General features: G+C 40.0%; 3 protein-coding genes and 1 long non-coding RNA gene across 4 annotated transcripts; 1 reads left to right on the top strand and 3 right to left on the bottom strand.

The window, feature by feature from the left end:
* Positions 1 to 19,145: 19,145 nt before the first annotated feature.
* On the bottom strand, positions 19,146 to 20,452 carry LOC121990288 (flavanone 3-dioxygenase 2-like). Its single transcript, XM_042544452.1, has 2 exons — positions 19,785 to 20,452; positions 19,146 to 19,708 (listed from the first exon to the last, which is right to left on the bottom strand). The coding sequence occupies exons 1-2, from the start codon at positions 19,995 to 19,997 to the stop codon at positions 19,535 to 19,537; spliced, it is 387 nt and encodes a 128-aa protein (XP_042400386.1). The 5' UTR covers positions 19,998 to 20,452; the 3' UTR covers positions 19,146 to 19,534.
* An 8,048-nt stretch (positions 20,453 to 28,500) lies between these two features.
* On the bottom strand, positions 28,501 to 60,844 carry LOC121992709. Its single transcript, XR_006114986.1, has 6 exons — positions 60,761 to 60,844; positions 31,482 to 31,822; positions 29,802 to 30,131; positions 29,656 to 29,730; positions 29,179 to 29,568; positions 28,501 to 29,104 (listed from the first exon to the last, which is right to left on the bottom strand). It is a non-coding gene; the product is annotated as an uncharacterized LOC121992709 (long non-coding RNA).
* LOC121992708 (flavanone 3-dioxygenase 2-like) lies at positions 29,357 to 33,387 on the top strand. Its single transcript, XM_042547237.1, has 4 exons — positions 29,357 to 29,545; positions 29,622 to 29,869; positions 31,463 to 31,787; positions 32,930 to 33,387. The coding sequence occupies exons 1-4, from the start codon at positions 29,357 to 29,359 to the stop codon at positions 33,170 to 33,172; spliced, it is 1,005 nt and encodes a 334-aa protein (XP_042403171.1). The 3' UTR covers positions 33,173 to 33,387.
* Positions 60,845 to 61,127: 283 nt separating the features above from the next.
* Positions 61,128 to 62,966, bottom strand: LOC121990287 (mitochondrial import inner membrane translocase subunit Tim13-like). Its single transcript, XM_042544451.1, has 2 exons — positions 62,803 to 62,966; positions 61,128 to 61,492 (listed from the first exon to the last, which is right to left on the bottom strand). The coding sequence occupies exons 1-2, from the start codon at positions 62,926 to 62,928 to the stop codon at positions 61,343 to 61,345; spliced, it is 276 nt and encodes a 91-aa protein (XP_042400385.1). The 5' UTR covers positions 62,929 to 62,966; the 3' UTR covers positions 61,128 to 61,342.
* Positions 62,967 to 72,089: the final 9,123 nt, after the last annotated feature.

The raw sequence follows: 72,089 nt of genomic DNA, 5'->3' as shown, positions 1-72,089 counted from the left end.
AAGTAAACAAAGAAAAAAAATATTCCAAGACTTGGTCTTGGATTAGTAGTGCGGGAAAAAATAATAGTTGTATCTAAATTGGTGTTGCACCAATTTAGATTTAATTGCAACGAGAAGAAAAGTTTCTAAATTAATAATAATATCAACTTAGAATTAGGCGTAAAGCAAAAAGAAAACAAAATATTTTCACCCCCTGTCTGATTGGTGGTTGCACCAAATCAGGGCGGTACCTGCTCTGATACCACTTGTTGGATCGTGAAATGTCGATAGAGGGGGGGTGAATATCGATTCGAAAAACCAGCGTTAATAAGAGTTAAGTGCAGCGGAATAATAAAGACTGAGAAAAACTGAACACAGTGTTTTTTTACTTCGTTCGGAGCCTGTGACGACTCCTACTAGAAGGCCCGTACTCCGTGAATACTTTCGTTGGGCAATTCACTAGCAATTCGAAATAATGATTACAAAAATAGTACAATGAATGCTAATGAAAATTAAAACAAATACCGACAAGAAAGAAAAAGGAAGGAGCGTAGTGTCGGAGCTTTGTTAGTGTCGCAGAAGCGCAGAGCAGTAGAAGACTTTTCTTTTTCCATTCTTATTCTGAAACTCCCCTCTGACCCTTCTTTTATATGATGCTCGGGGCGCCCTGGTGAGACGTGGCAAGTCCAACCAGCGAGCTCCAAGTGGCGACGCGTGATCAGGATGATTTTTGCCTCCAGGGCGCTCGGATCCCTTCCGGGCGCCTGGACTTCTAGGGCGCCTGAATCCCCTCCGGGCGCCCGGACCACCTTTTTTCAGTGAACAGCTTTCCTGCAAAATAAGGTTAGTCTGAGACAAGTAATTCCTGCAAAATAAAGTGTTAGTTCAGTTTTATGAACTTAGTATAAGAAGTATGACTTAGATTCCGTCTTTCCGAGACCGGAATCTAGTCACGATCTCGACTTAGATATCCGAAATGGATCTAAGCCGGATCGACGCCTAATGTTCCCTTCCCGGGAACGCGTCCTCACAGTCACTCCCCTCCAGTGACTTACCTCACTTACCTGCCAGACGTCCAGTCAGCCCGTCGACCTAGCTGGACTTCTCGCCAAGCGTCCGGTCAGCCCGTCGACCCGCTTGGACTTCTCGCCAGCTACCCGGTCAGCCCGTCGACCTAGCTGGGCTTCGTGCCAGACATCCGGTCAGCCCGTCGACCTGTCTGGACTTCTCCTGCATACTCGATCAGAGTGTTAGACAACAATAGACTAACTTAACCTGATTTGTCATTCATCAAAACCTGGGTTAAATCTCGTTCAGATAAGTCATCATCTTTAGGATATGATCCCTCACAGGAGTACCCTCTTGCATGGTGGCTGTCATTATCTTTCTCATGGCTTCTTGCCCAGAAGCCCTATCCTGATGACCAAAGAGTTCCTTGAGATTATTCATAATATCATAGGTTGTTGGTAAATCTTGATGCTGATGTTGCAATACATTTGACATTGAAGCCAAAATGTAACACTGCGCCATCTCATCTGCTTTTACCCATTTCCTACGATATTCAATCTCCTCTTGGGTAGATTCACCAGTAGGTGCTTCAGGGCACGGCTCAGTCAGGACAAATTTATAGCTTTCAGCAGTAAGAACAATGTCCAGGTTCCTTTTCCAATCTATGTAATTAGGTCCAGTAAGTCTATTCTGTTGAAGTATGATGGACAGTGGGTTGAAAGTCATCCTAAGAATCATAAATAACTTTTGGTCAGAACTCTAAATTTAGAATAATATTGATTCCTCAAACAATACTATTTTAAATTAACCAACACCTCAAAACACCGTGAATTTTGTATGCCACGTTAGTGTGGACGTATACAAATTCAACATTTATAAAAGGAGGGTTTTAACCCATTAATTTTATTATCTTGTCAACCTAACTTTTTGACAAATAAAATTAATAGTTGGTATCATTTGGTCACACAAATAATAGCAGTGACTCCGATGGGGAGGATACTATTAGATGTGTCTAAGTGTATACCATTACTTGACACTAAGTCCATTAATAAGATTATGCCCCTTCCGTTGGGGAAGATCGCACGCTCTTAATTAACTTCCTATAGTCATCCAAAAATGGAAGTTTGTTCTAGTGATCCGCAAACAAGCTCATCCGTTATGGAGGAAGGCACTCAGAACCAACGCGCAAGCTTGTTTGCATCACTTACAAACCAGTAATGGAGACCATGGTATTTACTTAAAAATCCCTCTCCCACTTAGTTATTTATAAATGAGGAATTTTAACTATGCTAGCCTACTAAACTTGTAAACTAACATGCACACACAACACAATATAAAAGCAATAAATAGAAAATCTAATTTTCAACTATTATGGCTTTTATCTCTAGTTGTCCTCCGTGTGTTGTCATCCCAAGCTGCTGCCATATTTGGCCACCGCCACCGGGTCTAGCTGTCGCCTCCATCTTGCTCCTAGTTCCGCTGCGCCTCTGGTCCTTAGAAGGTTCCACGCTTTGCAAGATTCGATCCGCGACATAAATAGAATTTTACATTTTTTATCCTATATTTCATAAAAGGAATGTACATGTATCTAGATCAAAAATAAAATCCTAATAAAACAAAATACAGCTCCTGCTGTATTTTAATACAATCATGCACACACATATAAATGCCCTTGACAAGTCCAAGGGTCCAATCACACACATAATAATTGAAAGTCATAATAGTTGGATCCTGCATCCACAAAGTTAGCACATCCTACTATTAACCTGCCTAAATTATGTATGACATGTGCATAATTAACCTAATACCAAATACACAGAGGCAAAACCCTAGCTCTGATACCAATTGTTGGTTGCTACTCAGAAAGCCTAGAGGTTCCACTGCACAAAAATTTTGTACAAAGGTCTGAACCTTTTCCTAACTACCATGTGTTCTTTTAAATTAAATTTTGGATCGCCTGCGGAACTTAACACGTTTGATCCAAAACTTAATCTATTTGTTCTTTTAGGTTTTGACTTGGATCTCCTGCGGAACTTAACACGTTCGACCCAAATCACCTTAAGTTATTAATTCAATTAAATATTAATTTCCATAATCGGTTCCCAGTACTGACGTGGCGAGGCACATGGCCTTCTTGGATATGGGAGCAACCACCACCGACTAGACAAAACCTTTTATAGAAATCTAATATTTAATTTCCTAAAATAACTTTAGGTTAACCGAAAAGAACAATCAAATCACAAGGAAAAATAAAATAAAAAAACACAACTTCGAAAAATATATTCGAAATACTAGAACGTAAGCCTCTTGTATTTGGTATTATTTCCATAAATAACTAGTATGATGCGGAAAGGAAAAATTACTAGTTATACCTTCTAGGAAGACCTCTTGATCTTCTACCGTATTCCTCTTCTAACCTCGGACGTTGTGTGGGCAACGATCTTCCGAGATGAGAAACCACCAACCACCTTCTTCTCCTCCTAGCTAGGTTCGACCAACAATAAGGAAGCTTCACCAAGGAAGAAGATCAAAACACCAACCAAGCTCCAAGAGATGCTAGCTTTCTCTCCTTCTTCTTCTTCTTCTCCAAGTAGTATCCGGCCATCACAAGAGCTCCAAGGGGAGAGAGAGGTTCGGCCACCACAAGAGGAAGAGAGGGAGAGGATGATGATGGCCGGCCACACCAAGGAACAAAAGAGGGAGAGAAATAATAGAGGTTGTTTTCATGAAGGCACCCCCACCCCTTCTTTTATATTCCTTGGCCTAGGAAAATTAGGAAATTTAATTACAATAAAATTTCCTTAATTTCCTTGACATGATTTAATTGAGAAAAATAAAACAAAATTTCCCCAATTAAACTATATTGGCCGGCCACATCAAAAGGAAGTAAATTAGACAAGTTTTAATCAACAAATTAAAACTTCCTAATTTGCTTCCGGAAATTTTAAAATTAAAATTTTTCTTCAAAAATCTCTTCATGGTTGATAAAAAATTTTTTCCATAATTTTAATTTTACAACATGTGAATAATTTTTAAAGAGAAAATAAAATATCTCACCAATCTACAAATAAGGAAAGAAATCTAATCTCTTTCTTTAATCTTTTGTAGATCTTTTACAAGAGAGATATTTTAATTTTAATTCTCTTTAATAAATTATATCTTCCACATAATAAAAATTAAAATTAAAATCCTTTTTAATTTAATATGGCCGGCCCCTCTAGCTTGGGTTCAAGCTAGGGCCGGCCACCCCAATTCATGCTTAGGTCGGCCCTAGCTTGTTTCCAAGCTAGCTTGGCCGGCCCCCTTTAGGTGGGTATAGAAGTGGGTATAGGTGGGTATAGTACTCTATAAATAAGAGGTTACGATAGGGACCGAGAGGAGGAATTGGTTTTGGTCTCCCGATAAAATTAAGTATCCCATGTTCGCCCCGAACACACAACTTAATTTTATCAATAATAATTCATTCCACTAGAGAACTATTATTGAACTACCGCACCAATCCCAAATTACATTTTTGGGCTCCTTCTTATTATGAGTGTGTTAGTCTCCCTGTGTTTAAGATATCGAATGTCCACTAATTAAGTGAGTTACTGACAACTCATTTAATTAATATCTTAGTCCAAGAGTAGTACCACTCAACCTTATCATCATGTCGGACTAAGTCCACCTGCAGGGTTTAACATGACAATCCTTATGAGCTCCTCTTGAGGACATTATCAACCTAGTATCTCTAGGACACAGCTTCCTTCTATAATCAACAACATACACTATAAGTGATATCATTTCCCAATTTATCGGGCTTATTGATTCATCGAACTAAATCTCACCCATTGATAAATTAAAGAAATAAATATCAAATATATGTGCTTGTTATTATATTAGGATTAAGAGCACACACTTCCATAATAACTGAGGTCTTTGTTCCTTTATAAAGTCAGTATAAAAGAAACGACCTCAAATGGTCCTACTCAATACACTCTAAGTGTACTAGTGTAATTATACAGTCAAGATAAACTGATATCTAATTACACTACGACCTTCTAATGATTTGTTCCTTTCCATTTTGGTCGTGAGCTACTGTTTATAATTTATAAGGTACTGATAACATCATCTTCTACATGTGACACCACATGCTATGTTATCTACCATATAAATTAATTGAACAACTACAAACAAATGTAGATAATTTGACCAAATGTGATTCTTTATTCAAAACAAATGTTTACAAAAGCTTAGGCTTTCAGTATACACTCCAACAATCCAAGGGTCATAGAGGTTTGGGATACAAACCTAAAACCAAAAAGGATGTACCTACTTATCATAGAATTCCATATAGTTATGGAACAAACCCTAGGTCTAGTGGTCAAGTAAAGAATACTAGGGAGGTCATCCCTAAGAGTATTTTTGCAACAAATGTGACTAAGACTTCTAAGAAGTCCAAGAAAGTCATAAAGAAGGTCACAAGGGAAGCAATTCCTAGGGTTGACCTAGAAAATGTGACAAAGGCTTCTAAGAAGCCAAACAAGGTCACTAGGAAGGTATCTAGGGAGGTTATCCCTAATGAGTACCTAGAGCATCCAAGGAGCACCAATAGGTTTTGGGTTCCTAGGAGCATCTTCTCTACCCCATAAATGGGTTAGAGAGTGTCAACTCTAAGTGAAAGGGTAGTTAACCTAATCATGTTGAAGTTGACACTCAAGGAGCATTTTCAAGGTTATTATTAACCTTTGAAAATGAAATAGATATATCATTTACTCCTTGGAAGAGTAAAATGTGTCAAATTTTGGAAATAGTGATTTTAATCTTAATTGGCACAATTTAGGAAAATCATAAGAACTACCAAGTTGAGAGTTTGGTATGTTCTTAAGAGATTAAAGGCAATCCGGGCCTTAATTTAAAGTGCTACTCTTGTGGAAAAATGAAATATGCCAACACTTGAGGAATATGATTAATTTCAATTGGCATAAATTAATCAAGAGAATTAGAAATGCCAATTTAGACTTTGGCATTGTCTTGAAGCATTTTGGGTAATCTAGGTTAGATTTAAAATTAGCTATGGGGTTAAGAATACTTAGGTAGGTAATCTAGGTATTTTATCTATGCTAACTTGTCATGCTTTGTTTGCCCATCAAATGTCATGACATCATATTTATTTATTTGTGTGCACTCATGCCTTATTATAAAAAATACAAAAATACCATGTCATGTCATCCATACTTCATATAGTTATAAAAATTTTCTTTTGAAAATTATTTCTTTTTGATGTATGTCATAACATCACCATGCATCATTTGAATTCCTTGTTTATTAAGGACAAATGGTATTAATTAACAAGTAACATCCTTGATGGATGTTTAGTATTCAAAAATGCCTAGATAGATATGTATGATCCCTAGATTAGGACAAAACCAAACTTTACATCTCACAAAGACCCATAAGGTGACTTGTATGTGGTTTAGTGCACATTAGATACAAGTGAGATGTTAGGATGATGAACAAAACTCAAGATGTTCATTTAGTGCATTCTTTTGAGTTCTAAGTTCATCAAAACACATAGGTATGTGTTTTCCCATCATTGGGAAAGCTAATGTACAAGTCATGTGCATTAAGCCCAAGGAACATGGTGAGATATTGGTTTGAAAATCATTTTAAAATGCTTTTGGAAAACCTTGATGAAGATTATCTTTTGATAGTAATCATCATTGAATAGTTGAGCACAAACTAGAAGAAAATACTAAAGTTTTTGCAAGTTCTCTAGTTTGTGTCAATCTTGGAAAATATGAAGTATTTTCTTATAAAATTATTTTTTCATGATAATATATGCCCTAAATAATGTCTACACAAATTTTTACAATGTTTGGATTTTTGTAGATTTTTCTAGGGGTTTCTGAAGTTGACTGAAATGGAATTTCAGCAACTATCAGAACTCCAATCGATCACCCGATCAATTGGAGTGTCTCAATCGATCGGCCGATCGATTGAGAAGGCTATTCTCGCGAACAGAAGCTCGCTGGATCGATCATTCGATCAATCCAGACTGGCTGAATCGATCAGTGGATCGATTCAAAGCAGTTCAATCGATTGGGGCCCAACTCCAATCGATTGAGGAAGCTGATTTTGGCTGGGAAAGCCTAATTTCAGCATTCCAAACTAGGTTTAGTCGCGGTAACCATTCCAAACCCATCAAAATACATTTGTATACATAAAAGGGTGTTTTCATGTTGAAAACAAAGATGGATTGGTTGGGGAAGATTAAATTGAAGTTTAGGTTGAGGTTTGGTTTCAATATTGAATGTTTGAACCTCAAAACTTATAAATTTAGGTTTCCTAAAGGTTAAGGGATTCCAAGTCATTGTTGGTGCAATGACAGAAGGTACGACCATGTCTTTAGGGGAGTTACTCTTTAAGGACATGAAAATTATTTTCCATATACCTTGGGAGGTGGTTAACCTTCTTTTAGAGAAAATGCTCAAGGTTGGGCATTGAAATTAATGGGGGGTGGATATCCTCATTGTTTAAGTGGAGTTTACTCATGGATGAGCATTTGATAAAAAATGAAGGGTATGGGACCTTCATTTGGATTATTTAATGCTCAAGGGTGAGCATTGATGATAATGAAGGGTATGAGATCTTTATTATCGTGTTGATCACAACGAGTGAAGTTGTGAACAACGATAAGCAATTCTTCAGGGGGAGAGGTTGTGTTTGATATGTGCCCAAAGATGGGGGCATGTTTATGATGTGTGCCAATAGGGGGAGAATGCATGGTTAAGTTAGGCCTTCAGTACCTAAAGGGGGAGTTTGCCCTCTAGAAAAGGAGAAGAATGGAGGGAACCATCATTCAGATATTAGCATGAAGGGAGTTGAGGCTATGGGATTGTCTAATTTCCTAACTTAACATGTGGTATTGTCAAACATCAAAAATGGGGAGATTGTTGGTGCAATATTCCCTAGGTCAAGGTTGATCTGTTTGACTGGGCTTGAAGTGAGTCAAGCTCGAGTCTTAATGATTTGGTTTCGATGTTTGACAATACTTGTAGACAACACATGAACATTGCAGGTGCAATTGTTCATATGGGGAGATTGTGAAGGAGAGTCAAGTAGGTCAAGGTTGACTGGATACTTGACTGAAAATCCTAGTGAGTGAAGCTAGGTGAAAGTCCTGGTGAGTGAAGCCAGGCAGAAGGAAACCCTAGTGAGTGAAGCTAGGAGAAAGTCCTGGTAAGTGAAGCCAGGCAGATGAGAAGACCTAGTCAATGAAGCTAGGCAGAAGGGAAGTCCTGGTGAGTGAAGCCAGACACGGGGAAATCCAGATGGGTCAAGGTTGACAAGACATCTGGTGAAAATCCAAGTAGGTCAAAGGGATTGACCGGATACTTGGCAAGAGGAGAAAAGTCCAAGTGGGTCAAAGGGATTGACCAGACACTTGGTGAGAGAGTCCTAGCTGGTCAAGGGTGACCGGATGCTAAGTTTTATGTACCAACAAGTCATGGTTGACTGGATGTTGGTTTAGGGGGCTTTGGACTTGCTTTTGGGCAAAAACCAAGATCTGGATTGATCAGTCGATTGATCCAGCAGATTTGGATCAATCAGCCAATCGATTGGATCATGCCCAATCGATCAGCTGATCGATCGGGTGAGTCCCCACGAACAGAATCCCTTTGGATCGATCCGTGGATCGATCCAGAGGTCCCAATTGATCAGTGGATCGATTGGGAGCTGCTGTTTGTGCGCGATAAGCCCTGGATCGATCAGCCGATCGATCCAGGCTATTCCAGAGAGCACAGAGGCACTCTAGATCGATCGGTTGATCGATCCAAAGTCTCCTCGATCGATTGGGAGCAATCCAATCGATCGGGATCTGACCGTTGGCATCGTATTTAGCTGCAGGTGAGCGGTTCCTTCAGCAGAGCTTACACGATTCATCTCCGATCTTCACCAGAGACTCCACATCTCTCTCTCAAGTTCAGATCGCCAGTTCTTGAAGATTCTTGGAGGTTCTTCCAAGTCAAGAGGCGGATCAAAAGCAAGAAGAGAAGTTAGGGTTAGGGTTTATTGTAAGCTTTTGCGTGTATTTCATATCCTTTCCTTTCTTCTTGTATTGAGAGGTTTTAAAGGCTTCTCCGCCTTTGGTAGTTACCGTAGAGGAGTGTGTTTCATAGTGGAGGGTGCGTGAGTGTGTGGATCCTTGGATTAGTCACCTCTTGTGAGGTGGATACCAAGTAAAATCTATTTGTTAGCGTTGTATTTTGTTTCTTGTACATTTCCGCTGCACATCTTTGAAGAAACAAGCAATGCCAACCACGAAGCACACGACGAGCTATTCACCCCCCCCCCCCCCCCTCTAGCTATATTTTGGTCCCAACACAATCAACTTAACCACTTCTTCAGTTAAGTATTATTTAACACAGAAAGAAGAAACCTGGTTATGGCATAGAAGAATGTCACACACAAATTTCATAAACATAAACAAATTAAATGGATTAGTTAGAGGCTTACCAAAATTACCTAACGTAGACTCAACCATATGTAATGCTTATCAACAAAGTAAACAGACAAAATCTACTCACAAAGCAACTAATCAATCACAAACCAACTCAATATTAGAACTTCTACACCTAGACCTGTTTGACTCCCATGGAGTCAAATCAATAAATGGAAGTCTATACTGTCTAGTCATAATAGATGACTACTCCAGGTTCACATGGGTCAAATTCTTAAAAAATAAAGATGAAACTTTTGAAATATTTACAAATTTCTGTAAACAAGTTGAAAATGAAAAAGACACTAAAATTAAAAGAATTAGAAGTGACAACGGGGGAGAATTTAAAAATCACAACTTTAATAAATTTTGCCTTGAGAATGGATATCATCACGAATTTTCATGTCCTAAAACTCCCCAATAAAATGAAATTGTAGAAAGAAAAAATAGAACTCTACTTGAAGCATCTAGGACAATGCTAAATAAATACAACCTACCCAAATATTTTTGGGCAGAAGCTGTCAGTACAGCCTGCTACGTGCAAAATAGAATAACACTAAATAAAATACATAATAAAACCTTCTTCGAGCTTTATTATAATAAAAAACCTAATATAAAATATTTTAAAGTATTTGGATGCCCAGCCTTCATCCTAAACGCAAGAGAACACTTAGGAAAATTCACCTCTAAAGTAGAAAATGGAATCTTTGTAGGCTACTCCTTAAACAGTAGAGGTTACAGAGTCTATAATAAAGTTACCTTAATAATTGAAGAAACTACTAATATAAAATTTGAAGAATCCAAACAAAACGTAGAACAAACCCAACTTCAACCAATTGAATTTGTTCAAGAAAATACCAATTCTGAAGGAACCAATCAATCTCTAAATCATGAAGAGGAAGAAGAACCTCAAGAGAATCAACCTCCTAGAACTATTAGAGTCAACCCAAATCACCCAACTAGACAAATAATTGGTGATCTAGACCTAAGGGTTCAAACTATGTCATCCTTTAGAAACCTAAGTCAAATCTCATTAATTTCAAAATTTGAACCTAAAACAGTGGTTGAATCATTACTTGACCTAGACTAGATAATTGCTATGCAAGAAGAACTAGCTCAATTTGAAAGAAATGAAATTTGAGATTTAGTGACACCACCCAAAGATAAAAAGATAATAGAAACAAAATGGGTATTTAGAAATAAATTAAGTGAAACTGGGGAAATCACAAGAAATAAAGCTAGACTAGTCGCAAAAGGGTTCAGTCAAGTAGAGGGACTTGACTACAATGAAACTTATGCCCCAGTGGTTAGACTAGAGTCCATTAGAATGCTACTTAGTTATACAGCCCACAAAGGATTTAGACTCTACCAAATAGACGTTAAGTCAGCCTTCCTAAATGGACTAATAAAAGAAGAAGTCTATGTAGGACAACCATCTGGATTTGAAAATTTAGAACACCCTGATTATGTCTTTAAACTGAAAAAGCCTTTATATGGACTTAAACAAGCTCCTAGGGCATGGTATGAAAGACTTACGTCGTACCTAATTTCTAAAGGGTTCAACCAAGGTCAAATTGACCCAACCTTATTTGTTAAGTCAATACAAAAAGATATTTTCATAGCCCAAATCTACGTAGAAGATATAATTTTTGGGTCAACAAATTCAGAATTCTTAGATGAATTTACAAGCCTAATGGAACACGAGTTTGAAATGAGTCTAGTAAGTAAATTAACCTATTTTTTAGGATTACAAATCAAACAAATGAATGAGGGAAATTATATTTATCAACAAAAATATACTAAGGAGTTACTTAAGAGATTTGGAATGGAAAATACTAAAGAGATAAAAACACCCATGGCAGTGAACACAATCTTAGATAATGACCCCAATGGAAAACCAGTTGATTTAAAATACTATAGGAGTGTCATACGTAGTCTACTATACTTAACTGCAAGTCGACCAGATATTTTTTTTGCAGTTAGTATGTGTGCTAGATACTAAACCTATGCTAAAGAATCTCATTTGACTCAAGTCAAAAGAATCTTTAGATACCTTAAAGGAACAACAAATGTAGGAATCTAGTATCCTAGAACCAATAATTTTGAACTCATAGGATATTCTGACTCAGATTATGTCAGATGCAAATTAGACCGCAAAAGCACAAGTGGTGGATGTCAACTACTGGGTCCATCGATTGTCAGCTGGTTTAGTAGAAAGCAATACTATGTTGCTTTATCCACAACTGAGTCAGAATATATAGCTATAGGAGAGTGCGTTGCACAACTATTATGGATGATGCACACCCTAAAAGATTTTAACTTAAACCTTACAAATGTAAAAGTCTTAATTGATAATATTAGTTCAATTAACCTAACAAAAAATCCAGTGCATCACTCCAGAACTAAACACATTGAAATTAAGCATCACTTTATCAAGGATCATGTTACTAAAGGTGACATTGAACTCAAATACATTTAGTCCAAGTCAAATTTAGCTGGCATATTCACAAAACCACTCCCTGAAAGTGAATTTAGCAATCTATGTAGAAAATTAGGGATGTGTTTAATAGCCTAGGATTTTCAAAATTTAAACTTTTTTTTCAAAAATGGTTATTTTCAAATCCTAAGGCAAAATACTTTTATGTTTTCAAAATTTCCTATTTTTAGAATTTCAAAAAGGTTTTAGCCTTAGTCTAGGTCAATCCCTTAGAAATCATGTTCCCCTAGAACTAGTACTTGAGCATCTCACCAACACCCTAGGTCTACCTTGCTTGTGATTGAAAAACATAAAAAGGGGTGAGATACATAGGCAGATTGTCTGGACTTAAGATGCTTTTTTCAGTGCATCGACATAAGTCCGGACGTTAAATACCAAACAGATATTAATCAAATTAAGTCATTCAGTATAGTCAAACACTAACTGATACTTAGACTTAACTTGACTAACCAAGTGAAAGCTACTATCCTCTGAATAGTTAGTAAGTAACTAACTGGTTAGAAGATTTTGTATATCAGGTTCAGGGGGAGGATTAAATCAACTTATTTTCATACTTAGTACCAAAACTATTTTCTCCGCTTTAAAAGTAATGTCTTTTATTAAAAAAATTTTAAATCTAATCTTTGGAAATCTAATTTGATAAAATCTATTTTTTTAGCTTTTATAAAACTAAGCTTTTAAATTGGATTTTATAAACTAAGGTTTTGAAAATAGAAACTTTTGCAAACTCAGATTTGAAAAATAAATTTTAATTAGTTTTGAAAAGTAAATTTTTCAAACTTAATTTTGAAATTTTGGTTTTGAAAACTTATGTTTGAAAAGTGTTTCAAAGTTGAAACTAATTTTGAAAATTTAAAACTTGATCTTGAAATTTGGAACTTATACACTTATGTTTTGAAAGTTTGAAATTTTAAAACTTAGTTAACTTTAAACTTATACTTGAAAAATTAACTGTTATATTGCAAAAATTATTTTTTGAAAATTAATCGGCAAACTTAATACTAAGTTATGTTACTAAATTAGCTATCTTTCAAAACTTAGTCATTTTACAAAAGTTAAAGCGAAATTGACTATGTTTTAAAATTTAAACTCCCCCAAGTCAACTTGACCTTATTTCGTGCAATGTTTACATTGCCTGTATTCCTCTATTTACATTTTTTTATCTAGTTCATGTTTGATGAATGCCAAAGGGGGAGGGATAGGTGATTAAGTTAGTGCAACAAAATATCAAATTTAAAATCTAACTTAAAAACCCTATAAATGCTTGTTTTTAACTTGCATATTTTTTCACTAACTTAATCAGGTTATCATTCCATCAAAAAGGGGGAGATTGTTGGTGCGGTTAGCACTATCGGTCTAACTCAGGTTTTGATGAATGACAAATTAGGTTAAGTTAGGTATGTTGTTGTCTAACACTCTGATCGAGTGTGCAGGCGAAGTCCAGACAAGTCGACGGGCTGACCGGATGTCTGGCACGAAGTCCAGCTAGGTCGACGGGCCAACCGGATAGCTGGCACGAAGTCCAAATGGATTGAAGGGCTGACCAGACATTTGGCACGAAGTCCAACTAGGTCAACGGGCTGACCGGATAGCTGGCACGAAGTCCAGACGGGTCGAAGGGCTGATCGGACGTCTGGCAGGTAAGTAAAGGTAAGTCATTGGAAGAGAGTGACTATGAGGGCGCGTTCCCGAGAAGGGAACTTAGGCGCCGATCCGACTTAGAACCATTTTGAAACTCTAAGTCGAGATCGTGACTAGATTCCGGTCTCGGAAAGATGGAATCTAATTCATACTCTTTATGATTCAAACTATAAACTGTGCTAACAATTTGTTTTACAGGATATACATTGCCTCGGACTAACCTTGTCTTGCAGGAGAAGGAGTCTCTGGAGAAAGGTGGTACGGGCGCCCGGAGGGGATCCGGGCACCCGGAAGGGATCTGGGCGCCCGGAGGCAAGTTCTATCCAGTTTGCGGCGTCGACACGTGGAGCTCACTGGTTGGGCCTGGTACGTCACACCAGGGCGCCCGAAAGGGATCCAGGGCGCCCTGAGCCTCCTATATAAGGAGGGTCAAAGGCAGAGCTCATAACACAACTCAGAACTGACAATCTGCTTCCTTGTGCTCCTGCGACGCTGTGATCTCCGACAAGCTTTCCTTTTCTGTTCTAATTCTTTTTATTGTCGGTAATGTTTTTTATTAGCAATCTTGTACTTAATTTGTAATCTATATTCGAATTGATAGTGAATTGTCCAACGAAAGCACTCGATGAGTGGGGGCCTTTGAGTAGAAGTCGACACAGGCTCCGAACCAAGTAAAAAGAACCTGTGTTAGCCTTGTTTCTTTTTCCTTATATTTTCCGTTGCGCTTAACTCTTTTTGACATTTTTTTTATTATCGATATTCACCCCCCCTATCGATTCTTCACAGTCCAACAAGCGCGAGTTATAAGTGAGCTTGCTCTCACGACCAACAACTTTCTCGGTCGGTATCTCCTACTCTCGCCTCAATGTGAAGCCACGAGGTATACTTTCGTGCTCAACAGATCTGCAGTCATACTTCTATTGCCAATATGAGATGCAAACAGGCGAGTCTGTATGAACCACGACTTCCCACCCCTTATGGTAAGAAAAAGGTGTGGTAAGTAAATTATCCTTTCTAAATTATCTTTTCTAGCAAATTCTCTTGGGGGCATGCGTCTATGGAACATGATAATAGGAGAGACAAGGAAATACAGACCCACAACCTAATAGGCAGATAATGCAGAGAACATTGTTTATTTAAAAAGAGGGGAAGAACATTTTTTAAGGGTTCACATTGTTACAAGATCAAGATTCCTAGTCCCTCTTCACTAGATGTGTCTGTGCTTGAGCCAGTTCTTCCTTGATACGTTGGATGCTGCTTTGTAGATGGGCAATGGTTTCATCCTTTATCCGGTTTTCCTCTTGCAGGAGGTCTACAGTGCCCTCGTGTTTCAGCTTCAGGTAGGTAATGAAATGGGTCTGACTCCTCAAGTCTGCATGAGCCTTATGCTTTAGAGCTGCCTCAGCTCGAGTCCTGGATTTAGCCGCCAGCCAGAGCTCTTCCATTTCCCGACGGAGAGAGGATTGAAGGTCCCTACTCCGCATCATTTCAAGCAGAGCCTCATCTCTGTGAGTTAGCAACTGGGTCAAATGAGTGAGTTGATGGCGCAGAGAAGATACCTCATCTGATTCCATAAATAAAGGGGAAGGTAGCCTGAAGAAAGTGAAGGCAGCAGTATACGCGACCCCTCTTTTAAAGGAGGGGAATGTGAAGAGTGAACTTTGGAACATGTGAAGATGTTTGGGAAATAGTGGGGCATTTATGGGAAAATAGCAGGATCGAGGATTGCAGAGTGGGCGCGCATGCAATAAAGACTCACCTAGGAAGGGTGATAAATTCTGAGTGGAATATCGGAAAAAGGGCCAGCAGCCAAAGAGACACAAAGGCCAGGTCAGGTAAGAACGGGATTTGGGTCTAGTCAGTCGGACTGGAGCCTCCTTCAACTAGACTTGAGAGGGAGGATTGTGATATGGTGCATGATAGTGGGGTCGGATAACTGACGTAGTCTGAAGTCAAGCCCATGGAGCGGTCAAAAGTCAAGCCCATGAGACGATCAAAAGTCAGGCCCATGTGGCGGTTAGAAGTCAAGCATACGTAATGGTCAGAGGTCCATCCTACGTGGCGGTCAAAAGTCTGGCCTACGTGGTGGTCAAAGGGCCAGATTACAGGACGGTCTATGTTGGGCCTAAGTGGAGTTCAGGGGTTACACCTAAATGTCAAGTAGGAACATGGAAGGTAAGACATACAGGTCAGAACGTACAGGTCGGGATATACGAGCTTAGACGTACAGGTTGGGATAAGCGGCCTAGGACTTGCAGGTCAGGACTCACAGGATAGGGCAGGCAAAACAAGAGACACAGACTAAGGCTTACAGGGTTGGATAGACAGACTAACGCTTACAGGTCAGGATTTACAGGATGAGATACGCAAAACAGAAGATACGGACTAATATGTACAGGTCAGGATACGCAGATTAAGGCTTACAGGTCAGGATTTATAGGACGAGACATGCAGAACAGAAGATACGGACCAATACGTACATGTCAGGATACGCGGACTGAGGCTTACAGGGCAGGACTTACGGGATAAAACTGGTAGAACAGGATACACGGACCAAGACGTACAGGTCAGGTTACGCGGACTTAGACTTACAGGTCAGGACTTACGGGATAAGACTTGTAGAACAGGATACACGGACCATGACGTACAGGTCAGGTTACGCGGACTAAGGCTTGCAGAATAAAATACGGTGCAGGGCTCTGCATACAGGGCGAGACTTAAGGAGCGACAAGCAAAGGCCTCGTTGGGCAAAACAGTAAGCACAGGTCTGGATTTACCAGGATTGACCAAATGGCAAATGTAGGACTGGATGTACAGATCAGGATTTACGGGGCGACAAACACAAGCCAGGGAATGCAGGTCTGTGCCCACATGTCAACATTGGCATGTACAAGGACCCAGGTCAGGGTTAACAAATCGGGGAGGGCACATACTATACGACAATCAAGTCAGAGAATCATAACAACCTGTCATAGAATAATCACCGCCTATCAGGGAATATGCTAACGGTCTGGGGCTCATTGCCCGCTGATCCATTCCCAGACCTATGGGAGATGCCACGTGTCATTCACCGTCAGACAAATCCTGACACCCGACACTCCCTGACACTCGTCAGATTCCAGAAGTACCCACTGTCATATAAAAAGTGAGGCTTTTTCCCTTACGCATGTACGCACACTTATCTTTTCACATTCGTCTTTACTTTTGGTCCTTTCACTGTGCTTCTGGGGAAAAAGTACCTGACTTGAGCATCGGAGGGCCTGACCCGGAGACTTTTTCCCTAGTTCTTGGTCTCTAACGTGAGGGCGGCTTGTCTGAGTGTGTGCAGAACCCTCGCCTCATCATCCCAGTCATCACCCCCGTCATCCGTCTGTGGGAACACTTCCAGCAGGTGCCAGATCAACCAGGCGTCTCCATGACTTTTCGTCAACCTCGAGGACAACGCAGCAAGCCTCCGTCCGACTTAACTTCCGGACGGGATCATACTAAATCTGATTATTTTTTTTCCTTTTGGGAATAAAATGATAATAGATATCAGCAGTTCGTTCCTCCTGAAGCTGCTGTCATGATGGTGAGGAATCAAGTCGAGGAGAACAATTTCATGCTGGGCTGGTTTCCTTAATGGCAATATTATTCATTAGGGAAATTAAATTGCTAATTAACAATGGTTTATGAAGTCTGCAGGCAATAATTTATGATTATTAGTGGATATAATTGTGTTTATCCAAGCATGCGTTATGCAGTACTGTGACATGCATACTGTATACTCTTTATCTCAGAATGCTGCCTTAAGTTGTGGGTTTAATTTGACTGTGTGTGGAATTGATTTGCAATTGTTAAATTAGCTGTTTGGGTTGGTTCAAAAAGACTCGATCGATATGCTTAGTCGGTCCAAAAAGAGGTTTGCGACTCAGCCTCCTCGCCAGTTGGATCTGTTTCTACCCGAAGAACACTTCCAAAGAGCAATGAAAAATAGTCATTCTAGCAACCTTTGTTCAAATTCGCGGCTACAAGAGCTCTCTTCATTCCTTCTTCTTTCTTTCCCACGTTTTAAAAACCTTATTTCTTTCCAAAGTGGATGGAAAGGAAAAGTATGGTGAAAAAACTAATTTCACTATACAAAATAAGAACAAATTATTTTTAGCATTTTCTCTGCCGTCTCCTTTTGTATCTTCCTTGCTAAAATAAGATTTTTTAAAAAAATCTCTTTTCTCTTTTTTCCTTGTCACACTCGGAGAAATTATTGAATTTGAAAAATAATTATGCTGGAATGTGACAGGACTAACTTAAACGATTATTTTCAGATATAAAATTAGAAGGCGGCATGAAACAACAGGTGACGGTTGTTTTAGATTGTCCGCCAATGTTGAATTCACACAAATGTTTAATGAACTAAGGCATGAAAACGTATGCAAGCCTTTGATAGAAGAAAGAATTTGACTGATATTGTTCTGCTTTTTAATTTCCAGCACAGACAACTCAAAAGACGCAGCCGCATTTCAAATGCAATGGCATAAATAATGCAGCAAAATTCTCAAAGTTAGCCTTTCCTGCCATTTTATTCAAAGGGATTGAAAAATCCATATATTCTGGAAGAATGGACTAATCAAGCTTAGAAATAAACATTTCTCAGTTTGATACATAAAATAGAATGATCATTACTTTATTTGGTGCTATAAAAAAAATAATTTTTATTCAACTCCTCTAATCTGCAAAAATTGTTGACTTCTAGCAAAAACTAATGTTTGCTACATCTAACGTGTTGGAACTCATTTGGTTCAGTCTATACATTCTACATATTCAACTTTATTTATCTATTTGAGAGTCAAATTAAACCCACAACTTACGGCAGCATTCTGAGATCCTTTTTCAATGGGTTGCTTAGCTAGCCTAAACGGATCTTCCTTGGCCCCTAACGGGCTCAAGCGGTGCGTGTTAACTGGCCGACAACGGAGGGTGAAATGACGATATTTCCCCGAAACCTGTCACGGAAATGTGCACCAAACCTGCTATTTAACCATCAACCCTGTTCTCTAGATTCTGTTGATTATCTTAGCTTATTTGTCGACTTAGTGAATAAAGAGACTGCTACCATAGTCTCTTTATTCACTAAGTCGACAAATAAGCTAATCAACAGAATCGTAAACAATATTGTGTTTGCCTGCCAAATTATTAAAAAAAAAAAAAACATCTGCTGTGATTATGCATTTAAGCAGAACAAACTGGAAATACTAGAAAACAAAGGATGACGACACCCTCCAGAAAACGACGACCAATGAGTGACAACTATAAATAACTCCATGGAACTTGTGAAATAGTCGACTCGGGTGAGAGATGCATCCAAGATTACCGCAGCATGGATGAGCACAGCGATTATGTCAGGCTGCTGACACCACAAACAAATTAGTCAGAAATATAAATAATTAGTATAACCATCTTAACCAAATGTTTTCCTACCATTTTTGGGCGAATTTGCAGGTCTAGATCCTAACCTTCTTGTACTAAAAAATTGAAGGGGAGGCTGCCATGGCCCTCCACTCCTCCCCTGGCAAGCCCTATATATGTTTCAGTTCGCTATGCATTCACTGTGCCGCCTACCGGGGTTGAATAAGGAGAGAGGCTGCAGCTAAATTTCTATGGCGGCTGAGCTACGTCCGGCCGGTGTCCCAAAGGCCGCGCCAAGAGGAAGCCATCGCCGACGCTGACATCCCTACAATTGACCTCGCCTCTCCCGACGTAGTTGCCCAGGTCGCCTCTTTCTATCTAAAAGAAACAATTATCAGCAGAGGCTTCTCTATTCGATGAATAGGTGGTGAATCATGGAGTAGAGGTGGAGCTGATATGGGAGATGATGGCGTGGCTTTGGAGTTCTTCCGGTTGCCGACGGAGGAGAAGATGAAGCATTACTCCGAGGACCCTATGAAGAATTAGATGTGGCTGTAGACGAGCTTCAACATAAAGAAGGAGACAGTGCGGAATTGGTTCTTCGCAGGGTCGTCGAAGTAATGCTTGGCCTTCTCCTCTGCCAGCAGCCGGAAGAACTCCAAAACCACCTCCATCATCTTCCGTATCAGCTCCACCTCTACTCCATGATTCACCACCTATTAATCAGCGAATAGAGAAGCCTCTGATGATAAGTGTTTCTTTTATATAGATAGATAGAGGAAGAGGGAGAACCTGGAAGAAGCCGTGGGAAGAGCAGGCGTGGGCAACTTGGGCTACAACGTCGAAGGAGGTGAGATCAATTGTAGGGATGTTAGCATTGGTGATTACTTCTTCTAGGCACGGCCTTTGGGATTCCGGCCGGACGTAGCTGCTGGGGAGGGAGGCGTGGTCTGTGACGTTGGAGTAGACGTTGGAGGGTGACACTTGCTGATGTTGTGTTGACATGCAGGCTTAGTCGTCCGGATAAGATGAAAAAGGAGCTCTACTCAATTTGAACCTGTGGGAGGCGCGATCGAGCCATGTTAAATGACATTTTTGACATCATCTGTTTGAAGCTAGAGTAAAGACGAAGATGGTGGGCACAAGACAGACCCACATAGTGAGGAGTCGGAAGAGCAGAGGAAGCCTCCTCTTTCAACGGTTCTAGAGGCAACAAGATGCCCATTCCATGGGACAACTCACACACCTCATCAGTCATCACCACCATGGTAGATGAGGCACTCGAGCGTAGTCGGGCCATGCTCGTCAAGGATAAGGCAGAGGCACAAGTAAAGGCGGCACTAGCTATATAGCACTCAGTGCAGAGTTTGAAAGGAGCTGCTTCCGCTTCTCAAGTTAAGAGAGGGCCAACAAGCCCCTCCTATTACTGGAAGAAAGGATGTCGATCTACTTTCGGCTACCTTAGATCAACAAATACAATGATACTATAGATCATAAAGAGTACTTGTGTCATTTTGAAAATGTGACCCTTCTCCATGAGTACTCCAACAATGGTTCAACACCTTGCAACCCAACTCCATTAAGTCGTTTAATGACTTCGCAATGGTATTTATGCACTACTTCTCTTGCTCAAAGAGGTACCCGTCTACTCCTTTGAGTTTTCAATCTGAAACAATAAATCATAGGAACCTTTGTCCGAGTGCATCCAGCGGTTCACTTAGGCCGTGTTAGAAATTCCCTCAGTCGTCCCAGAGATCAAGGTCGGAGCCAGGCTTTAGGCTACTTAGGCTATAGCCTGGGGGCCCAGCCAAAGTTGTGTCAATTTTAAACCTCGATTGCATTGATTTTTTTCATTCTCAAATAGAGCAAAGGGTCTTTAGCCTAGGGAACCTTTTGAGGACATTTATAGCCCAGGTGGACTACAAATCTTGGCTCCGCCAGTGCCAAAGATACTCATAGAAAATTTGCTCAGCTGGCCAACTACTGAACGGCAAGAACATCAATAGCAAGGAGGTCCCCCAACCACGAGAAGGAGGGGAGAGGTTAGGCTGGCAACAACCAACCTACTCAGGGGTTCATCAATATGATCTCAAGTGGGGCTACATTGCAACTCCAACCAAGCCAAAAAGAGATATAGCTACATGGAGTTTATCGCAGTCGAAGAAACATCAGTAAATGAGGGGCCAGTCCTTGATTTTGATCAACAAAATTGAGAGGGGGTGGCCATCCACCACAATGATGCTTGGGCCATCCATGCCACTATAATCAATTTGATGTAGCCTGAGTTTTCATTGATACTGGAAGTTCTGTTAATGTCCTTTTCTTGATAGCCTTGGAGTAGATAGAGATCAAGGCAAAGGACTCCCCGCTTGTGATGACCCTGCTCTTTGAGTTTTCAATATTTGTTTAATTACATTAATGCTATTTTATCATGATCCATACTTAATCTTTATTCAACCAAAATTGATTCTATTTGATCCTGCCCGAAAGTCGATGAGACGGAAAGCTAGGGATGTGACGCTACCGCTGACCGCATGTGGACTACGATCCACCCTGCAAAACAGATGATGTCAATGCTGAGCCAGGGAAAGGGTCTCTAACGTTGGTCCTCCGACGCTCAAGTCAGTCACTGGCGATGATGCAGAAGACGGAGCAACAAGAATAAGCACTGTAGAGCAAACAGTGAATATTGCGTACCTCCGTCGATGTTTGAACCCCCCCCTTTATAAAGAGCTTCTGTAACGGGTATGCACGCTTCCCAAGCAGATACGCTTCTCGAAGTTTTCCCTGAAAAAACTTGTCAGTAAAGTGTCCCTGACACAATACCTTAACAAGCCAAGCATATCTCTGATGCGACAGTAGAAGCTTCTTTCGTATGATCTTTCTATCAACCTTGCTGGGTGTCAACGATACTCACTCCCAAAAGGATATCGAGAGAATAGTGGGTCCGCTGCTAGGACAAGCGGGTTAGCCGTTCGGCCAAAACATTGTTGTTCCTGCATCCTATCTGCTCGGCTGGAACTCCGTCGTGACTATCGTGCATACGATCGGTCGGCACTCTGTTGTGCCTGCTAAGTCTTGTTACCAGGCCGAGCGGGGTAACCGTTCGGCCAAGATTCCACCTATAATCTTCTCCTCCGTTCGGCGTCAATCAATAAACTCGAGCTATTTGACATACCTCCCCGAGTCAAAGGTGGGATCGGACTGGGGCCTTCTCCTCTTGATCGGGGGATGATCGCCCGATCGACCAATGCGCATAACCTCTGTTTGGCCTTATGATACCTAAGTGTTGACCGTCTTGACTTTGACCTCCATCGTGGCAACTGACCCATGCAGGATGGGCCCCTCCTTATTACCGCATCACATGTCTCCCCCTCAAGTCTAGTCGAAGGAGGCTGCAAGTTCGACTAACTGGACAAATTGTCAATGACGTTTTTCACCCGATCGGCTTACGACACTCCTTGGCTTATGATCGAACTAACATGGACCAACGGTCAGCTAGGTGATCGTTCTTTGCCGATCGGCCTGTTGAATATTGTCGTTTAGCCATATATCTACTCCCTTAAGCTGACCGGCACAACAAACATTCATACTTGGAAATCTTTTCTTGGGCTTCTTTGGGTGAGCACAGTCTGAGCTTACGTCACCCATATTTCTAGGAAATCGTGCAAATCTTTGCGCATTACGGTTGAGCGCGCTCCCATGCCTTTTAATTGCCTTCATTAAATGTCAGCCCATGATGAGGCGCCACATGTCCCCCCTGCTGCCTCCGCACGTTGGACGTGATAGGGGAATATTCTCTAGCGATGTGATGTTGACGATTTGAATTCGACAGCCAGATCTATGTCTAGGTCTTCGTGACCCTCGATCGGACGACCCCGATCGACCGGTCCTGGAGTTTATAAACCCATCACATCTTCTTTTTCCTCTTCACTTCTCCGCCTTTGAGCTTTTCGGCGTCATTCCGTCTCTGTGTTCCAACGATATTCTTCCTTTCCTGCTCCTCCGGTGACCTTCCAGTAAGCTTCCTTCCCGTCACATATCGCCTTCTTCCTTTGCACTCCGTCTTCGAGTTTTTCGGTGATATTCTTCCAACAGGCTTCCTTCCAATCACATCTTTTCGCTACCTTTATTTTTTACAATGGCGAGTTCCTCACAGCCTCCCGTCAGTGTCCCTAGGCCTTGGTACACCTCTACTGAGTCCAGGTTTGACGTCGACGATACTGAGAGCTTGACTGCCGCCTATGAATTTCCTTCTGATTATCAAGTTTTTCTTCCTTCTCCTTCCGATCGTCCAAACACTTTGTCGCCCGACTGTCTTCGTTTCTTTAGGGATCAATTTACCGTCGGTCTGCGGTTTCCCATTCACCCCTTCTTTCCTTCCGTTTGTAAATATTTTCGCATCTTCCTTCATCAAGTAGTATCGAACTCCATTCGACTGTTGTGTAGGGTAGTAGTTCTGTTCCGCCTGCACGGCATTTCTCTTACTCCCCAACTTTTTCATTACTTTTATTATCCTAAGTTGTCCGAGCCGGAGACTTTTCTTTTCCAAGCCCGAGTGGGCTTAGTTTTATTCGATAAAATGCCGACCTCCAATAAACATTGGAGGGAGCACTTCTTTTTTGTACACCTTCCCGAGCGACCAGACTTCCCAACTGACTGGCAGCTCGAAATGGCAAGTCAACCTCCACTGAAAAAATACAAGACTCGATCGGACTACCTCAATGCAGCTTCAATGTTTGTCGGTCAGAAATATGACATCTACAAGTTGCTGCTGGAGGGTGTCCTTTACATTTTCAGCTTGAGTCTGATCCGCACTCGGTTTCCTTCCAGCTTAGGTATGCAACTTCTTCACTCCTTCCTTTGATTCTAACTGATTTCTCTCCCTCTTTTGCAACTGAAGTTATGTTACATGCGCGTCTAGCCGGAAAGGCTAAGCTTACGGATGTTGTGATCAATGCGGCAATCGTGGATGAGTTGGAGAGCCGCGGTCTGCAGCTGATCGGCTATCAACAAGACCCGTAAGGCGAGAGCGAAACGACTCCAGCCTTGGTGAGCAGAGGGGCAGACAGTTTGACACCTAGCGGTGGAGCGGTTGATAAATCACAATCTCCCTCCGAACAGCTTCCGGTTATTCGGGTTGAGAGGGAGTCAGGCTTGGTCTCCTCTGGAGAGCCACTAATAAGGCGTAAGAGGCGTCGGGCGGAGACTTCTTCACACTCCGCTTCCTCGGTGGTGCGGAGTCCTATCAGAACTAGCCCGCGCCCTTCCATCGAACGGGTTGAAACTTTGACCCCAGTTCCAGTTCAAGAGACTGCGACCCCTACATCGTCTGATCAAACGCCATCGTTATTCGGTCTACCGTAGGGAACTCTTTGCACGCCGCTAGTTGCCTTCATGACACTGCCATCGAAGGCTCAAAAGTCTGGCATCCATTCGATGTCATCTTCTCGGTCGTCCGGCAAAGCAACCTCGGCCCAGTCATCCCTGAGCGGCCAACGTCACATAACCGCGGTGCACCATCTTCCGACTGAGGAATGGAGTGAGTCGACTGGCGCTGAGTCCCGAGTCCTGGAGCACCAGATAACCATTCAAGGGATGCTCGCACATATATGAGTTGACTGTGGGTCAAATACTCTCATGGCGTGAGACATCAGTGAAAGTCTTGATACTCTCATTGTGGGTCAGATTTTGTTTATCGTTTTCCAAGAATCAGGAAAGGAACGAATAACTACCTGAACTTGTTGTTCATCGATCAATACATGACCAGCAGTCTTAAGCTCTCAAATCATGTTACTCATCTCCCTGAGATGTTGGGCCATGGTAACATTCGAGCATTTTTTACAGCCATCAAACTTGATTGTTAACTGACAGAGCTTACTCAGACTTACTCCACTGTACTTCTCTGTAAGGGCTGCCCAGATAGCATGAGCTGTGATAATGGCTCATACTCAAATACTAGATCATCCACCATTGAACTAATCAATATTCTCCTAGCAATAGAGTCCTTTCTTTTCCATATCTTATAGGCATCAAGGTCACGTCTGTGCTGCGTTGTAGAACCATCAGCCGGTTCTTCCATGAATTGATTTATAGCCTCTAGAACTTCTTGTTCCTCGAGAACGTATTGTATCTTGAGATGCCAGATTTTGTAGTTATTCCCATAATTTTTCTCCTTTATTAAGTTCAGCTATGATGTTTTTAGTTGTCATAATCTACAATAAATAAATACATTATTTATTATTTCAGTGTAATTCATATGCATGCAATTGATTATTTATTCACTGTAAATTAGAATTGGTTTATAAAATCAAGTGATAACTATGTTTCCACTTATCATTTGTATGATCCAATCTAATCAACATTGATCAATTAAATTACACACATCCCATCAAATGAATTAATCATTTTTCATATGAACTAATCGTATGGTTATATGAACTAATCATAATTAAAATGAACTAATCATTTTCACATGAACTAATCATGGGCAAGTTAGTTAACACATAACATAACTCTGTTTATACATAACGAGAAAAATTATTACATGACTCAAAAACTAAATGGGCTAATACTGTTCGTGCATAACGACAGTAAATAGAAAACTAGTAACATAGATAAGCTAGCACCACTCCCACTAGTTGGAGTGATATCTGCCTAAGATGTTCCGACAGTGAATAAACCAAAGCCCATCTTCTGTAGGTTTCTTGGATGGAAAACTCTTCTCGCTTGAGTTTCTAGAACAACCAATCGAGTCGACCAATAAGTCAACTGACTCCGTGATCCAGGTCATATTCCAGCTTCTTGATCTTCTCCCAAAGCTCATGTTGTTGTTCATAGAGACCAGTTATCGTGTATATTGTTCGTGGTATCTGGAATTTAAAGTAATGATATCAGTACAAAACCGAGAAACCAGTAATAAAACCGGTCTTATTCAATTCCCATATATACATAGAACAAATATATACATAATACATAAGCAAATAAGAAAAACAAATTTTCTTTATTTGGGGAGTCTCATATGACTGACACATTTGATCTGATGATCAGCTCCTATATTTGGTTTATTTTCTAATCAAAACTAATCTAATTGGACAAGAATGTTTTTATCTATGTTTGTTCTGGTTTATATCTAACCCATTTTAAGTCAATTTTAGACTTATTGATCAAACTTAGGTCCGTTTGATCAATTCAATGTCCATTGAATTAAGTCTGATCCATTAGAACAAATCTAATCTTTTTTATCAAATCTAACATTATAGAACTAATTTGGTCATATTTGATCAGTTCAACTTATGTAATCAAAATCACCTCAACTAATTCAATAATAAAATAATCTAATTAAACTAACAAATGATTTGAACCAGATCTAGGTATTATTGAATCAACTAATCTATTTAAATCAAATATTAATTTAAACCAAACCTAAATTTGATTGGACAAGTTGATCTAGTTCAATTTTCAATTTAATTGAACCATAAATTAATTCAGCATGCATTTATTAATTAATAATACTATAAATGCATTTAATTAAACACTAATCAAATCATTTTCGGTAAAAATAAACTGTTAAAAAAATCATTTTTTTTATTAATAAGATGAAAACGTTTCGATTTTTTTTTAATTTGATTTTATAAAATCAAACATTTTCTCAATTCCTGTTTGACGGATGAAGAGTAACAATTGCTGTTCATATTCCTGCGATCGATTTTTACTAGTATTTAAATACGGTCGTCGGCACTCCTCTACAGTGACTCTATACCACCGAGGACTACATGATTTCCATATAGGCGGTGGAAAACATGACTTCGGAATGCCGATTCTTGCAGAGATCGCGGAAATCACAACGTCACGATTTCTTAGTTTCGCGTAGTGAAATTCATGCTTTCAAAAACTATTCATTTTGATATCAATGTCGTATTTGATAGCATGAAACAAACACAAAATCTAAACTTGTAATTGACTCACAGTGATCTTCCGAGGAGAAATCAAAGAAGCCACAGGCGAAGATGCCACTACTGTCGGAAGGGTGATCACGGATGAAACCGAAAAGCCCTTTAAGTTTCACGAGTCAAATCCCTCTCAACAGATGTTTCCTTTGCCCACCGTCGCTCCACTGTGCACACACTGATCACCGTCGCACCCTTGTCTTTTGATTGTTCTTGGACACCAATTTATATAGGAAGCGAGCATTGGTTATAAACTGATACTTTGATGGCACTCAATGAGGGAAGATGAAGGTGAAAAGACACTCCTCTTCATCTTTCTAACGTTGCAACTGATGCAACGACCAACACGGTCGGCACGTTGCCGCCCGCTCAGCCATCTTTGGTGACCAGGTGACTTCCTATCTTTGATCATCTTGACTTAAATCTCCACGTCGATTGTTGTACCGCCTTTGACTCATACTTAGTAAGCTCCCTTTTCTGCCGCATCAGCAATATTATTCATTAGGAAAATTAAGCTGCTAATGAATAATGGTTTATGAAGTCTGCAGGCAATAATTTATGATTATTCGTGCATATAATTGTGTTTATCCAAGCATGCATTATGCAATACTGTGGCATGCCCACTGTATTATACTCTTTAACTCAGAATGCTGCCTTAAGTTGTAGGTTTAATTTAACTGTGTGTGGATTTGTTCTGCAATTGTTAAATTAGCTGTTTGGGTTGGTTCAAAAAGACTCGATCAATATGCTTAGTCGGTCCAAAAAGAGGTTTGTGACTTAGCCTCCTCGGGCAATTGGATCTGGTTCTACCCGAAGAACACTTGCAAAGAGCAATGAAAAATAGTCATTCTAGCAACCTTCGTTCAAATTCGCCGCTACAAGAGATCTCTTCATTCCTTCTTTCTTTCCCACGTTTTAAAAACCTTATTTCTTTCCAAAGTGGATGGAAAGGAAAAGTATGGTGAAAAAACTGATTTCACTATACAAAATAAGAACAAATTATTTTTTTTTTCATTTTCTCTGCAGTCTCCTTTTGTATCTTCCTTGCTAAAATAAGATTTTTTTTAAAAAAAAAATCTATGTTCTTGTTTTTTCCTTGTCACACTCGTGGAAATTACTGAATTTGAAAAATAATTATGCTGGAATGTGATAGCACTAACTTGAACCATTATTTTTAAATATAAAATTAGAAGACGGTATGAAACAACCGGTGACGGTTGTATTAGGTTGTCGGCCAATGTTGAATTCACACACATGTTTAATGAATTACGGCATGAAAACGTATGCAAGCGTTTGATAGAACAAGAATTTGACTGGTATTGTTCCTGCTTTTTAATTTTCAGCACAGAATTCAAAGGTACAGCCGCATTTTCAACAGTAATGGCGTAAATAATGCAGAAAAATTCTCAAAGTTAGCCTTTCCTGCCATTTTATTCAAAGGGATTGAAAAATTCATATATTCTGGAAGAATGGACTAATCAAGCTTAGAAATAAACATTTCTCATTTTGATATATAAAATAGAATGATTATTACTTTATTTGGTGCTGGGAAAAAAAAATTATTCAACTCCTCTAATCTGCACAAATTGTTGACTTCTAGCAAAGACTAATGTTTGCTACATCTAACGTGTTGGAACTCATTTGGTTCAGTCTATACATTCTACATATTCAACTTTATTTATCTATTTGACAGTCAAATTAAACCCACAACTTACGGCAGCATTCTGAGATCCTTTTTCAATGGGTTGCTTAGCTAGCCTCAACGGATCTTCCTTGGCCCCTAACTGGCTCAAGCGGTGCATGTTAACTAGCCCGACAACGGAGATGAGCACCAAACCTGCTATTTAACCAACCCTGTTCTCTAGATTCTGTTGATTAGCTTATTTGTCGACTTAGTGATCTCTTTATTCACTAAGTCGACAAATAAGCTAATCAACTGAATCGTGAACAATATTGGGTTTGCCTGCCAAATTATATATAAAAAAAAACATCCCTGTGATTATGCATTTATGCAGAACAAACTGGAGATACTAGAAAACAAAGGATGACGATACACTCCAGAAAACAACTATAAATAACTCCATGGAACTTGTGAAATAGTCGACTCGGGTGAGATGCATCCAAGATTACCGCAGCATGGATGAGCACAGCGATTATGTCAGGCTGCTGACACCACAAACAAATTAGTCAGAAATATAAATAATTAATATAACCATCTTAACCAAATGTTTTCGTACCATTTTTGGGCGAATTTGCAGGTCTATATCCTACCCGTCTGGTACTAAAAAATTAAGGGGAGGCTGTAATGGCCCTCCACTCCTCCCCTGGCAAGCCCTATATATGTTTCAGTTCGCTATGCATTCACTGTGCCGCCAACCGGGGTTGAATAAGGAGAGGGGCTCCAGCTAAATTACCATGGCAGCTGCGCTCCTCTCCAATGTCACAGACCACGCCTCCCTCCCCAGCAGCTACGTCCGGCCGGAGTCCCAAAGGCCGTGCCTAGAAGAAGTAATCACCAATGCTAACATCCCTACAATTGACCTCACCTCCTTCGACGTTGTAGCCCAAGTTGCCCACGCCTGCTCTTCCAACGGCTTCTTCCAGGTTCTCCCTCTTCCTCTATCTATCTGTATAAAAGAAATACTTATCATCAGAGCCTTCTCTATTCACTGATTAATAGGTGGTGAATCATGGAGTAGAGGTGGAGTTGATACGGGAGATGATGGAGGTGGCTTTGGAGTTCTTCCGGCTGCCGGCGGAGGAGAAGGCGAAGCATTACTCCGATGACCCTGCAAAGAAGATGCGGCTGTCGACGAGCTTCAACATAAAGAAGGAGACAGTGCGAAATTGGCGAGATTACCTCCGCCTTCATTGTTATCCACTTGAGGAGTTTGTGCCCGCTTGGCCTTCCAATCCGCCTTTGTTCAAGTAAGCTTCATTGACTACTATTTAGTAGCAATCATAGTTTGCAAAATCACAATCCGGATCGTAGAATCGTACGATCCTACTATCCGGAAATCCAAAATCGATCTAGGATCGTGCAAAATCGCTCTTTGCAGTAGGATCGCAACAGGATTGGTAGGATTGGAACAGAATCGGTAGGATCGGAACAGGATCAGAGCATAATCGGAGCAAGATCGGTGGAAGCTTTAAGAGGTCATAACTTTTGACTTGGATTGAACCACAGGACCTATAATATATCAAATCAAAACTCATTCAGAGATCTTTAATAAATTTCAAAATTTATTCTTAACCACGCTATTTCATACCCAAAAAATATCATTTAAATCCTTTTCGGATGTCTAGATGATTTTATCTTTTTTTATTATCTTTTTTTCATCTTATTAGAGTTTTAAATTATGGGTAATGCTAAATGGCCAGAATCTGGCCAGCTAAAATCAATACATGCAAGTGTACACATGGGTATTTTGGTAATATCATCTGTGTACATTAATTACATGCATGTACATGCATGCATTCTAATTGGAGCATACAAAATTCTAGCTGGCCAGATTCTGGCCAACAAGAATTACCGTTAAATTATTTAAACATATGTTTAATTATTTTTGAGTTAGTTTTTTATCAATAATATTTTGTCATTTCTTTTCCCCAAAATAATGAGTTTTTTTATGCCTATTGTCTAGTATTGTGTGGCATCAACCAGTGTTTAAAAGATTATTTCCGACGTTCATATTTGAATCAAATGATTCAATAGCTTCTGTTATATACGTTAGGTGCTTTGTTAGCTTTTAAATTAAATTATCTTATAAACCAAAGAAATATTTTTGACATTGAATGTATTATTATTATTGTGTTAATAGAAATTTAATATTCTTTCATTTTATGATATGAAAATATAAATATTATTACTATGCGAGAATGATAGTTGAATTACAAGTTAATTTAAATTTGTACACGTAGTAATATAATTTGAGGTGTTGAGTGTAAATGATTGCATATATATACAAAATTAGTTATTTATTTATATGTAAATAAGTTTTTTAGATATTTTTTCTAATTATTAATCATGTATGATAAGATTGTAAGGGTTTTTGGTAGGATCGTACGATTCTACGATCCGATCCTGATCCTAAATCGATTCTGCATAGAATCGCGATTCTACAAACTATGGCTGCAATTGATTATTTCCACCTTAATTAGCCCAGAGTTTGAGAGGCGCTCGACAAACTGCAAAAACTAGCTGAAAATAAAATAAAATAATTATCTGATCATATTCTTATTTGTCACAGAATCTTATGAGATTGATAACCATTTGCTGCTTCCTTCATATTCCTTATTGCACTGCCAATTAACGGTGACCATCGTGCACTTCGGTGCTCTGTTGATTTGCGTTATCTTTTGACAGCAATGATATAGCAAAATATTAGCTATCTTTCATGAGCATTGACTCTTGTTTGTAGTCATCTAAAGCCTTGCTGGTGAACTTACATCATATATATATATATATATATATATATATATATATATATATATATATATATATTTGAATTGACGTTGCAGGGAAGTGGTGAGCACTTACTGTAGTGAAGTCCGCCAACTGGGGATGAGGCTCCTCCGAGCAATATCTTTGAGCCTGGAGCTGGAGGAGGATTACTTGGTGAAGGTGCTGGGGGAACAAGAGCAGCACATGGCGATCAACCACTACCCCAAGTGCCCAGAACCGGAGCTGACTTATGGCTTGCAAGCCCACACAGATCCTAATGCCCTTACCATCCTTCTCCCGGACCCAACTGTGGCTGGCTTGCAAGTTCTCAAGGATGGCCAATGGATCGCTGTCAATCCCCAACCTAATGCATTGGTCATCAACATTGGAGACCAACTGCAGGTAATCTCTCCTATATTTAACAAATCGATTCTCACCTGTCCATCAACAGGATAAATTATACAATATATACAGCAAGGAATCAAACAAGGTACTAATTAACTCATTAAACAAGTAAAAGATGTCATTTTGTGCACTTATTTTGTGGCCAAATTGCAACTAGCCTGTTGACATATTGTTTTTTCCTAGAGTATCGTTCTAATCTAGTCAGCAAACATGACTTTTCTTCTCTAACTCAGCTTGGTCATCACTTGAGCAGTATTTTCTATTGGATCTGTGTTTAGTTTTAAATAAATTACATGGCTAGAAATGACTTGCCTCCTGCTATTGTAAACTTAGCTAAAAATTAAGAGGCTCCTTATTTTTATTATCATCAAAAGAATAATATTTTAAAAACATATTAAAAGGACATTCCATTCTATTTTTCATCTCAAAAATATTATTATTTCAGAATCATTATAGCACTTATGACCATAGCTACTACAACTTATAGTAGAATTACTCTAACTTGATCAAAATTATTATACACAGACTAATATTATATCAAAACACTCTTTTACTTATTAAAATCATTCCAACTTAATCAAAATCACTATAGCAGCTATGATCATAGTTGCTATAACTATAACAATCGTGGTCATATTTATTACAATGTAGAGCAATTTGACTAAAATTGCTTATAAGGTTGCAACTACAAGTGTGGTAGTTATAGTCATAGTTGATACGACAATGCTAAAATAAGAATATTTTTAGAGATGAAAAATATAATAAGGCTTCCTTTTAATATTTTTTTTTAAATTTGAGCATGATAATTAAAATGATAGGCCTTTTTAAATTTTGTCCTATATTCTTTGCTATCACCTAAGTAGACATTATGGCTATTAGTTGTGAGTTGAAGAGGTCAGAGGTAGTCGTCGTCAATTGCTCTCTTCCTGTATTAAAGTCTTAAAGGAATTAAGAATATAGTTGTCCTTTCCCTTTCATTTTAGCCGTCAACATAGACAAAACATAGAAATCTGAGTGACCGATAGACTAGGGAGCTCATTGTCAAGAGAGATGTCAACAATCCTTTGGAGAGAATTTTCTTCTAAAGAATTTTCTTCACTCTTTGTGACCTCATGTTTATCCAAACTGGACTAGTGCAGGCATTGAGCAATGGGAGATACAAGAGCGTACAGCATCGAGCTGTAGTTAACAAGGATAAGAGTAGGACATCAGTGGCGTCTTTCCTGTGCCCTTGCAACAACGCAATAATCAGCCCACCGGAGAAGCTGATCACGGATGGATCTCCAGCCATGTACCGGAGCTACACCTACGATGAGTATTACAAGAAATTCTGGAGCAAGAACTTGGATGATGTGCATTGTTTGGAGCTCTTTAAAAGCTAATTATCTAACAATGTAAAAGTATCAATGCCCCTACTGATTTTCATTGCAATGGTGGGATAGTGCCGCGCCAACTTAAGTCTTAACTAAGTATTTTTGTTCTAGAATAAAAATGCAAGCCCCACAGTTGCACGCACGCGCTTGATTATGATAAAAATGTAATGAAGTTCTCAACCATAGTCTATGTGAAAGGATGTGTCGTTGTACCATTTGATCTACATTATCGATACTAAATAGTTGCAAGAAACACATTGGATGAGCCCCCAAGACGTAGAGTAGACGATGAACGCATGATATTTCTGCAGCAAGGATTGAATCTCGCACGAACTCACGACCTAGAATTCACCCAACTATGTGCCTCCTACCTGAATTTACCTCCCTCCATACTCGTCGGGTCAACTCTAGGGGGGGGGGGGGGGCTGAGGTGGCGGATCCATCTTTTTTTAAGAAACACATTAGATGGTAGTATTGGTGCAAGATGCACCAGAATCAAACCTGAATTTTGATATTGTCAAAGGTTCAAAGTTAAGTCTTATTTTGATCTGATAATTGACTAAGTGTGCGGAATGTTGACTCAACTGGGAAAGTCCTAGTCGTGACTAGGCAAAAAAGTCTTAACAGATCGTGAAAGTCAGGCAAGAAAGTCCAGATGGATCGAGGACCTGACACCTGGCAGTTGGACTTGATAGGTTTAGAGGACCTGATATCAAGAGGAAGCATTGGGGAGTCGATCAATTAATGATGCGAAGATCAAATCTTGACAAAGAAGGAAGGGCGAGCGTTCAATCAACTAATAGGGAGATCGACTTACCGAATTGATTAGTCGACCGAACATAGCTTATAAAAGGACAGCTTGAGGTCCGAGCAGAATAACTTTACTAATCCACCCTCTGCGCGTGTGCTATTGCTACTCAACTATGCTTCAACTTTGTGTGCAAACTACAACTCCGAAAAGTCTTCGACGATCTACCTCTTCTATTCTTTTATTGTTATATTTATATTTTAGTTTGCATCATTGTTATTATAAGAAGATAGTAATGTGTTACTATCGTTCTTCCTATTTGTGCGAATTACCTCTTTTCCGAAGGTTTTGGAAATAGAAATTTTAGTGAATTACCCAACGATGCGATAAAGGATCACGGGTCTTGAAGTAGGAGTCGAAATAAACTCCGAACTAAGTAAATAATTGTCTCATGTGTATTGCTTTTATTATACCACTACTTACTCTGATTCAATTTTACAATAAAAAAAAAAAATTTTAACTAACGATATTCAACCCCTCCTCCAATCCTTAAATTGGTATTAGAGCACTGCTTTGAAAAGACTTAACCGTCTTTCTAGTATTTTCTTTAATCTTTTCTTTAAAATAATTTTCAAGCAAAATTTTTCTTATGCCTTTTTTTCGATTTTTCGTTTATTTTTTCTCGGTTAAATTATTTTCCTACACTACTAATCCAAACAAAGTCTTGATACAGTTTTTTCTATTTTTGCAAGAATAAAAAATGACTCAACAAGAAGGTTTGAGTATCTCTCGCCCACCTCTCTTCAACGGCACAGATTTTCTACCTTTGGAAGAGACGGATGGAGCAATTTCTAAGATGGAGATCAACTTATGGATCATCATAAAACGAGGTTTTACACTACCAGTCAACAACTTTGGAGAAGCTCTAGAAATGAAAAGTGAACCTCTGACATTAAAAGCAAGGCTCAAGACGATGCTACAACCACATACACTCTCCAGTGTGGATTGGCGGATGAAGAACTCTATCGGGTCGGAACCTTCGAAAGCTCCAAGGACTTATGGAATAAGTTGGTAGAAATTCACAAGGAAACTCACGCTTCAACGGTAACGAAAAGCAATGAAAGTTCAAATAAATTATCTAACAAAGTGCAAGACAACAAATCGTATTCGGAGGAGACTGACACGGAGGAACCAAAGCAAAGAAGCTTCATAGCACTAACGACAAAAGAACAAATAGATGAACTCGAGTCCGAGTCCGAATCCGAGCATGAGTCCGAGTCCGGGCACGAGTCTGAAACTGAGCATGAGTCCGAGTCCAAGTCCGAGTAATCCGAGAGAAGCCACATATCCGTATCAGAAAAATCACAAGAGGTAACTTTACTTTCTGAAAATCAAATGCGTAAAATCATACAATATTTGTTTAAGAAATTGACTACATCCGAGGATCAAATTAACTTGCTACTTAAGGAAGTTGAACACTTTAAGGAGCAAGTTAACTTGAATCCATCAACCAACTGTGTTCAAGAGGAAACTTCAACTCAAGTTGCAAAACCTGAGGAAAAAAATTCCACCTTGAAAAAGTCAGACTCAAGAAAATGTTGGAAAAGTTTAACTTGGATTCCAAGAATCTAAATATGATCCTTGCGTCCCAACGATGTACAACACGACAAATAAGTCATATTTATCTTTGATTAGTCAAAATAATCCAACTTCAAGCATGGGTTCCCAAAGCATGTTTACTTAACTTGACTAGACCAAACCGCTATTGGATTCCCAAGAGTCAGATCCATCTCTTAGATATATCATATCTAAGTTATGACTCAAGGGGAACAAATATAAAAATTGTTCATCCTACTTGATTGATTAATATAAAAAGTCCACCTTGAAAGGTCAGATTGGGGGACTCAAGAAAATGTTGGAAAAGTTTAACTTAGGTTCCAAGAATCTAAATATGATCCTTGCGTCCCAACGATGTACAACACGACAAATAAGTCATATTTATCTTTGATTAGTCAAAATAATCCAACTTCAAGTATGGGTTCCCAAAGCATGTTTACTTAACTTGACTGGACCAAACCGCTATTGGATTCCCAACTCTTAGATATATCATATCTAAGTTATGACTCAACGGGAACAAATATAAAAATTGTTCATCCTATTTGATTGATTAATATGCATGCCTAGATTTAAATTTATTTTTTTTTAACTTAGAACAGTTAACTAAAAAGATTTAACAAACCCTAATAATATAGTATCGGAATAAATTAGGATGATACTACGTTAAAGAAATTTTGTTAAAGGCATGTCTAGGCTGAATCATGTGTTCTACCTAGTGTACTAGACCTAGTCGATCTGGCAGAAGCTATCCCAGTTAAACATAAGTTAGTTAGATCAAAATCTAATATTAAGTTCTTTGGATTGGTAGTTTTTGAAAAATTATCTCAGATATGGTTACTCTAATGATGTCTGTGTGACTTACCACAATCTAGAAACTTACCCTATAAACTCCTTCTTGATGAACCTAAAGATAAGTTTGAATCTAACCTAGATAAAACAACTTTATTCAAAAATTCTTAAACAATTCAAATAATAATCAACTTTAATTAAAATATGAAAATGTAAACTAAATTATAACTTGAACAAATTAAAATTTCAGACTTGAATAATAACTATTAATTTTTAAAATTAATCAAATTAATTCAAAATTAATCAAAATTTAACCTTAAAATAAATAATCCTTAATTCTTTAACCTAATCAAAACCAATTATTCAAATCAAAGAGTTGACTTAATCAACAACTTTAAATAATTAAATAAAGCTGAACAATTCGAAATTAAGTAAATTAATTTTAACTGACCCTAAATTTTTAACTAATTAATTTTAAAATTTAACTTAATACACATGATTAATCCTTAATGAATTTCAATTTGAAATCTTAACTTTAATTAACTAATAAGTAGTTTAACCCTAATTAATCTGAAAATAATTATAATAATTATAATGAATAAAAAACAATTAAACTAGCATAATTAATCCTTAATTAATCAAATTATTTAAATCTGAAATCAACCATAAAAATTAATACTAATTATCTAACCAATTAATCTTAACTAATTAAACAAAATAATTAATGCAGATAATAATTCAAAAATTAAATCAATTAATTTATAACTTCAAAATTAATTACTTAATAAATTCGAAATTAACCTAATTCAAAATAGATACTAAATTAATCTTTTTAATAATCCAAAACAAACAACGTTAATTTAAACCATTCTTAAGTATCTCATAATTAAGTCTAATAAAAGCAAATTATTTAATCAATTTAATCAAACATTCTTAAATTCTAAAATAACTTAAAATTAATGAAACTTAACTTAATCCAAAATTAATTAACTTAATTAATCTTAAATAAAGTTGAGGAATATATAAAAAAATTAATAATAAACAAATTTTCTAAATTAATAAAACTAATCAAAACCCTAAATCTTTAACTAATTAACTTTAAATACTAAAACTCTTAATTAAACTCAACTATAAATCTAATCTGAAGTACTTATACATGAACCCATAGGAAAATATTAATATCAATTTAATGGGGAGCAAATAACCATTAGAACTTCCAATTTTTCACCTCTTAAAAATTGCTCAAAATTCTTTTCAAAATTGTTTTGAAATAGGTTTCAAAATTATTTTTAAATATTTTCATTCAAAATTTTCAAAACTTTCAAACTTGCTTTCAAAATTATTTTACATAGTCAAAATAACTTTCAAGATTGTTTTGAAATTATAATTTTCAAAATCATTTTTCAAAATTGTTTTAAACTTACATACTTTTGAAACTTATTCATAAAATTTTTAAATCAAACTCATACAAAATGGCTTTAAACACAAGTTTTCAAGCTTAATATATTTTCAAACTAACAAGTTTTCAAGCTACTTATCATATTTCTTCAAGCTTATAATTTTTTTTAAGAATCATTTTCAAAACTTTACTATTTGAGTTTTTAAAATTTGCAATGACCCCTGTTTTTTATTTATGTCAATGCGAAAGAGATAGTAAATTAAATGGAGTTATTGAACTCAAGGGGAGAGTTAAAAAGAATATTTGTTTACTTAACTCTGTATATTTTAAACTTAACTGTGAATCATCATTGTCAAACATCAAAAATGGAGAGATTGTTGATGTAGGATGCACCAGAATCAAACCTAAGTTTTGATGTTGTCAAAGGTTTAAGTCTTGTTGTAATCTGATGAATTGACTAAGTATGCAGAATGTTTACTCAACCGGGAAAGTTCTAGTCGCGACTAGGCAGGTAAGTCTTAACAGATCGTGGAAGCCAAGCAGGAAAGTCTAGTTGGATCGAGGACCTGACACCTAACAGTTGGACTCGATAGTCTAGAGGACCTGATATTGAGGGGAAGCCCTGGTGAGCCGATCCGATGCTAGGACAAAGTCCAAACAAGTCTAGAAGACCTAATGTTTGACAAGTAGATTGAAATAAACAACTGGTGTGGAACGACAGGGAGGTTGTGTCTCGGGAAGGAACAAACCCTAGGTCATTAATCCAACTGAAAAAATCAAGAGGTTTCCAAGTTGAGATCAAGACAGGTTTACTATCTACTCTTACTCATGCATCATATGCTAACTTTGTGTTGTAAGGATATTTTTTACCATGGAACTAACCTGTTTTGCATATTCCGAAGGATCGGTTGATCGAACAAGAAGGTTCACCGAATCTAACTAATGAGGCAAGGTTCAGATCGCGCAGAGCAAAGATGAAATTCAGGTGGATCGGTCAACGGAACATAGGGATCAGTCGATCAAATCTATTTTAGTATACAGTGACAAATTCGGATCGCAGTGAAGAAGGAAGTTTCAAGGATCGATGGACCGATCAAGGTGAACAATCGACCGAACAATAAATGCAATCAATGACACGAAGATCAGATCTCAAAAAAAAAGGAAAGGCGCGTGCTCAATTGACCAATAGGGAGATCGGTCGATCGAACTGATCAGTCGACCGAATTATTTTTTGGTCGACTGAACATGGCTTATAAAAGAACAGCTTGAGGTCCGAGCCAGAATAACTTTACTGATCCACCCTCCGCTCGTCATTTGTGCTATTGCTGCTCAACTATGCTTCAACTTTGCGTGCAAGCTACGACACTGAAAACTCTCTTATGATCTACATCTTTTATTCTTTTGTTGGTATATTTATAATTTAGTTTACATCATTGTTATTATAAGAACATAGTAGGATTACTATAGTTCTTCCTCATTGTGTGAATTACCTCTTTTCTGACAGTTTCGAAAAGAGGAATTTTAGTGGATTATCCAACGGTATGATCAAGGATCACGAGTTTTGGATTAAGACTCGAAATAAGCTCTAAACCAAATAAATAATTGTATCTCTTGTGTATTGTTTTTATTATGCCGCTACTTACTCTGATTCGGTTTGACGATAAAGAAAAGATTTGTAACAAGTGAATATTTACACCCCCACCCCAATCGTTATTCCGATCCTTCAAATGGTGATGAGAGAAACTATTCATTTGGATTAGAAATAGGTTAGAATCCAATCTCACTTGTCTGAATATAAGGATCAAAATTTGAATGTTTGGTCTTTAAGTAGAAAAAAAAACCTTTTCATATCACAAAAGAAATTCAATTAACATTATCAAACTGAAATTTTTTGGATTTTAGAGTCAACATTCAAATTGATTAGTGATACGGTGTATAAAGGGTGACCCCAAGGATAGTTTAGGGCCAGAAGTCAAGATGACTAGTAGTCAAGAGTCAAGAGTCAAGAGTCAAGAGGAGGCGACAATCAGGGCAGAAACTCGGGCGGCTCTAGTACGGGGGAGGATTCCAGGGCTTAGCCCCTCCTATCCCATCGGCACGACTCCCACTTTATTCCTGGTTAGGTCCTATGCCGGTCAATATTCCAGGGCTTCGCCCCTAGCTGTCCCATGGGCATGGCTCCTACTCTATTCCTGGTCAGGTCCTGTGTCGGCCAGTATTCCAGGGCTTCTCCCCTAGCATCAAGCGGGCATGGCTCCCACTCTATTCCTGGTCAGGTCCTACGCCGGCCAGGATTCCAAGACTTAGCCCCTCACATCTTCGGGGCATGACTCCCTGTTTATTCTTGCCAGCACCTAGCCGGTCGGGTCCACATGGCTTAGGCCCTCTTGGATATGGTTCCCGTTCCACAACTGGCCGATTAAATCTAGACAGGTCTTAAACTCTCGCCTTAATACAAATTATAAGCGAGCAGGGCTCTCATGTCCAAGGACCAGCCGGTCGAGTTCCAAACTCTCATCCCAGTACGAGTTATAAGTAAGCAGAGCTCTCGCGTCCAACAACCAGCCGATCAAGTCCCAGACTCTCATCCCAGTGCGAGTTATAAGCGAACAAAGCTCTCGCGTCCAACAACCATCCGATTGAATTCCAGACTCTCGCCCCAACGCGAGTTATAAATGTGCATGGCTCATACGCCCAACGACCCGTCGGTCACATCCCAAACTCTCGCCTCGGTGTGAGTTAAAAGTATGCAGGACTCACGCACCGCCCAAATTCTCACCCCCAGCCTGCGCTCGGTCGGTCCCAGTACCAGATCCTTGGCCTCGAGCTCTTTTGCGCCCGGTCCGAGGTGGCTTTGTCCTTCATTGCGATCTCTGCTCGACATTTAGACTCAACAACTTGTAAAAGCGCTTCAAGCTTCTTTGTTTGCCCAATGGAGATCTAAAGCCCGCATAGCTTCCCCCAAGGTTTTTTCCTTTTCAGCACTTAGTTTCATTAAAGTCTCTGCCTCTAGTTGTAGTCGGCGTATCTTCATAATTGCATTGGAGGGATGAGATTCCAGCTCAACTATATGACCCTTCAGAATTTTGTTTTGACGATACATATCCATCGCTAGCTAGCTTAGGCTCAGCCCGGAAGCAAAGAACTAATAAAAGGAAGGATTAGAATTACACTAACTCAATTGGCCGAAATAGAAGAATCAGGGGTTTCCGCAGAGGCATCCTGAGAGAATACATCCACCTGATTAGGAACTGAGCTGGTGTTTATTTGTTCCATCGAGTCTATCCAGGCATCCACCATTAACTCCTTTAATTCAACTATTCCCGACTGAGGTAGGGGGTCGACAGGTATCCCTTGCTGAGACGGCACGTCAACACAGGAGAAGAATCAACGGGGCGTCGTAGGCCTAGAAGTCAACGCATAGGGGGTAGGCCTGGCTAGGGGAGGATGCATAAAGGACAAAGGGGCAGCAAGGCCAGTTGATTGAGGTGGCCCCTCTGGAATAGGTCGTGTTGTATCCATCGGGGCTTTCCCTCGAACGACGGTTGAAGGTGTAGATACCTGCTTGGTCCTAGTTTGCCCAACAACAACCGGGTGACCGATCTCAACCTAAGTTGTTTGAAGGACTAAGGGGCGAGCGAGGGCCTCTGCTCGGGCCAATCCGAAACTAGGGCAGCCACAATGAGCGATCGAGGTCTTTTACGACGCAAAGTCAACAGAACATTCAAATCAGACGACTCCGAAGTAGTCGAAGTATGAGGGCGGACGGATGGTGGAGCCTGTGAAGCTCTCGGAGCAAAATGGCAGAATAGCAGACGGGCAAAGGAGCCTGCAGAGCTCTCATAGAAGAATGGACGAGCAATAGAGCCTATGGAGCTCTTGGAGCAAAATGATGTTCGGGCGATGGAGACTGTGTAGCTCTCGGAGCGGAATAACGGTTGCGGGGACCTTCAGAAACTGCTTGGGTGGGAGGATGGACGGACAACGAGCCTCACTGCTCGACCAGAATAGCCCACCCCCTCTAATTTATTCCTATATTACTCATCTGAAGAGGCCCAGACACCGAGGCCCTAGAGAGAGCATCCGCTACAAAAGAAAAGGCGTGGGTATGAAAAAACAAGAACGACACATTAAAAACAAAGTTTCTTATCGAGGGAAGGCGGCATTTCTGCTGAGAAGGAGCTTAGACCAAACATGCACAGGATTCCCTCCTGGAGCAGCTCAGAAATATCGAAAATCAGACCTGCTAACTGCTCTGAAGATTCGGTGAATGACCACTTAGTGCGGAAGTTGCCTAACTCTGCCGCAGGCGGATAGAGTGATTGGTGTTTTGCTGGCCAAGCCACGGGAGAGGGAAAGTGAAGCAAAAAATACTTAGCTTTCCAATCTCTCCCCTCAAGAGGCATTCTGTCAAAAAGGGTTGTCCTAAGGTGAAGTTGAAAATGGAAAATGTCATGAGTCTAATATTATGGAATGAAAAAGCAATGAAACATGAGTAGGGTCAAAGGAATTTCATAAAGGCGGAATAAGATAATGACCCCACATAGGACGCAGATAGAATTAGGGACGAATTGGCAAAGGGGAATGTGGAAATACTAACTCACATCGGAGAAGAAAGTAAGGAGGGGAAAACGAAGACCCGCTAGGATTTGATTCTTAAAGAAAATCATATAACCAACAGAAGGTCTGAGAGGACGTTCATGTTCAATGGGCATAATCACATTATAGATTTAGAGAACTTCATAGGTAAAACGAAGATCATCTAAGTCTACCTCGAGAAATCCGAAACAAGCTGAGTGTACCACAATGCGGAGACATCCATGGCAGATTCTAAGAGAGTCGATTCAAAAGGAAGAACCTCGAGAAAAGGGGAAGGATGAAAAGAGAATAAGGGCGAACAAAAATGAGGAGGTAGTCGCAGGGGCTAAAGGAAGAAAATGAAGAGCCACGATGAAAATGAAGAATAGGCATGCGGGAGAAGTCATTAGGTCATTTTAAAGAGGTATCTAGTGAAATTAGTCGTACGATTGCCTCGAAAGGGGAGTCAGTCACCAGGGTCGTTGGATGAATCACACAAGTGTATCAAAAGATAGGTTGATCACCAAAACCGTCAGATCGGGGCTAGATGGATCGCCATTCGTACGGAATGTCGCACGTCAGTTGTCTTGTCTAAAAAAAGTAAGTCGGACATACACGTGGCGGCATTGGAAAGGATGCATTTATGACATTGGCAAGAGAGAATAGTAAGGCACATCATCCCAACGTCTTTTCCTGCATTTATGATGCCTACAATCTGACAAGTTCGACCATTTATAGCTTATCAACATTCAACAAACAGCAACCTTCCGTCAATCCCCTCAACTATGAGCAAGTGGGTCCCTATGAGGGCAAGATGCTCCGGCTAAATTGCTCGGCTATAGCCATCCATCTTCCTAGCCGAGCGAGGTTTTCCAACAGGCAATCTCGATCGGGATTGTGGGTAAGAGCACCCTGCCCACAAGGTTGACAGAATCTCATTAGCCAATTGGTCAGCCGCCGATCGGTTATTCAGTCAATACAAAGCAAGTACTCACTAACCAACCGACCATACACCGACCAGTTATGGTTTGAGCTGACTAGCATGGGGTCCTATGCTTGAATTGCCCATTGTCGCGCTTTGAGAAGACACCTGAGTCAACATCACTAGCAAGGAAAGGTCGAGTATCACTACCTAACCGGTATATACGTGGGCGGGGTCTTGGCACCCTCCCATGCGTATAGGTCCATGTTAGCGAGTGCGAAACAGATGGCCTCTAGATACAAAGAGCGAGTGGAAGCAATAGTCAAATGGAAAGCAGTTAACTACAGGCCTAGGAAAGTCTACACCAATCAGGATTCTGAATACAGAACTCCCAACTACTTGAAGACAAGGAAGGCTTCATTCGAGAGCTCATTCAGAAGCCTCGTGCTGTCCAGAAAGTCGTCAAGAAGTTCAAACACCAATAGTCCAGCCTCCTGCAATTGTGTAATGGCACCTTCGGCGCCATAACAAAGCATCTGGTTGATAATATCACCGACCTGTGAGCCGAAGTCAGAAGGAGTAAGGTAGGTTGCCTTCCGGGTTTCAAAGCGGTTATCCTCCCCTGCCCTGTAGTTGACCAACTCATCCTGAGACTTGACTAACTCGGATCTCACCCCCGCCGGCTCCAACTTAGAAGTTGCCGCCTTTGACTTGGAAGCCTACTCAGAGCGTAGTGACTCTAGGACGGTCCTCTGAGTTTCCATCTACTGCTACTAATCAAATACCAGCAAAGTGCTAGCCGCCAACTCAGCATCTTTAGTGGCCAAAGTCGCTAGGGAAGAAGCATGGGAGGTCTCCAGCTCCTTCAAATTGCCAGAAAGGTCCTGAGTTTCAAGGATTTTTGCGTCAAGGTTGACCACCACTTGGACCCTTCTCGCACTTTCTGACCAAAGCCTATTATCACTAGTCTTCAGAGCAACCTCCAGTTTCCACATTTTCCCTGCTTAGCGCAGGCCAACTCCCGAGCTTCCCGCACCCTCTTCTCCATTTCACTTAACAGGTCAGCTTGCGTTTGAATCTCCCAAGGCGACGTCAAGTCAAAAACCTGACCTACAACCCTGGAAGACTTCGGCTCCATGACTTGTTCCCGCAGGGCTTCGTTTTCTCATTGCAACCCTGCAACAGCTTGGAATACGCTTATCCCAGTCACTTATACCTGTAAAAGGGCATGATTAGCAGCATTCTATATACAAGGGTAGAGTGACCAAAACTTATCGCAATTAGCAGTTGGGAAAACCTATCTGCTAAATCTAACCAATGGGCAATTTGAAACTGGTTGGGAGGCATCACCTGGATGGACGGCACGTGGAAGGCATATGTAAACAAGAAGCGGCTTTTTGGTGGACGAGACGAGGAAAGAACATCCACAGGCGAGAAGATCAGTGAAATAGAAGACCCTAGAGGCATAGAGGAGTCGGGTGAGCCACTCGCCCTTGAAGCCATCTCCCCTTGCAACTGGCTAGGGGAAGGATGACGTGAAGCGACGTGCTCGAGAGAGGTCGGGGTATGCACCTATGCTGGAGTAGATCCCCGAGCAAGCGTACGGGTCGAAGATGGCCGCTCACTAGACTGAGAGAGTAATATGACGCCTTTTGAGTTGGAGTAGCAAGGGCCACTACTGAGGACCCACGGCAAGAGTCTCTTCAAGAATGGCAAGGGGCTCAGCAGTTACCCTCTCCTCGCTGGAGGACGCAGCACTACCACCCGCCTAATCATGAGAAGCCTCTCTAGAAGGGTCAACCGGTTGACTCTCTCAGTCAGCCAAAATGGTCTGTCCTCGCCATTTTATTATATCTCTCTTCAGTTAGGCGGAGCCCAGAGCGTAGGCCTTGAACATGATGTCTTCTGCACAAAAAGGAAAGACCTCAGTCAGTGAGGAGGTAGAAGCTAAGTTACTTGGGCTTATCGAAGGGAGCGGGAAGTAATGTTCGAATGAGGCTCAGCCCAAACATATGCTGAAGACTCTCTCATAGTAATGAGGAAAGGAGGCATTGCACGTCCATTAACTTTTCTGAGGTAGCAGCGCATGCCGACTCATGCTGATGGTCTCCTAACTCAAAAGAAGAATGGAGATCTGATCGCCACTCAGTCAGCCAAAGTATGAGCTCAGGCATTTGGATATAAAAGAACTGAGATTTTCATCTCTTGTTCGAGAAGGACATTTTTTGAAAAAAGATGGCCTTAGGTCGGGATTGAACGATAAAGACCCTAGGCTCAGATTTCGTAAGATAATAAAAATGATGAAAGAGACAAGGGATAAGAGGATATCATACAGACGACGCAAGATTACCATTCTGCATATGGCACGGAAGGCATTAGGAGCAAATTGAGAAAGAGAGACGCGGAAATACTGGCTTAGTTCAGAGAAGAATGGGGGGGGGGAGGAAATCGCAAACCAACGTGAAACTGATCTTTGAAAAAAGTTACAAAGCCCGACGGAGGGCGATGAGACCGATCTTGAGGGCCAGGAATGCGAATGCAGAAGGATTTGGAAATCCCTAGATTCAGTCTAGCTGTCTCAAGATCACAACTATCAAAATCGGAACGAAAAGTAGCATACCAAGGTTCGAAGGTTTCCTGAGCCATCGAAGAGCGGAGAAGGGAGGAGAAAGGTCAAGGAAGAACACTTATTAGGTGGGGCATGAAAAGAGAAACGCAGACTACGAAGAGCGTTGGAACCGAAGATTGAGGAAGACGGAGCACGAATGAATTGTTTTCTACAGCCCTTAGGGGTTTTGAAGAGAGCCCTGAGAGTGCTCTGATGCTTGAACCATCTGATCAAAACGGTCTTACTAAGGACAACCGTTAGATCAAAGAGAAAAAATGAATCGACGTCGAAACTCGTGCGTAAAGGAGTGCGTCAGCCATCATATCAAAATGAAGTCGGTAGGGCATGGGGCGATTACTCATAAAATGACATTTATGATGGTAGGGGCAATCACATCATTGCACTGATTCGCTACCGCCGACATCCTACCTTGCATTTAAAGGAGCTGACCACCATTTGAAAAGTGTTCATTTTTTAAAAACATGAATCATCATCAACATTGAGAAGGCATTAGAATGATTGCCCGATTGAGTGGCAGGACGGTCATAGGACTCGAGTCTAGTCAATCTTGTAGGATCGTTGCACTAGAGGAGGGTGAATAACGCTCGTGACTTTCATGTTCGTTTAAAAACGTTGCGCTAGAGGAGGGTGAATAACGCTCGTGGCTTTCATGTTCGTATAAAAACGTTTGAGCTAAGACGCAACGGATTAAGAAAGAAAGAAAAGAAATAAGGTAACAAAGCAATCACGAACATCAAGAGTTACTTGATTCAAAACTTGTGACGACTCCTACTCAATTCACTATCAATTCCGAATAAGTATGGAATTACAATATTAAGACAACTGTAAAATGAAAATACCGACGACTACAAATCTGAAGATTTTTATTCTTAGTCGTCGAAGCAACGTTTGGGCATCGAGGAGGCGTTTTCTGAGTAGTGCGCAAGAGCAGAAGCCATTCTGAATGTTGTTTTCGCCCGGACCGCTTGGGCGCTTGCCCTGGTGAGGCTAGTCTGAGCGCCCGGACCAGCTCCGGGCACCCAGACTGTTTATTTTAGCCTTGCTTTTTTTGCAAAACGAAGTTAGTCTGGCAACAAATAATATATATATAATATAAACTTGATAGTCTCTGACTGTCCGGTTCTGATTTTGAGTTTCATTGAAACTCTAGGTCGAATCGATACTTACTGTTCCCTCTTCGAGGGAATGCGTCTTCACTTACTCCTCTCAAGAGAGTTTACCTTTTGACAGATCGATCCTCCACTACCGTCTAGATTTTTGCTCAGCGTCCGAGGCTTCAGGTCTTCATGCTGAACGCCCGCTCCACGACTTGTCGAGACTTCCACCTGTCCGCGACCATCAGGATTTTTACCCAGAGTCTCCGACTCTAGGATTTCGCCCGAAGTGCTCGACCCGCCAAGATTTCGTATTGCCCAACCGCAGCTAGGACTTTCCGCCACCTAGGGTTACATCCCCCTAGGACCTAAGATTACCTCCCCCTAGGATTTTCCACCTGCCTAGAATCCACTAAAACTTTGCCTAAGAACACTTAGAACTTTCCTGCAAGTTCGTTCAACCTTGTTAGACAACAAATAACCTTAATTTTGGACCATTTGTCATATCAAAACTTAGATTCAATCGTCTGGTGCTCTCTGCATCAACAAGTCTGTCATAAGCCTCCTTCAACTAGACTTGAAGAGAAGGCTTGTGATACAACGTATAAGGAGTGGCCCCAAGTAGAGTTTAGGGCCAAGAGTCAAGATGATGTGACGGTCAAAAGTCAAGAGGAGATGAAGAGCTTCTAAGGCTTAGCCCCTCCTGTCTCATGGACACAACTCCCACTTTATTCGTGGTCAGGTCCTGTGTCGACCAGTATTCCAAGGCTTCGCCCTAGCTATCCCATGGGCATGACTCCCACTTTATTCCTGGTCGGGTCCTGTGTCAACCAGTATTCCAAGGCTTCGCCACTAGCATCTCATAGGCATGGCTCCCACTCTATTCTTGATCGGGTCTTGCGCCGGCCAAGATTCCGAGGCTTAGTCCCTCACGTCTCTGAGACGACTCTCAATCTATTCCTGGTCAGCACCTAGCCGATCGAGTCCACATAGCTTAGGCCTTCTTGGATATGGTTCCCCTTCCACTACCGGACGGTTAAATCAGGTCGGGTCCAGACTCTCACCCAGTGCAAGGTATAAGTGAGCAGGACTGTCGCATCCAACGACATGATACCAAAAATTTTGCGGAAACGCTTCTTTCAAGCAAACTTAGATAGTGTAATAAGGAGTAAAATACAAGACTAAGCTTACAAAAAAAGAACTTGAACTTGCAGAAAGGAACTTAAACTTACAACTCAAAGTAGAACTTGTACCGGTACTCGGTGTGTGTTCTGCAATGAGCTATGATGAGGCTTATATAGAGCTAAGGAATGAAGCTTCACATGTGAATAGGGTGCTCATTGGGCCCCGTCTGCATTCACGGTGTGAATTTCGCTCTTTATCTCCTTTGCCTTTACAACTTAGTCTAAGACCTTTACAGCTAATAGCTATTAAGATTCGTAGACAGATGGACGGCTCCCCGGGGCTCAGTCCACTATTTAGGAATCCTTTATTAAAGTTAAAGAGATATGCAAATCTCTTTCCTTTGGATTTATTGGGTGATAGGCCCACCACTTGCTTCTGTCTTTAATAATTCAAGGAGGAGTGTCTCTGATGCGTTGAATGACACTCTAGATGTGAATAAAGGCATTCAATAATTCACGTTTGGTAGCAGTCACTTCGGGTAGGGTATCTGAGTAGTAGAGGTGGAGGCCCCTGGTGAGCTGGCTCCTTTGTATAAAGTCTTGTTCTTTAGCGTCCAGGATAAGCTTGAGCTCCCAGATGTGGTCGAGGGCATGCTGGCCAACCGTCCATTCAATGTCTGCAAGGTGTGATCGTAGATCCTTTTCTTGTGTTGTACAGGCCCATGGGCCTGTTCCTCCACTGAGAGACTCATATTGAGCCAGGAATTGATAACTCCGATCAGAGATTGGGTTGCCTGAGGATTGGGCTTCTCCTTCATCTCCTTTAAAGCGTTTTCGACTTGCACCATAATTTAATGGTCTCTCATTTCCAGGATGCATGGTCCTGTAATTAGGCAGACAAGTCGAGATAATGAATCAGCCAATATATTTTCATTACCTTCTATATGTTGAAAATGCACTGGAATTCCTAAGCCGGTAATAAAATCAGTGAATGCGACCCATCAGACTCGGGATGGCTTGTTTTGGGCTGACTTATTAAAGAAGCTAATAATAGCTTGGCAGTCAGTTCTAATAAGTAATTCTTCCTTGTCCAGATAATAGATTTTGAAAGAATTAAGGCTATTCATAACAGCGTGAATCTCTGCATCAATAGTGGATTTGGGTGGTGAAAATTTTCCACTTGCATAAGCACTAATCTGCTCGGATGCTTTTGAGTCATATTTCTGCTGTTTCCATTTTAGGATCCCTCCCCATCCGTCCATACATCCATCTACTTCTATAATCACAAAGCATTTTTCTGGGGGAATAGTAAGGTCTGGAAGATTTTTGATCATAGCCTTAACTTCCCTAATAAGATACCAGTCTTGTGAATTCATCCTTCGTTCACCATTTGGGCTTGTTTTTGAATATAGAGGCCCTAGAATTTTTCCCAGATTTGGGATGTAAGAGCGGGCATAATTGAGAAGACCAAGCCATGAACGTAGCCCCTTAGTAGTTTTAAGTTCTTCATCCTTGAAATCCGCAACTTTTGAAATTATATGGGCTTGTAATTTTATGGTTGACTGGCCTATAGTTGCCCCAAGGAATTCTATTGTTGGGCTTCCGATCTTCATTTTTGTTGGGCTTAGAATTAACCCATTTTTCTGACATATATCTAGTAAGATCTTCAGATGAGCCCTATGTTCTTCCTCTGTTGCTGAGAAAACAAGAATATCATCAATATAGACTGCAATGAACTGTTCAGTACCTTTAAAACAATTATCCATCTTTCGTTGGAAAACCGCAGGGGCATTCTTTAGTCCAAATGGCATGACAAGCCATTCAAATAGACCTTCTCGTACCCAAAATGAAGTCCAAGGAATAGACTCTGGGCTCATTGCAACATGGTGAAAGCCACTCTTGAGGTCAAATTTTGAATAGATTTTGCTTCTTCCCACTCGCTGAATAATAGTATTTATGCCCGGTAAACTGTATTGATCCTTGTGAGTGTTGTCGTTGAGACGCTTGTAATTGAACACCATTCTTTCTTTTCCTCTTGATTCTTTCCCTGTTTTTGGATCAACAGTAGTACCCGAGTATACTATGATAGCTGTGGTTCTATGCTTGCTGTTAGAAGGCCTTATAACTTTGAGGTCAAGCAGAGACTTAATATGCCTTCTAAAGGAGTCTTGCATTTGAGGAGTAACATGTTTCAGGGGCTTGTCCTCAATTACAAGGTCTGGATTTTTGATTTCCAATTTGCATAATATTTGATTTGCCCTCCAGTACTTCATAGGATCATTACCAATGTAGCCTGCACTGGTCAATCGTTGTATCATATCATCTAATTTTGGGCTAAGCTGCCAAGTACATACCTGTTCCTGAATCTGGTTGTACTCTTCTTCTTCCAGCTCAAGTTCTTCAATAGCTGGGGCAGCAATTGCTATTTGTTGGGTCTGAATGGTAGTAATGTTTTTGTAAAACGTTACTTTGTCTCCTTCAATACGGACCCCTCCGTACATGGCTCGTATAAAGTTACTGCCCAGTATCATAGTGATATTTCCTCCCAAAGTAAGAGGAAACGCATAGGTATAGGGGATCCGGAAATTATGTTCCCCAATTTTCATATTGCCCATTTTCAGCTTCTTATTTGCAGTAGTTCTTGAGTTGATGCCGCTGAAATTAACAATAAAAGTATTATCTTCAATTGATTCAGGGGGAATAAATACCTGATCAATGCAACATGTTGTAGCCCCAGTATCAAGGATTGCATTGACTTTGAATTTCTCGACTCCCTGAATATCAAGCTCCACAATAAGATTGAAAAGCCCGTTGCCTTTAGGTACTAGCTGCCTTGTTTGTTCTATAGAGAACACCTTTTCCTTGCCATTGTTGATAAGCACATTTATTTCCTCATTTTCTTCTTCTTCCTCTTGAATGGCTTCTAAGGCAGGTAAATCTGGGAGTAATGCTTTCAGACTTTTCTTTAAATCTTGATTTTCTAATTCTAGAAATTCCACCTTCAATCTGAGTTCTTCATTTTCGGTGGTGAATTCTAATTCATCAGCTTTGGCATTTCTCATTAGTTCTTCTTTCTGAAGTAAGAAGGACTTTTGAGCCTCTTCTGATTGCAGTTTTGCTAAGGCTTGCACTCCAAGTAACTCTTGATTTAATCTTTCAATTTCAGTTTTGGCCCATGCTATGTAGGTGGCCTGTTCCTGTATAACATTAGTTGGAATAAAAGGGATAGGTGTGGACCTTTCAACTGGGATCTTCATGTCAAAATAGTTGTTTGTGCATAGTCCTGTTATCTTGCAGGTTCCACAATGCATTCTATGGCGCTTCATCGTTTCTCTTTTGCAGCAATGACAGCGGAGATAATTGGTGGGGATATCTCCATTTATTTCCCAAACATGTTGGCAATCATGCTGTACTTTCGAGATTTTAACCATTGGTTGCCATCCACCAGTCTTACCTATCATATAGGAATTCGTATTTTCTATGAAAACAAATAAAAATTCCTTATGAAGGATAGAATTGACCTGCTGATCTTCGCCTTCCGAAATACTATAGATGGCATCGGACTTGTCATCTCCTTCTTGTACTGATAAGATTTCATATTCTTCTGGTAGATCCAGACTTTCAAACATAGCCACTCGCTTGATATTTTTGTATTCTCTTGGACAATCTCTTGCAAAATGTCCTTCTTCTCCACATAAGAAGCACTTACATTTCTTGTTTCTGATTAAATGTTTCTTCTTTTCAATGCGGGCATGTGACTGATGTGGCTTCCCTTTATATGTTATTGACCTTCTGACTCCATATTTCTTCTTTGGTCCATCATAGTATCCTGGGACGGGAATTTGGTTGCAGAAGGATAGGTCTTTGAGAGACCTACTGAAAGCAGCATTCTTACATTCCTCCTCCAGATACTTATATGTAAAGATCACCCTGGGATGAACTCCCGTAGTGTTGCCTTGATATTTCTCATCAAAAGCAGCTTTAAGCCTTCGGCCTAAATCTCCTGGTAACTTTAGCCAGAATTTTTCTGATAATTCTGGTCCAATAAACAACCTTCCTGTTTTGGCAGCCAAAGTCATATATTCATTTAGAAAGGTAATTATGTCTTTTACCTGAGAACATGAGAGTCTTTCAAGGTCCCGGTATGCCCTGTCCTGCATATCAGTGGATCCTTGGAACGGGTCTTCCAGCAAGAATACCCTTCTGATTTGGGATATAATGTTCTGAGTGCCATTTCTCCCATCACTTGAATTTAATAGCTCCTGGTACTCATTTGGATATGCTGTTCTCCATTGTATCCAAGTCAGTCTTTCAGTTTCCCCTAGTAGATTCTCTATAAAATCTGCCTTATCTTGAGAATCAGTGAAGTTTTGTTGAGCTACCACATTTTTTGTAATTGCTTCCCATCGGAGGAAAACATCTTCCACCCTATTGAGTTGGATTGGTAGCGTAAGTAGTGCTCCTGTTTGTTGATGCGCCGTTGGTAGATTCCACCATTCTGATGTATCTTTTCTTTTAAAAGATGTTCCTTTTGGTTCAATAGGTGGTACAATACTAACTGGCTCATCTTTAAGAGTCCTGTTTGGCGGGTATCCTACAGGATTCATAGAAGTATCGGCAGGTGGCCGATAATTTGAGATAGCTTCTTGAGAATAAACTTGTTCTTGAAGCTGTGATAGCTGAGGATAATCAGTGACCCAGCTGTCTTCCTGTGCTTGGTTTGTTGTAGCGGCAGCAATAAGATGATTTGAAAAATCATCTTCATCATCCTTCCCACCCGCTTTCGCAAAAGGATTGATAAATTCTTCAGAGGAGGACGTGTCATAGACCGGTTGTACGTCCTGCAATGCTAAATATTGTAAATAATCTTCTTCAGATTCATCACCTGGATCATTAGTGAGTGCACACAAGAATTGTGTGTTTGTGTTGGATGAAGATGAGGATGTTGGTAGGCGATCCAACTCCTGTTGCAACTGTCGCCTATATTCTCGTGAAGTCCGAAGTTGCCGCCGGGATATTGCTAAACTTCTTTCCAAAGAATCGGGACCATCAACTAGTTGTTGGTATGCTTCTTCTTCAAGGAATTTATGCTGTTGAATAGCATGTTGCCTGGCTTTGTTTTGTAAGGCAAGAATCTCATCCTCCGTAATCGCATTATATTGGTTGTATTGTGGTGGAGGAGAATCAAAATTTTCTTCATAGCATAAATGACAACCAGGGCACCTTGAATTTGGTCCAGCTTTGGAACATGTAGTTTGATTTGTAAATCTGGATGCAAAATTAAATCCAGCATTTCCTTCCGGCCTGTCCCTGAAGGATAAGTTCTTTGTAGTAGAGCCAAACCCTTCACTTCCCCTTGAGGTTTCTTCAAGATTATGTACCTCTTTTACTATGGGGGTGCTTATCCTTTCTAGGATTATTTGAGCAATGCATTCCTGTTTACTCAGAAAGATATCCTTGTTAGTTGTATTAAAAGCAAGGATCTTTACCTCTCCTCGGTAGTCCGAATCAATGACGCCCCCCATTATCATAATTCCCTTTATAGCTGCACTTGACCTGGGAGCAATTCTTGCATAGGTATTTTTTGGAATTTGTATGCAAAGTCCTGTGAATAGAAGAGACTTATCTTTTGCAGGTATGTCTTGTGCATGGGTAATTGAGATATCATATCCTGCCGCTCCAGTTGGGCTTCTAACAGGGAGTTGAGCAAGGGATGATATTCTTTTTACAAGCAATTCATCTTCCTGTTCCTGCTCAATCAATACTGCAATAGTATGGTTGGTGATTTCTTCTTCATCAGATTGGATTTCTTCATCTCTAGAATTGTACTTTGGTGCAGATGAAGTCGAGGCAGCTTGATAATTGTTAAATTTTAGGGAAACACTTTCATCTAATTGATTTCGCGTGTTTACCTCTGTGGGTTGCATTGGAATGTTTACTGTTGACTGTCTTATAATCCAGTTGTGTCCAAGCATATCCCTTGTGCTATAGCTTCTTCCAGGAAGAGCTCGAACCCCGTTGCTTACTAAGTAGTCCACAACATTTTGTACTTCATAGGCGAATCCAACATTTGGTGTGTTGGATAGTCTTCCAACCAATCCTCTAGTCATCAGGAGGTTTGCTTCGCCGTTTCTCCATCCCTCGTAGCCTCTGGTAAGAATGGATACTTGTATATTCCTATAAAAATCAGATACCGTTAGCATAGTATCTGGTATCACATAAACTAGTTGGCTTCCATGAGTGAGATCTATCTCCATGGTGGCGAAGATGGCTTGATCACCCTGCCATCTATTATCTCTGAAGACAACTAGAGCCATGGTGCCTTCTTCTTGGCGATGTAGTATTTGGATGCGTACCTGAATGACTCCCATATGAAGGAATCTCATTCCACTTCTTTGAAGTTGATCATAGCTTTCTTGCTGAATAAAAGCTCTATCAATTTGGTTTTCAGTGACGAGTATGGCCTCTTCAGATCTATGAATGTATACTCGATGGTGAACATCATCTCTTCTGGAGTGATAAAGTACCTCAGCAGGTACTATTGCAGCTCGCTCCTGCATAGAAAGCTTCAGTTGTACCTGAGGGTCCATCTGTTGTTCCAGTGAATAATTATGAGATCCTCCTCCAGTAAGTCGCCTACTTACTCTTTGTATTGCCCTTTGAACATTATACCTTCTCCTTTGGTTTTGTCTGTAATCTCTTATTTGGTCTTCAAATAAAGGAGTGTTGTTTTCATGGGTTCGGGTGATTGTGGTCACAGGAGGATTTGTATTTCTTGAAGTCATTATTTCTTCAATTTCGCCTGTTCTTCTTTGAATATTGTGTATGGGTCTTTAAAAACTCTAAGAGTACATTTTGCTTCTTTAGGCTTCTCTTGTAAAGATAGGGTTTTTACTCTATCAGTAAGACTTTGAATAATCGCTTCAGGGAGTGCTTGTGGTGTTGGTGCTGCACGTTCTTCGAGTTTTTTAACTCTTTCTTCCAATGTCTCAAGTTTTTCAAGTATTGTAACAAGGAGTTGAATTTGAGTGTTAGATTGCTTGATTACAGCTGTTACACTACTTGAAGTGCCCTTGTATTCTGTGGGTCTACAAAATCCTAGGGCAGGGGCTTCAATATTTTCAGTGGCTTGTAAGGCTTCCTTATATGAGTTTGTAGCTTGAGTGTTAATGTAGCTATTACTCATGTAATAAGGAAAGACTCGACCTTTCGTAAAAGGACTTCTATCCTGTTGACTTTCTCTCTCAAGTCTTCAGATAACTGTATAGCTTGTTGTTCAACAGGCTTGGGTTGCTCAAGTATCTTTCTCAATTGTTTTTCAGTTAAGGGTTTATTTTCTATTACTTCCTTGGTAAGGTCTTTTAAAGCTCCCCTTATCCTTTGATTCTCACTTTGTACTTCTTGTAGTTGCTCTTGAATTTGTTTAAAGTTTTTGAGATGCACTCTACAGGATAAACACAATCGGTCGTATATCACCGCGATGTTATGAGCTAATTCTCCTTTTGTAGGCTGTTTGTTGGTTTGGGCTAAATCAAGGTACTCTAGGTTCGAAGTGTGTGACTTAGTATACCATTCCTGTATCTTTTCTTCCCAATGTTTAGACATAAGCCAAACACTATTTGAGCTTTCTTTTACATAGGACTTACTTTCCTTTTAGAACTACTTACGTCTTAGGAGGTTCTTAAAGGCTTACTTGCTCATACCAGTGTGCCCTTGGACTTATACTTCGGCACCCTTGCCTTTACTGCCAAGTTAGGACTGGTCCTTTTGCAATCTACCCGCAGTTCCTCGGTCGACTTATCATAATTCTATTTAGTCAGTAAACCTTAGTAAACTTAAGCTCTTCAGACACTATATCAGTACATGACTTCGCTATAACTGATCAACAGTTGCAATTCGCTAATCATGTCCCAAGGCTTTGCTATAACTGATCAACAGTTGCAATTCGCTAATCCAAGGGTTTTAAAGAAAGATATCTTTTATAGTTTTGAAAAAAACTTTTATAGTTTTAGTAATACTGTCACACCCTTTTCCCCGTTTGAGTACCCTGAATAAGAAACTACTCAGCCATGAGCTCTTCAGTTTGCTTGTTCTCATGGCTGAGTAGTTTCTTATTCAGGGTACTTACTCTTTGTATTACCCTTCAGTTTGAATAATTATGAGAAAGCAAACTGAAGGGTAATACAAAGAGTAAGTACCCTGAATAAGAAACTACTCAGCCATGAGAACAAGCAAACTGAAGAGCTCATGGCTGAGTAGTTTCTTATTCAGGGTACTCAAACGGGGAAAAGGGTGTGACAGTATTACTAAAACTATAAAAGTTCTTTTCAAAACTATAAAAGATATCTTTCTTTAAAACCCTTGGATTAGCGAATTGCAACTGTTGATCAGTTATAGCAAAGCCTTGGGACATGATTAGCGAATTGCAACTGTTGATCAGTTATAGCGAAGTCATGTACTGATATAGTGTCTGAAGAGCTTAAGTTTACTAAGGTTTACTGACTAAATAGAATTATGATAAGTCGACCGAGGAACTGCGGGTAGATTGCAAAAGGACCAGTCCTAACTTGGCAGTAAAGGCAAGGGTGCCGAAGTATAAGTCCAAGGGCACACTGGTATGAGCAAGTAAGTCTTTAAGAACCTCCTAAGACGTAAGTAGTTCTAAAAGGAAAGTAAGTCCTATGTAAAAGAAAGCTCAAATAGTGTTTGGCTTATGTCTAAACATTGGGAAGAAAAGATACAGGAATGGTATACTAAGTCACACACTTCGAACCTAGAGTACCTTGATTTAGCCCAAACCAACAAACAGCCTACAAAAGGAGAATTAGCTCATAACATCGCGGTGATATACGACCGATTGTGTTTATCCTGTAGAGTGCATCTCAAAAACTTTAAACAAATTCAAGAGCAACTACAAGAAGTACAAAGTGAGAATCAAAAGATAAGGGGAGCTTTAAAAGACCTTACCAAGGAAGTAATAGAAAATAAACCCTTAACTGAAAAACAATTGAGAAAGATACTTGAACAACCCAAGCCTGTTGAACAACAAGCTATACAGTTATCTGAAGACTTGAGAGAGAAAGTCAACAGGATAGAAGTCCTTTTACGAAAGGTCGAGTCTTTCCTTATTACATGAGTAATAGCTACATTAATACTCAAGCTACAAACTCATATAAGGAAGCCTTACAAGCCACTGAAAATATTGAAGCCCCTGCCCTAGGATTTTGTAGACCCACAGAATACAAGGGCACTTCAAGTAGTGTAACAGCTGTAATCAAGCAATCTAACACTCAAATTCAACTCCTTGTTACAATACTTGAAAAACTTGAGACATTGGAAGAAAGAGTTAAAAAGCTCGAAGAACGTGCAACACCAACACCACAAGCACTCCCTGAAGCGATTATTCAAAGTCTTACTGATAGAGTAAAAACCCTATCTTTACAAGAGAAGCCTAAAGAAGCAAAATGTACTCTTAGAGTTTTTAAAGACCCATACACAATATTCAAAGAAGAACAGGCGAAATTGAAGAAATAATGACTTCAAGAAATACAAATCCTCCTGTGACCACAATCACCCGAACCCATGAAAACAACACTCCTTTATTTGAAGACCAAATAAGAGATTACAGACAAAACCAAAGGAGAAGGTATAATGTTCAAAGGGCAATACAAAGAGTAAGTAGGCGACTTACTGGAGGAGGATCTCATAATTATTCACTGGAACAACAGATGGACCCTCAGGTACAACTGAAGCTTTCTATGCAGGAGCGAGCTGCAATAGTACCTGCTGAGGTACTTTATCACTCCAGAAGAGATGATGTTCACCATCGAGTATACATTCATAGATCTGAAGAGGCCATACTCGTCACTGAAAACCAAATTGATAGAGCTTTTATTCAGCAAGAAAGCTATGATCAACTTCAAAGAAGTGGAATGAGATTCCTTCATATGGGAGTCATTCAGGTACGCATCCAAATACTACATCGCCAAGAAGAAGGCACCATGGCTCTAGTTGTCTTCAGAGATAATAGATGGCAGGGTGATCAAGCCATCTTCGCCACCATGGAGATAGATCTCACTCATGGAAGCCAACTAGTTTATGTGATACCAGATACTATGCTAACGGTATCTGATTTTTATAGGAATATACAAGTATCCATTCTTACCAGAGGCTACGAGGGATGGAGAAACGGCGAAGCAAACCTCCTGATGACTAGAGGATTGGTTGGAAGACTATCCAACACACCAAATGTTGGATTCGCCTATGAAGTACAAAATGTTGTGGACTACTTAGTAAGCAACGGGGTTCGAGCTCTTCCTGGAAGAAGCTATAGCACAAGGGATATGCTTGGACACAACTGGATTATAAGACAGTCAACAGTAAACATTCCAATGCAACCCACAGAGGTAAACACGCGAAATCAATTAGATGAAAGTGTTTCCCTAAAATTTAACAATTATCAAGCTGCCTCGACTTCATCTGCACCAAAGTACAATTCTAGAGATGAAGAAATCCAATCTGATGAAGAAGAAATCACCAACCATACTATTGCAGTATTGATTGAGCAGGAACAGGAAGATGAATTGCTTGTAAAAAGAATATCATCCCTTGCTCAACTCCCTGTTAGAAGCCCAACTGGAGCGGCAGGATATGATATCTCAATTACCCATGCACAAGACATACCTGCAAAAGATAAGTCTCTTCTATTCACAGGACTTTGCATACAAATTCCAAAAAATACCTATGCAAGAATTGCTCCCAGGTCAAGTGCAGCTATAAAGGGAATTATGATAATGGGGGGCGTCATTGATTCGGACTACCGAGGAGAGGTAAAGATCCTTGCTTTTAATACAACTAACAAGGATATCTTTCTGAGTAAACAGGAATGCATTGCTCAAATAATCCTAGAAAGGATAAGCACCCCCATAGTAAAAGAGGTACATAATCTTGAAGAAACCTCAAGGGGAAGTGAAGGGTTTGGCTCTACTACAAAGAACTTATCCTTCAGGGACAGGCCGGAAGGAAATGCTGGATTTAATTTTGCATCCAGATTTACAAATCAAATTACATGTTCCAAAGATGGACCAAATTCAAGGTGCCCTGGTTGTCATTTATGCTATGAAGAAAATTTTGATTCTCCTCCACCACAATACAACCAATATAATGCGATTACGGAGGATGAGATTCTTGCCTTACAAAACAAAGCCAGGCAACATGCTATTCAACAGCATAAATTCCTTGAAGAAGAAGCATACCAACAACTAGTTGATGGTCCCGATTCTTTGGAAAGAAGTTTAGCAATATCCCGGCGGCAACTTCGGACTTCACGAGAATATAGGCGACAGTTGCAACAGGAGTTGGATCGCCTACCAACATCCTCATCTTCATCCAACACAAACACACAATTCTTGTGTGCACTCACTAATGATCCAGGTGATGAATCTGAAGATGATTATTTACAATATTTACAATATTTAGCATTGCAGGACGTACAACCGGTCTATGACACGTCCTCCTCTGAAGAATTTATCAATCCTTTTGCGAAAGCGGGTGGGAAGGATGATGAAGATGATTTTTCAATTCATCTTATTGCTGCCGCTACAACAAACCAAGCACAGGAAGACAGCTGGGTCACTGATTATCCTCAGCTATCACAGCTTCAAGAACAAGTTTATTCTCAAGAAGCTATCTCAAATTATCGGCCACCTGCCGATACTTCTATGAATCCTATAGGATACCCGCCAAACAGGACTCTTAAAGATGAGCCAGTGAGTATTGTACCACCTATTGAACCAAAAGGAACATCTTTTAGAGTCCTGTTTGGCGGGTATCCTACAGGATTCATAGAAGTATCGGCAGGTGGCCGATAATTTGAGATAGCTTCTTGAGAATAAACTTCTTCTTGAAGCTGTGATAGCTAAGGATAATCAGTGACCCAGCTGTCTTCCTGTGCTTGGTTTGTTGTAGCGGCAGCAATAAGATGAATTGAAAAATCTGGTTGAATCAGTGTATGACTAGATTATAAGACCATCCGATCGGATCCCAGATTCTCGCCACAACACGAGTTATAAGTGTGTATGGCTCACACGCCCAACAATCAGCCGGTTAGGTTCCAAACTCTCACCCCGGTGTGAGTTATAAGTGTGCAGGACTGACGCGGCCCTCAACTACTGTAGAGATGAAAATACTCATGGGTTTTAGAAAACACGGATTGGTGCATTGCATCTGCTTGCTCATGGGAGATCGGGGAAAAAAAGTCAAATCAAATTCAAGGAGAAAAATGTTGATCCTCCTTACTGGATAAAAAGGATAAAGAGAAAAGATTATAGACTAGTTTCCTCGCAAGGCTAGTGCTGATGATTTCAGGACTAGTATAATCCATCATACTAAACCCTAAACTCATCACAGAATAAGACAAAAGCCATCCATCCCAACCAGGTCAGAATAAGCGATGGGCGCCACTGCCCAAAGATCTTGCAGAAATTGGATACAACACTATTTCTTACAGTTTCTAGTGATTGGTTGATTGTGTTCATATCCAGTATCAAGAGTGAAATCAGAATCGGTGGATTCAATCTCACTACTCGGATTCCATTGAAAGAGCATGAATAGAGCAAAACATCAGGGTAAAACAAATCTCCAAAATGATAAATAAGAAATAAAGTACGAAAGAGATCAACTGGGGTAGAACAAATACCAAGTTTCGCCGCCGACTCTTTCATCGTCTCGTCTTCTAGAAGGGTTGGTCTTGGAGTAGCGAAGAAGCCGAGACTTGGAGAGCAAGAAAAGTGCCCCAGCGATGTATTTATATAGTCGCGGTTCCTTTAGGTAAGATGATGAGGTGGCAGTAATACTAAACAAAGTGTGGCAAATTAATTTTAATAACTTACGTTGTATAACATTTTGGATGCTTAATTAAATAAATTTCATATTATCTTATAGAATTTCATATTAGCATAAATAACACTATATATTTATATTTATCTCTCTGTGGCACTGCAAGTTTGAGAAGAAGCAAACAATGCAGAGAAATTAATATCACATCGAACAGAATCGGCGCATCATTCAATAAACGCATTCATAAATTATGTTCAAATTTTTTATAACATTTAATGGTCAAGTGATGGTACTGCCATTGAATCATTAGATCCAGAAGAAAAATAAATTGCAATTTTTCAGACAACTCACGGTCGGTGACAGTGAGGTCCCAAAGAAACTTGAAGGCAACAGCGTAAGTCGAAGGGAGCTCAACTTTTGACGCCAGTTGCCTCGATCGAAACTAACGGTGGGCGCTGAAGAGAGCTCGGCTGATGATTCCAGTTGCCTCTATGTAGCGTTCCACACAGCGTGTAATGCAGCTGCTCTCGCTTCCGCTCAAGCTTGTTCCAGGTTTCGTGATGCACTTTGTGAAACACTTGCTCCGCACAGTCTGCAACACACAAATAGGTGGGGAAAATTTACAAACGAGTTTAACAAGATAAAAATAAATAAATTTGAATAATTAGTTTTAATATGGGGTTTCACGTGGACAAAATTAATAACTACGACAAACACTGTGGATAACATGTCTGGTGTATGGATCAATCAGTTTGAACAGCGCCTAACTCAGAGAGAATTGAGCTAGCTCAATCTGAGTTCTACGAGTGTCCAAGGAACAACAGGAGATAGTAAGCCAGTACGGTGAAAGCACAGTGCAAGGCATCATTGGCGGGGCTAGCTTGGCGGGGCTTATAAAAGGAAGAGGTTTTCAACCATGAGAGACAGTTTTCTCCAGCTTGGCCAACCTCTAGCTCTACTCTGATCGGTACCAGCTTCAACCCACCAGCATTTAGAACTTTCGCATCCAAAGCTCCGCACCTGACCCAACCCAACGTCAGTTGAACAACTTGTGGTTCGAACAAGTTGAACCCATACCACTTGCAGTTCGAAGAAGCTAAATACATAACGCTCCCACCTTGACTCCTCTACTGAACTGAGCAGGCTAGGATGAACTCAACACAACTTAAACGCACCTTGATCAAAATTAGATCAAAGCTCCTTTGGCCACATGGAAACCAAGATCAAAATTAGATTGCCTTAGCTAGAAGACATACTCTGTTATAGCTTTACCGTGACAAAGTTATAAAATCGACATGGAGCTGGTTAGATGAAAACCACATGCAATTAAATATCACGCTAGATCCAACAGCAACATTCTTTTGTTCATAAATAAACAACAATCAATTATTTATTTGATTATCTCACCCTTTAACAAAAGTGATTATCTATCATAATGCTTCGCTGGTTTTCAATACTTAGACTAACTAAAGTTACACTTTGATATTTCATCTTCGTTTAGTATATTTTCTGAAGAAATACAGTTGTGTCAGACTAATAGATCAGCTTAATATGCGTCAACAATCAACAGAGTTGAGATGTAAGATGCTCTACGTTTGTATAAGGGTATAGATGATGCATGGAAGCATTGGATATGCAAGACACCACTCAATGGATCATATTCTGAACAATTTGAATGAATCGACTTGAGCAAGTTTTTATCGCGCAGCGGATGCATTTGGCAAGGTAACAACCAAAATCCTCACAAAAGGCGCTCAAAACGACTTGAAAAAATAGGCACGGAGGGTAAGGGATTTGTCCTTCACGGAGACATCAAATGATGGAGAGAAGAAAGGAATAGAAAAAAAAACTTGGAAAGTAACCTATTCAAATCTGAATTCGTCACGGAACACAGGGGAATACCTCGAAGAACTCTTCGGCGTAGGCCTGTGCGAGCTGCGTCTTGACCTGGTCCATGAGTACATCGGCGGAGGGGACCGATTGTCCCGACGAGCCGCCGGACGGCGATGGCGAAGAGAAGGGATCCATCCCGAAAAAGCTACGGCTTTGAATTCACGGCGAGCCTAAACCCTAGCTCCAAGCTGCATAGATCAGAATATTTATAAAGCCCGCTACGAGAACATGTGGTACCACCGCCACGAAATGGGTAGCGGCCCGATATATCTCAGTAGACTGGCCCACGTATAGTTTCGCCATATCATGTTTATTTGGAGGGAGGGGAAGAATAACTAGAAAGGAAAGATAGAAGGAGAAGGGTGGAAGGCAAAAAGAGAAGTAGGGCAGTAAAAGTGAAGGCAAGTTTTATAGTGTTCAATGTTATATATTTGATAAAATAACTGGGTCAAGTCTAAAAGAAATTATATATTTGATAAAATAATTGAGTGAAGTCTAAAAGAAATTATGTTGTTGAAATAATTGTTAAATTTAGTTTAATTAATATTTATGATTTTTGATTCTATTCGAAAGCAGGAAGGTGAAAAATTAGAAATGTGGTGGCTTCGCTGATCAGCTGAAGATCCCGCTTCACTTTGTAAAATAAGTAACATCAGTGCCGGGGCAGAAAAGGAATCCCCAGCGTTGGCCCTCTGACACTCAAGTCAATCACCGGAATGTGGAGAAAAGTGGAGCAACTGTAAAACTATGCACAAACAGTAGATAACGCGTACTTCCGCCGGTGATGTGTTGGTTAGTTCTAGGAAAACTGTACCGGCTCCACTGTACAAAATTTTTGTACAAGTGTCGAACCTTTCCTTAAATAACCTATTGTGTTCTTTAGAAATTAAATTAAGAATCGCAGACGGAACTTAACATCATTGATTCCAAATTTAACTTATCTGTTCTTAATGGTTTAGATTTGAATCGCAAGCGGAACTTAACACTATTGATTCAAATCCACCTATGTTATTAATTCCATTAAATATTAATCTCCAAAATTGACTTCCAGGACTGCATGGCGAGGCACATGGCCTTCTTGGATATGGGAGCAACCACCACCGCCTAGACAAAGCTTTTTAAGGAAAGCTAATATTTAATTTCCATAAATAACTCTAGGTTTAACCAAAAAGAACAATCGAATCACAAATTCGAAAAATAAAACAAAAGAAACACAAATTCGAAACAAATCCGAAAACTCTAGAATCATATGCCTCTTGTGTTTGGTATTTCCAAAAATAACTATACAAAGAAAAACTAGTATGATGCGGAAAACAATTACTAGTTATACCTTTCTTTGTAAGTAAAAATAACCTCTTAATCTTCTACCATATTCTTCTTATAACCTCGAACGTTGTGTGGGCAACGATCTTCCGAGATGAGAACCACCAAGCACCTTCTTCTTCCTTCTAGGTTTCGGCCACCAAAAGCTCCTCCAAAGATGAAGAGGTTCGGCCACCACCAAGCTCCAAGGGATGCTAGAAATATCGCCTCCTTTTCTCTCCTTCTTCTCCAAGCAAGATCCGGCTACCACAAGGACTCCAAAGATGAGATGAGGTTCGGCCACAAGATGGAGAAGAGAGAAAGAGGAGGGGTTGGCCACACCCAAGGAGAAAAAGAGAGGAGAAAAATAATAGAGTCGTTAGCCATGAAGGCACCTCTACCCCCTCTTTTATATTCCTTGGTCTTGGCAAATAAGGAAATTTTAATAAAAACTTTCTTAATTCCATTGCCTTGAAAAGGAAAATTTTAATTAATTAAAATTAAATTTCTTTTTTCAATTACGCCGCCCACATTTAAATCTCCAAGCGAATAAAATTTTAAACACAAATTAAAACTTCCTTATTTGCTTCCGGAAATTTTATAAAAATTTCTCCAATAATTTTTCCTTTATGGTGGATTATAAAAAGGAAATTTTATAAATTAAAATCATTCTTTTAAACATGTGGATAATTTCCAAAAAGGAAAGTTATATTTAAAAAATTAAAATCTCCTTTTAATCTACAAATAAGGAAAGATATCAAATCTTTTCTTAATCAATTGTAGAAACTTATAAAAGATATATTTAATTTTTAAACTCTCTTTTAAATCATGAACATGGTTAAAAAAGGAAAGTTTTCTTAAAATTAAAATCCACCTTTCAATCTACAAATAAGGAAAGATTTCAAATCTTTTCTTAATCTTTTGTAGAAAGCTATAAAAGAAAATATTTAAATTTCAAACTTTCTTTTAAAATTATGATATCCACATAAGAAATAATTTTAATAAAAATCTTTTTTAAATATGATGTGGACAGCCACCTAAGCTTGGGCTCTAAGCAATTGGCTGGCCACCTTAAGGCTCAACCTTTAGGCTTGGCCGACCCTAAGCTTGAGCTTCAAGCTTGGCTTGGCCGACCCCTATAGGTTGGGTAAGAAGGTGGGTATAAATCTCTATATACAAGAGGCTACGATAGGGACCGAGAGGAGGAATTAGTTTTGGTCTCCTGATGAAATTAAGCTTCCCGTGTTCGCCCCGAACACACAACTTAATTCCATCAATAATAATTCATTCCACTAAAGAACTATTATTGTACTACCGCACCAATCCCAAATTACATTTTGGGCTCCTTCTTATTATGAGTGTGTTAGTCTCCCTGTGTTTAAGATGTTGAATGTCCACTAATTAAATGAGTTACTGACAACTCACTTAATTAATATCTTAGTTCAAGAGTAGTACCACTCAACCTCATCGTCATGTCGGACTAAGTCCACCTGCAGGGTTTAACATGTCAATCCTTATGAGCTCTTCTTGGGGACATTATCAACCTAGATTACTAGGACACAGTTTCCTTCTATAATCAACAACACACACTATAAGTGATATCATTTCCCAACTTATCGGGCTTATTGATTTATCGAACTAAATCTCACCCATTGATAAAGTAAAGAAATAAATATCAAATATATGTGCTTGTTATTATATTAGTATTAAGAGCACACACTTCCATAATAACTGAGGTCTTTGTTCCTTTATAAAGTCAGTATAAAAGAAACGACCTCTAATGGTCCTACTCAATACACTCTAAGTGTACTAATGTAATTATATAGTTAAGACAAACTAATACCTAATTACACTACGGTCTTCCAATGGTTTGTTCCTTTCCATCTTGATCGTGAGCTACTGTTTATAATTTATAAGGTACTGATAACATGATCCTCTGTGTGTGGCACCACACCATGTTATCTACAATATAAATTAATTGAACGACTACATTTATCATAAATGTAGACATTTGACCAATGTGATTCTTATTTCTAGATAAATGTTTATACCAAAAGCTAGGCTTTTAGTATACATCCTAACATGATGGACCCCCCCCCTTATATAGAGTTATGGTGGGCGATGTGCACGCTTCTCAAGGTATGAGCATGTTCTCCAATGTATCCCACAAAAGGGTCTATCAGGAAAGTACCTCTGCACCATACCTTAACAGGGCATGCATATCTCTGATAAGACAATAGAAGATTCCGTCGTACGATTCGTCTGTCGACCATGCCTCGTGTCAGTGGCACTACCTCTCAAAAGGATGTCAAGAGATACTACAGTGGTCCCATTGCTGAGTTGAGCGAGGTAGCTGCTCGGCTGGGATTTTGCTCCGTCCATGGCCAGGTTTCGCCGCTTGGTCGAGTGGGGTAGTCGTTTGGTCGGGATCGCTCCGCTATGTCAATCTCAGTGGCCCTTCTATGCGATGGCTTTGTAGCACCTGCCTTCCCCCGTTCGGACAAGCTACCTGGTCTCCCTCGACGTCCTGCTACTCCGTATCGAGCGTCGGCTGTCATACACATTATCCTGAGCTAGACTAGAGGTCTACTCGAACTTGTCACTCGTCGATCGAGGCCTGATTGTCCGACCAGCCAATGTCATTGTCCTCCGTTCGACCCTTTGACACCCGGGCATTGACTACCTTGACTTTGACCTCCACTCTAGCAATTAACCACGTGTTAAGTAGGGCTCCCTCCATCGTTGCATCATAAGCCTCCCCCTTAAGTCTAGTCGAAGGAGGCTGTAAGTCTGACTGACTGGACCAGTAGAGTCTGATAGCTCCCACGCCTTTGTCATTCGGCTTCGCATTGCCAAACTGGGTATGTAACTGTCGCTCGACCCAAGCCTTTCAAAGAAAACTGTACCTCGACTGTTCAACTGTGTGATAATTGTTATGACCCTTGGCGGGCGGCTAAAGGAGGCGGTGAATAACCCCTGCACAAATCAAACAAAACAATCTTTGTCGGACAAATAACTTGATTAAAAGAACACTTGCATATAAAAATAATTAAGAAACTAAAAGACAGAGGCTAACAGATTTACTTAGTTACAACCGGGGAGGTTGTTAATCCAAGACGAAAAGCACACTAACAATTTTCCTTCATGTAGAGAAGCCTCTTTGCAGCAGTGAACGCTCAAAAATAGAAAGTTAAATAGAAAATGAAGTGTGCATAAGTGTTGTATTGATCTTTCTTATTGTTGTAAAGCTTTGGGAGCAAGGCTGCTTATATAGCCTTGCTCGGGGCGCCTGGAAGAGTTCCAGATACCTAGAGGGGGATAATATTTTATCCACTTCGCAACGAATCACGGTCAAACGTGATCTAGTTAAACTGCAATTCTGAGCGCTCGGAAGGATTCTGGGTGCCCAGACTGAGTCAGGGCGCTCAGACCTAGAAAGTCAACCATGTTGACTTTTTTAGTCCAGGCCTTCCGCTCCGGTTTCGCTCACCTTGGTCCGGGTCTTCCGCTCCGGTTCCTCTTCCTTGGGTGATCTCGACCATCCGAAATAGGGCTCACCTGAACCCAACTTTCGGTCTTCTCAAGCAAGCTTCCGCTCCTGGTTTCTCATCCCTCAGAAACATCGCGTGCCTCCTTCTCATCCGCCCGCATACTCTTCCGCAGCTCCTCGTCCCTCGGACGCACCGAGCCCGCCAGCGTTCTCCCGTGTCATTCTTCTCGCTAGCTGCATCTTTTGCTCGACACCCTATGCTCCTAAGTTCTTGTACATTTAGACATAAGGTTAAACACAACAGGGCCTAACCTAACTTGTTTGATCGCATCAAAACAACCTTTGGGTACCAACAATCTCCCCCTTTTTGATGTGAGCAATCCAAATTAAGTTAAGGCAAACTAACATAAAGTAAAAAAAAAATTACAATTAAAATGCAAAAATTTTAAAAAGGTTAAACTACCTCCCCCTAGACTTAATCTTTCCTTCTCCCCTTAGACTTAATCTTCTTTTCTCCCCCTTTGATTACATAAAAAATGGGGTACAAAAAAAAAATCTAAGGATAACTTTTTCAAAAAATAGTAAAGTTTTTAGTTAAAAAAATAATTTTCACCATTTTGAAAAACTTATCAAGTTTTTGAAATTTTTGAAAAATAATTTTGATAGCATTAAAAAAATTACGATAATTTTAGAAACAAATTTCTAAGTAAAAAATATTTTTTATATCACAAAAAAAACATCAATAATTTCCTAAGTTTGCAAAAACTAATTTGTAGAAATAATTTTGGTAAAGTAAAAAAAACTTTAAGTCCCCTTTTTTTTTAAAAAAAAAATCTAAGTTAAAATAAATTAAGTAACTATTTAAAGTATTATTTAATTAAATTAAATATTTGATCAGTTAGTCAATTAAACATTTTATTTCATTAATTGTCTTTCAAGTTGTGGCGAGACACTAGATTTTCTTGATCATTGGAGTAAAAATCACTTTCTAGACAAAGTCTCTTAAGGAAATTCAAACATTTAATTTTCTCGCTGAAAGTGCTAAGTCTAATTAAAGTTCAAGTTAGACAAGACTTTAAAACTCAATATAAGTTCCAGCTAACTGGATTAATTAAGAATTTTTTAGGAACAAATTTCTTTGAAAATTTTCTAATTTATCCCTTATGAAATCTAAGATGTCAGCTTAGTCTATTATAATTTTGAGTTCTAACATTCAAGCATATATGATTTTTCAAGTTCTTTATTTTATTTTGTAAATTGTCATTTTCTAATTTTATTTATCAAATTTTTCTAATGGACAAGATTTTGCTAGAATTAATTTTAACTCTTTAATTTCTTTTTCTAGCTTGCAATAATTCTTTGATCAATATTTTATAAACTTAAATGACTTATCAGGCGAAAGAGATCGTACCTAACTTACTTTGTCAATCCCATTATCCATAGCTCCCTCTGAAGTGTTGCTTTCTTCCAATGTCGGCCCCCCTTCATCGATGCTCTCGATGCTCATTTCGGACGAGCTTGTTTCATTTTTGTCGTCTTGATAGCTTGCCATTAACGTAAGTCCGGAGAAAACCTCAATCTCTGATTCGAATGACGTTTCATCCCACATCCCTTTCAGGTTTTTGTACTTGTTCGTTTGGACGGGCTTCTTGTTCTTGCCTTTGTCCTTGTTCTTTAATTTAGGGCAGTTGTCTTTAACGTGCCCTTCTTTATTACAGTGGCAGCATCTGATTTTTTTTCTCTTTCTACCCTACAGATGATTAGATTTTCTAGATTTAAATAACTTTTTAAACTGATTTATCATCATCGTCATTTCCTCGTCGTTGAAAGAAGATTCTGAATCTAGTTCATCCATCTTCGCCTTGAGGGCAATATTGTGCTTCAGCTCCTTCTTTGAATCTGCATATCTCGATTCATGGACTTCAAAAGTTGAAAATAACTCTTCTAAGGTAATAGATTCTAAATCCTTAGAGATATAGTAGGCATCTACTAATGATGTCCATTTCATATTTCTAGGGAATACATTAAGAGCGTGTTAGGATCCTTCGTAAGGCTAGAGAGGGGGTGTGAATAGCCGACCCCAATCTTTCTCGTTTCTTCCTACGATTAGGTTAGCGCAGCGGAAATACAAAGTAGAAAGAAAACAGGAGAAGAAAGACAAACCATATAACGAGGTTCGGAGATGAACTCCTACTCTTCGGCGTGTCCGTAAGGTGGACGAAGCCTACCAATCCGTCGGTGGATGAGTCCCCGGAAACCCGGCTAATAGATACTCCTTGTGGGTGGAGAAACCTCACCACAATCTTTGCAACAGCAATAGGAGTACAAATAGGAACAAGAAAACAAGAACAGAAATGTAAACAACACTTGCTTGCCTTCTTGAAGTCAGCAGGAACCCTGGTGAAGCAGCAGCTGCTAGAGTGAATACTAAAAGCCTAGAACCGTGGACCGGCAAGCTCTCTTCATCGGAAGAAGAAGAATTTCCCTGATCCGCGGTAAGAGTCCTTCGGACCTGAAGGCCAATAGAGCTCAATTTTCCTCCACTCTGTTATAGGAAAGTGTCGAGTGAGCGTCGAATTAGGTGTTGAACCCCATGAGACCGAAGAGGGATCCTCCCGATCGGTCCACGACCGATCGAACTATAGCAGGACCCATACATGTCTTTTTGTCCTCTTTTGACAGTTTATGTTGCTGACAACAAAGCATGTCCAACCTGCAAATCATATTTTAGAATATTCGAGCCTGTCACATCAAATATTTGCATACTCACTGAAGGAAAAATATCAGTGACACTTCTTGATCGGTCTTTTCCAAGGATGCTCGAGAAAACGTGCATATACTTTGAGATGCGTGCATCAATACGATCGTCTTCTCAGCCCTAAACCTAAGGCTTTCACACCAACATCCGGTCAATCTTGACCTGTTGGTACATCATGCCTAGCATCCGGTCACTCCCTTGACCTGCTAGCACTCCCCGCTAAGTGTCCGGTCAATCCCTTTGACCCACTTAGACTTTTCCACACCAGATGTCCGATCATCCCTGATCCATCTGGATTTTCCTCTTCGTGCCAAGTATCCGATCACTCCCTTGACCTACTTGGACTTTCCAACACCAGAAGTCCGATCATCCTTGATCCATCTGGATTTTCCCTTGCCCGGCTTCACTCACCAGGACTTTCCACCTGGCTTCACTCACCAGGATTTCCACACTGCCTAACATCCCAGTTAGGACTTTCTCACTGCCTGGCTTCACTCACCAGGACTTTCCAACTGCCTAACATCCCAGTTAGGGCTTTTCCATTGCCTAACATCCCAGTTAGGACTTTTCCTCGTGCCAAGCTCCCTGCTTGGACTTCTCCGTGCCAAGTCTCCATACTTGGACTTTTCCAGTGCCAAGTCTCCATACTTGGACTTTTCCCGTGCCAAGTCTCCATACTTGGACTTTTCGCGTGCCAAGCTCCCTACTTGGACTTTTCCGTTGCCAAGTCTCCACACTTGGACTTTTCAGGTCAACCAGGTCAACCTTGACCTAAGGTTGCACCTACAATCTCCCAAACATCTATTCTTGTCCCATATCAAGAATACAACTCTTCCGTTGCCAAGTCTCCACACTTGGACTTTTCAGGTCAACCAGGTCAACCTTGACCTAAGGTTGCACCTACAATCTCCCAAACATCTATTCTTGTCCCATATCAAGAATACAACTCTTCCACGAGTGTCAAACATCAACATGCAACTCAACTAGGTCAACCTTGACCTAAGGTTGCACCGACAATCTTCCCAAGTCAAACATCAAAATACAACTCGAGTCAAGTTACCTCGAGTTGGGTCAACCAGGTCAACCTTGACCTAAGGTTGCACCAACAATCTCCCCCTTTTTGATGTTTGACAAAACCCATAATCAAGTTAGGTTAACCCGATAACCTAACTTAGGTTTTCCAACCATCTTCCAATGCCCAATGTTCTTTCTTTGAACATTCTCTGGACATTCTCCCCTTAGGTTAACCCGATAACCTAACTTGGGTTCTCTAATAATTCTCCCCCTTTTTGACACACATCAAAAAGAATTCCAATGTTCTTCCTTGAACATTCCTTGACATTCTTCCCCTAGCTTAGGTTAACCCGATAACCTAACTTGGGTTCTCCAATAATTCTCCAATGAACACTCTCCCCTTTTGACACACATCAAAAGAAAAGGAGAGTATCAAGATCAAGAGTTTCTTCCTAATGAAAGTCTCATACTTTTCATTGAAACTCTTAATTTCCCCCTTGATACTAAACTCAACAATCAACTTAGTGATAATCCCATATCACTAATCCTCAAAAAGTCTTAAGGAGTAAAAACTCCCCCTAAAAGTCAACTCCCCCTTGACAATTAGATAAAACTCCCCCTAAAGGTCAACTCCCCCTTGACCATTGCACCAACAATGTCTTGGAGAGTTTCAAACCTTTAGAAATCCACAAAACCCAATTTTCAGCTGAAATTTCAGACCAACAGCTGAAA

This window comes from Zingiber officinale, chromosome 6B, assembly GCF_018446385.1.
Source record: "Zingiber officinale cultivar Zhangliang chromosome 6B, Zo_v1.1, whole genome shotgun sequence".
NCBI classification, from domain to species: domain Eukaryota; kingdom Viridiplantae; phylum Streptophyta; class Magnoliopsida; order Zingiberales; family Zingiberaceae; genus Zingiber; species Zingiber officinale.
This window is presented reverse-complemented; position numbering and strand designations above follow the sequence as displayed.

Bases quoted from the DNA above. Each gene is read 5' to 3' on its own strand.
- LOC121990288 (XM_042544452.1), bottom strand. From the start codon at position 19,997: ATGTCAACACAACATCAGCAAGTGTCACCCTCCAACGTCTACTCCAAC. The intron at 19,709-19,784 runs GTTCTCCCTCTT...GCTGATTAATAG, and splicing joins CTTCCCACGGCTTCTTCCAG to GTGGTGAATCATGGAGTAGA.
- LOC121992708 (XM_042547237.1), top strand. From the start codon at position 29,357: ATGGCAGCTGCGCTCCTCTCCAATGTCACAGACCACGCCTCCCTCCCC. The intron at 29,546-29,621 runs GTTCTCCCTCTT...ACTGATTAATAG, and splicing joins CTTCCAACGGCTTCTTCCAG to GTGGTGAATCATGGAGTAGA. The intron at 29,870-31,462 runs GTAAGCTTCATT...TTGACGTTGCAG, and splicing joins TCCAATCCGCCTTTGTTCAA to GGAAGTGGTGAGCACTTACT.
- LOC121990287 (XM_042544451.1), bottom strand. From the start codon at position 62,928: ATGGATCCCTTCTCTTCGCCATCGCCGTCCGGCGGCTCGTCGGGACAA. The intron at 61,493-62,802 runs GTATTCCCCTGT...TGTGTGTTGCAG, and splicing joins ACGCCGAAGAGTTCTTCGAG to ACTGTGCGGAGCAAGTGTTT.